The 71,245-nt window shown below is 46.9% G+C and overlaps 2 protein-coding genes across 4 annotated transcripts in view; one reads left to right on the top strand and one right to left on the bottom strand.

The window, feature by feature from the left end:
- FAH (fumarylacetoacetate hydrolase) overlaps positions 1–5,055 on the top strand; it is a 34,202-nt gene extending 29,147 nt beyond the window's left edge. The window contains exon 14 of one of the 2 annotated variants that reach the window (XM_032263854.1): positions 4,847–5,055. In XM_032263854.1, coding sequence (XP_032119745.1) covers positions 4,847–4,926 — 80 coding nt within the window. In that variant the 3' untranslated portion in view covers positions 4,927–5,055. Of the gene's footprint in view, positions 1–809; positions 1,082–4,846 lie in introns of those variants that run through there. The other variant, XM_032263855.1, reaches the window with a different exon arrangement.
- An 11,361-nt stretch (positions 5,056–16,416) lies between these two features.
- CTXND1 (cortexin domain containing 1) lies at positions 16,417–52,519 on the bottom strand. 2 transcript variants are annotated; one of them, XM_032263814.1, is made up of 3 exons: positions 51,722–52,519; positions 20,954–21,105; positions 16,417–19,441 (listed from the first exon to the last, which is right to left on the bottom strand). In XM_032263814.1, the coding sequence occupies exons 1-2, from the start codon at positions 52,117–52,119 to the stop codon at positions 21,018–21,020; spliced, it is 486 nt and encodes a 161-aa protein (XP_032119705.1). In that variant the 5' UTR covers positions 52,120–52,519; the 3' UTR covers positions 16,417–19,441; positions 20,954–21,017. The 2 variants fall into 2 exon arrangements, with proteins under 2 accessions (XP_032119705.1, XP_032119706.1); XM_032263815.1 differs by having other exon boundaries at positions 51,722–51,981.
- Between the last annotated feature and the right edge of the window lie 18,726 nt (positions 52,520–71,245).

Genomic DNA, 71,245 nt, shown 5'->3' with positions numbered 1-71,245 from the left:
TTCTTTTTTTTAGACAGAGTCTCACTGTGTTGCCCAGACTGGAGTGCAGCGTGGGGATCTTGGCTCACTGCAACCTCCGCCTCCTGGGTTCAAGTGATTCTCCTGCCTCAGCCTCCCAAGTAGCTGGGACTACAGTCACGTGCCACCACCCCCAGCTAATTTTTGTATTTTTGGTAGAGATGGGGTTTCATCTTGCTGGCCAGGGTGGTCTCGATCTCTTGACCTCGTGATCCACCCGCCTTGGCCTCCCAAAGTGCTGGGATTATTGGCGTGAGCCACCGCGCCCGGCCCCTTATTTCATTTTTGACTCACAGTAGCCCTTTAGTAATATGTCATTGCCCTGCTTTTGCAGAGTAGAAAACTTAGGCTGATAGAGGGCAAGTTACTTGACAACAGTCCCACAGCTGGGGAAGCCAGGTTGCAACTGAGGTCTCCTGAGTCCCCTGCTGGATTCGTTTCTAGGCTTTCTGCAATGCTTGCCAGACCTGCTGCAGACCTTTGTCATGGTTCTGTGGATTGAGTGAAAGCATTTTCTGAAGTTTTGATTCGGGGAAAGGAAGGAAAGAGATGGAATGGCAGAGGGGAAAATGATGGCGTTAGCTCTCTGTTGTCAGTGTGCTAAGGGCCCCTGACTAAGCCGTGCTAGACCAGGCAGCTGTCCAGGGCCTGGGAGGAAGGACACTGGTGTTAAGCAGTAGGAATGCACATGTGTTCTTGACATTTGAGCCAGAGAAGGCGGGAGAAAGGAGCCAAGACGCCCTGAGAGTCATTTCCATGTTTGTTTGTGTCCACAACGCCCTGCTCTGAAGGATTTTTGGAGGCCAGCGGAGGAATTCAGGGAAAGGCAGTTCCTTGAATCTGAGGAAGCACATGTTGGCAAGTGGAGAGGGAAATGGGAACAGATGGGCGAAATCCCCTGGAACCAAGAAAGAATTATAATTTGCTAAGAGGAGAGGCATACATTATGTATTTGTACAAAGAAAAAAAAAAGAGAATTTCATACAGAAGGGGACCACCGAAGAACTCAAGTGAGTGCATATTACTGAAATTTGGGCTGTGTGTTTACGGGGGAAGGGAGGGGGCAAGCAGAGGAGCGGGTAGGTGGAGGCGTGTGTCAGCTGTGTTACCTTGTGCAAAGGTTTCCTGTGTCCGCGGGCGGCTCTGCCTCTGCCTTCCGTGGCCTCTCTGGGTACGTGGTCCTGCTGAGCTGCTTTCTCGCTTGAAAGCCACACGTGGCTTCTTCGGCTCTTCCTGGCGTTCCTTCTCCTTCTCTGACCGCACCTGCTCAGATGCCTGTATGGCTGCCTCTCACTTTCCTGCTTTCTCATCACGGATGTTCATTCCCCATATCAATTTCTAACCACTGGAAATGCGATAGAACATTCAGAAGCACTGACCTCGCCACCACCGCAGTGCTGGCTGCAGACCAGATACCTGCAGTACATTTTCTCTCTTTTTTTTTTTGAGACAGAGTCTCATGCTGTCGTCAAGGCTGGAGTGCGGTGGTGCAATCTTGGCTCACTGCAACCTCCACCTCCTGAGTTCAAGTGATTCTCCTGCCCCAGCCTCCCAGGTAGCTGGGATTACAGGCAAGCGCCACTACACCCAGCTAATTTTTGTATGTTTTTGTAGAGATGGGGTTTCACCATGTTGGCCAGGCTGGTCTCGAACTCCTGATGTCAGGTGATCTGCCTACCTCAGCCTCCCAGAGTGCTGGGATTACAGGTGTGAGCCACTGTGCCTGGCCACCTGCAATACATTTTCTATTCCAAACAAGGCAGCTACTCTTATTGTCTCTATTTTTCAGATGTGGAAACTGAGGCCCAGAAAGATGCATACTTACCCAGGATCCCACAGGCGATAAAGGGTGGAGCCAGGGTTTGAACTGAGGCAGGTGGGCTCCAGGAGCGGTACTCTGAACTCTTGTGTCCTCTTGCCTCTTTAAATGGTACAATGAAATTCTGATTTCTGAGAGAGTCCAAAAAACCACAAAATGTTCAGCAGGGGAACAGGGGAAGTAAACAAACCAACGACCATCAACAAAGTCTCTGATCGTCGTGGTGTAACTCATCCATCTCCTGGTCTCGCTCACGAGCCCCATCTGGTGTTCAGTTTGCAACTTGCAAGAATGTGTTCTCGCAGGCGCTTGCACTGGCGGCTCTGCACTGCCGCCCACGTGCGTTTCTCACTCCCCTTCAGATCTCTGATGTGTTCATAGCTGTGGTTGGTTGTGGCCTCTTTCTTGGTATCTGACATTATTGGGAAACAATATCTGAGCCAAAGTCTTCCATTTCTTTCCCCGCATCTCTCAGTGGTGCGTCGTCCCCCGGGCTTCCTATGGCTCTGTTTATTCCCGTTTCTCTACCCAGCATTATTGCTTCCCTTGCCTGGTACGGAATTCCTGGGCAAGGCTGGCAGGGGGCTCCCAGGGCGTAGAAGTGGTGACCCTTCTCCTTCAGGGCCATGGTCTGGAGAAGGCTCTTTAAAAATGCCGCAGTTCTGAGTTAGTTGTTTTGATGGATGTTTAATACATTTCTGCTGGGAGCCAGTTTTACTTTAATAGGCTTTTTTTTTTTTTTTTTTTTTTTTTTCCCCAGTGGTGTGGATATTTCTGAGCATTGAGATGGAAAAGTGACTGACAGGAAAATAATGAACCTGAGCAACAGAATAGGTGGGGGTGTCACTCTCGACAAAGGGCGCCCCTGCATGTTGTCAGCGTGTGGGTCTCGGGGTGCGTCCAGCCGGGGAGGCTGGCTCGACTGTGCTGGTACCAGGGAGGGGGAGTGGCCCCAGGACCAAAACTTCTGGGGATGCCACCGTGGCGTTCAGGCTGCTGCCTTTCCAGAGAAGGAGAGTGGTCAGAGTGGCCTGAGCTGGGAGGCCCGTTCAGAGGAGACAGGCTGGGTGAGCTGCTGCTGAGCAGGGGCGGCCATGAGGACACCTCGGGGAAGCTGTACCCTTTTGGGCCGGGATGGCTTGTGAAAGATGTCGCTGACCCCATCTCGTAGATCCACCCTTGGTCTCTGGGTCCAGACGGCCATGAGGCTTCTCTGCACCGTGCTCGGAGTCCTTTCTCTTGGCTCTGGGATCTTGTAATGCTTCACTGCTCCTCTTCACGTGGGGTAGTGGGAGGCACAGCTCCAGGTTTGGGGCTTGCCTCTAGCAGGTGAGGGGGTGCGATGGCGTTCTTCTGTAACTCAAGGTCACGGGCATCCTCAGAAGTGGCATTTGCCTCCATCCTGGGCCTGGTGTCGTCTCAGTGGTACCCTGGCACTGCCTCTTCTGGCTTTCATGTGGCCCGGGGCCCTTGAGAAGCAATTCAATCCAGGTGTCAGAGGGCCTCTGTATTGATTTGATTCTGATAAGTGACAGTTGCTGAAAACTCCTCTGTGTCACCTCATTGCCTTTAGAATGACGTTCAAACCCCTTAGCATGGCTTCTCAGAGTCCTTGGTAACCTGACTTCTTAGGGAACCCCAAAGGACAGCCTCACTGTCCTTGGATGTGACAAATATATCTCATGGCTGAACCTCTGAGCCTTTGCACATGCTCTTCCCTCTGTCTGGAACGCCATTTTCCTGTGTCTTCCCTAACGAACTCGTAGCTACCCGTCAAGGCCCAGCTCCGATGTCCCCCTTCCTGCCCCCTTTCCCTCCCTGCTCCTTATGCAGCGCTTTGTAGGCATTTCTTTGTGTCTCTCATCTAGACCTGCCACTCCCTCTAAGTGGACCCCTCTCAAGGGAAGACACCGGCTTTTCTCTACTTTTCCATCAGCCTTGTTAAAATGGAATTAAATGAATGAAACTAATGTTTCTGAGATGTGCTGGGAATTTCACCCAAATATTTAGTCTAATCCTTACAATCTTGAGAGATCAGCATGGTTTTTCTTGTTTGTAGATGAGGGAGCCGAGTTCTGCAGTCAAACAGTCTGTCCCCTGCCACCCAACTCATGATTACAATGGCTGACACTTACAGGGTATTATGGGCTGGACACTGTTCTCAGAGTTTCCTGTGCATTTGCTTCCACCATCCTTGCAGCAGTACTGTGGGGTAGGCACTATCATTAGATCCATTGCACAGATGAAAAAACTGAGGTCTGGAGGGACCCATGGTCACAGAGCCAATACATGGAGGAGCCAGGCTTTGAACTCAGGCATCCTGGCTTCAGGCTAATGGGCAGAGCTAGGATTCGAACCCAGACCCGTGTGGGAAGAGTTGACCACTATATTAGTCTATTTTCACACTGCTGATAAAGACATACCCGAGGCTGGGTAATTTATAAAGAAAAAGAGGTTTAATGGACTCACATTCCACATGGCTGGGAGGCCTCACTATCATGGTGGCATGGGAAAGGCACATCTTACATGGTGGCAGGCAAGAGACAGTGAGAGCCAAGTGAAAAGCGGAAACCCCCTATAAAAACTTCAGCTCTCATGAGACTTACTCACTATCATGAGCCCAGCATGGGGGAGACTGTCCATGATTCAATTATCTCCTGCCATGTCCTCCCACAACACATGGGAATTATGGGAGCTGTAATTCAAAATGAGGCTTGGCAGGGGACACAGCCAAACCATGTCAGCCACAGGACAGCTGCTGAGCCCTGCAGTGCCTCTGAGGATCCCTGGCTGCCGGGTGGGCCCAGGTTCTAGTCCAAGTGCTCCTGCCTGAGACTCTGCCCAGCTTCTGTGGAGGATTATTCTTGTGTTTAAGATATGTGTGTGTGATTCTGATGGTACCTTTCTGCCTCGGGCCAGCTATGTGCTGACGGGCACTGCCACTGCCTAGGTGTTGGTACTGGTAAGCCCAGCAACTTCGTGACTGACCCTTGTCCTCCTCTGTTCCAGGGCACTGCCAGGGGGACGGTTACCGCATCGGCTTTGGCCAATGTACTGGAAAAGTGTTGCCTGCTCTCTTGCCAGCATGAGATTTTCTCTGCCCTTCTGGAAACAGGGCTCCAGCACCCCTCCCAGCCCTGTGACTGGGGTCCTCCCTAGGCCTGTAGGCCTGCACCTTCCTTCAGTGACAAATAAAACCATTGTGTTCGGAGGCCTGCTTACGATCGTGATTTGATCCAGTGGGTCAAGGTGTGTACAGCTTCCCTGCCAGACATTCATTCATATGTTTTCTCACTCTTATTAGTGAGGTCTGGGGTCTTTGTGGGGTTTCTTATTGGACATCTGAGGCCTCCGGTTATCCCACGGAATATGGAAAGAGAATGGGACCTGTAGCCGTCAGGGTTCTCCAGAGAAACAGGCCGAGGAGAAAGAGATTCATGCTTATCATTTCTAAAGAACATCAAGGAGGCTGGTATATCTCTTTTACATAAAAGCAATCTGGGCCGGGCGCGGTGGCTCACGTCTGTAATCCCAGCACTTTGGGAGGCCAAGGCAGGTGGATACGAGGTCAGGAGTTTGAGACCAGCCTGACCAACATGGTGAAACCTCGTCTGTACTAAAAATACAAAAATTAGCTGGGCGTGGTGGCGCACGCCTGTAATCCTAGCTACTCAGGAGGCTGAAGCAGGAGAATTGCCTGAACCTGGGAGGCAGAGGTTGTAGTGAGCCAAGATCGTGCCACTGCACTCCAGCCTGGGCAACAGAGTGAGACTTTGTCTCAAAAGAAAAAAAAAAAAAAGCAATCTGGGGTCAGGAAGGCTGAGGTTAGCATGGTGGCTCCACAGTGTCATTAAAGATACTTTTGCTCTGCCATCCTCAGCATGTGGTTTTCAGTCTCAGGGTTACCTCATGGGACAAAATGGCTGCTGGAGCTCCAACCAGTATACGTAAGTTCCAGAACAGAAGAAAGAGACAACAAAGAGGTGAGAACTGAGAGGATGGAAGGGCAGAAGAGCCCTCCTTCCTCCTGAGTTAGGTCACTTTAAGCAACTTTTCTGGTAGTCCCATACCACACATTTCTTACATTTCATTGGTGAGAATTTGGTCACAAGGCCGCACCTCCTTACAAGAAAGGCTGGAAATACAGTCTTTCATCTAAACATATTGCTTGCCCTGTGAAAATTAGTTTGATGGCTCTAAAAGAAGGGGAGAATGAGTATGGGGTGGGGACAATTAGTCTCTGCCACGTGCAGGCTGGAAAGCATCATGGTCTGAGGCAGAACTGCTCCCAGCGGACTTTACTTCCTAGAGTTCTGCTCCAGGGCCATTTCTCCAGGGCTTTGCTGATTTCAGTGGAAATGCTGTAAGGGGCAGATGTCAGCAGGATCTCCCAGATGCTGCTCTCCAGATAAGAGTGATACAAACACTTCTTTGAATTTGGAAGACCAAAACCTTGCTCAGGATTTTTGTGAATTCCTGGGGCTTATGTTCCCCGGGCTACATCCGTTTCTGTTGACTCAGCTGAAACCCCCGCTCTCTAGGCTGTGTCCTGAGATTGTTCCTAAAGCCTTCTCTCTTGGCATCAGCCCGCAGGAGTGACTCATCTTTTTCTCAAAGCCCTCCCCTGCACAGGGATAAAAGGCTGTCATGCTCTGCACAGTAGGGCTTTACTGGAGGTCTCTGGGTCATGGGCAAAGGTCACTTAAAATCATTATTAATCCACTTGTCCCTACTGGCACCAGAGAATGCCAATGTCATCTGTTGAGATCACAAGCCTAACCCCTTCTTGGGCATTTAATGCACTTAAAGGGTTTGGTGATGTTGGGAGAACCCACTGGACTGCCCCAGAGTCTGAACTACGCACAAGGCTGAAAGAGACAGAAGCGTTCCGGGCACCAGATTCACTTAAGAAACCAAACTAATGGGTGTTAGTGCCGGGTCCAGCCTGGGCTTTACATGGCAATTACTTTTGCTTAATCTTCAGCGACAAGCGCCCCTGTTTTACAGTCTCCAGCTCCGGAAATGCTCACTGCCAGCGCCACATGACAAGTGACTTTAATGGTCTTTAGTTTTGTAGATCTAATTTATTGAAACCTATCTGTGTGTAATAACATGAAATAGATAAACATGGCTTTCAAGGCCAAATTTCCTTTTTGACAGTGGTATTTTAAGCACTCGAGGCATGTTGACCAGATGAATGGAGCTTGCAGATGGAATGATGAGCATCCTAAGGCAGGCTGGCTGTAGTTAGCACTACGTCTTCCTTATTCATTCATATTCCATTTAGCCTTCCTGTTTTTGACGAGTGGCACATTCAGAATATAAATGGATGACTGTGGAACTGAGACGAGAGTTCATCTGAAACTTTACCTGACCAGGAGGAGCCAGCCCAGAGGTGTTTCTGGCAGGATGGGGCCCACTGCAGGTTTTATTGCAGGGTGGCAGGGGAGCTAGGCTCGGGGGCATGCCACCGCACTGGGCCAGGGCAGGCACTGGATTCCAGGATCTGGGAGCCCCATCCCTGTTGCGGAGGAAGAGAAGCCTTGTTGCTCTCACTGTGGGACTTCTCTCTCCCGAGGCCTCTCACACACAGTGTACAAGAAATAAATACCTTTGACACACGATATTGAGAGCTCTCCTGGGGGTGAATGTAGACTTGAACCAAGACAATGTTTTGGGGGACAAGGGGACTTCAGGGATTTTTTCTGTTTTTTTTTTGTTTGTTTGTTTTTCATTTTTAAGAAAGGGTCTCACTCTGTCACCAGGCTGGCATGGAGTGGCACTATCTCTGACCACTGCAGACTTGATGTCTCAGGCTCAGGTGATCTTCCCACCTCAGCCTCCCAAGTAGCTGGGACGACAGGTGCACACCACCGTGCCCAGGTGATTTTTTGTAGAGACGGGATCTCACAATGTTGCCCAGGCTGGTCCTGAACTCCTGTGCTCCTGTGATCCTCCCTCTTTGGCCTCCCAAAGTCCTGAGATTACAGGCATGAGCCTCCATGCCTGGCAACTTTGGAATGTGAAGTATCATAATATTATCTCAAAGATTCCTGACACCAAAATGGATCTCAAAAGTGGTTCTATTCTTACATTTTCTCCCTTTCTTTAGTTTGGAAGCATATTCCTTTTAACAACCCCAGAAAAATTAATGTGGCCGGGTTGTATCCTGAAGTGCTAATTTGTTTTCTGTGTATTCCCTCTCCTTCTGTCCTTCCAGCAGGATTTCCAGGGCTTTGGGCGTATTTTACTGTCCCTCCTCCCGCAGAGAGGCAGAAAGAGACTCGCGGGAGATGGAGCAAGACTGCATACTTGCTTGCAAGCCTGTTTTTGTTTTTTAAAATTTTGCTCTTGAAAACTAGATAAGGCCGAGGTCATTCTTTTCAGACTATTTGCCAACAGCACACCCAAAAGCAGGAGCAACAAGTTCTTTCTTGAAGAGGAAGCGGAGTAGCGTGGTCCATCTGTGCCCGCCAAGGTCATGATCCCAGATATAAATAGACCTTTGTTGTCTATGATGGTTTGATTAATAACTGCCTCCATTAGATTTTAAGCTCTTTGAGGATAGTCTGCTTTTGCTTACTGAAAGTTCACCGGTACCTAGCACATAAGAGCCACTTGATGTATACTCATTAAGTGAATGAATTCTGGGAGATCACTGGGAGCACAGATTGTGTCTTATTCATAGATCTCCTTCTAGTATTTGGAGGGCCTAAGGTATAAACCAAGCTAAAATACTTTCTATTTTCCTACCTAGATATATTTGCTTTCATAATTGCCAAACAAACATATTTGCAAAGTGATGGCTTTTATATGATTGAAAATTGATAAAATATACAACTAAACTTAATTATCATTGCACTTAAAGAAAGTTGATGGAATGGCAATATTTGGATGAGCATTTAAGATACAATTTCATGGCTTCTTAGCACTGCCAACCCTGGATTAATCACTAACCCTTGCCGATTCTCTTAACCCTATCTGTGCCTCTGAAAATTGTCCCCAAATTAAACCCTCTTCACTGATCCTTTTGAATTTGCCACTTAAATCCTGACTAATGAAGTCATTGGTATTAAGAATGACAATTGGACCCATGGAATGAGGGTCATTATTGTAGAAGGGGCCCCATGGAAGCTCTTGGAATTGCTTCTTTGTGCCAAAATAGTAAATCAAAACCAATACTGCATCTTCAGGGTCTTTGAATGGTGCCCCCATCAAAGACCTAAGAGATGCAGAGCAGGTGGTTCTAATCACATCACTATTTAAGTCGTCTGTCTGGCTTATGCCAAAGTCAGGTGGGTTGTAGAGAATGACTGGATTTTCATAAACACAGTCAGGAATTGATTCAGAGACTGAAAAGAGATGCTGGAATTGAGTTGTTCATATATTTGAGGAACACTTCCTTGCTGTGGGAGGTGGGACACTAATAACCTCTGGCATGTAGTAATGTCACAATTATCAAAATATCGCCAGTGGTCGTGTAGGATGGGGAGCAGGCTGAGGGAAAGCCATCAGGAAAATAAGAGTCATTGCTACTTTTCTGCTATGGGAGTATCAGTGATTCCGTAGATCACAGAGTGGCCTGGCTTCTCTTGATCGCCCTGGAGAGTTTACACAAAGAGAAAGGTAGAGTCCAAACTTGAATTCACAACCCAAGCTGCAGGTGGAGAATCAGATGGCACCTATGCGGCAGTAAAGAAACCTTCTACTTCACTCAGCCACAGGACCGACATGGCTGAAGATCTGGTCCGAGGTCTGGGGTGCAGAGCTGCAGTGCCAGGTAGATGTGTAATCCTTCCGATTCTCTTATGAGAAGGACCGTGGTGAGGACAGTGGTGAAGAGGGACCCTGACACTTGGGCTGGACACATCTGGGCAGACACAGATGAGGCTGACAACTTTGAACCCCCAAATTCCCGTGAACATTTTTTGTTGGTGAAAATAGCCTCTTTACCCCTCCCCGAAGGAAACAGCATCTTTTTGCATAAAATCTTTCAGTGACTTCACCTGGGGCAGGGGTAGGAATCCCTCCCCTCACACACACCCTTACTATCTTCAGGATCATAACTGGTGAGATCCTAGCATTGGCCAGAGGGAGAAGGGCAAGGTCTTCAGCATAAACATGGAAACAGTTGCAGAATCTTTCCAATTTGTGTTATCCGGAGTCTAGTGAGCATGTACAGGAAGAGATTCCAAGAGATTTAGACCAAGGAAGATGTGAGGTAAGAATTTATTGATGTTCCTACACTCATGGAGGATTCTGGACTTAAGTTGGCTTGAGTACCTGGAAGTGGGGTAAACTGTCTGCTGAGTTGATCTGCTTAGCTGGAATCTAAACTCAGCAAGTGTACTTCAGTCAATGAGGTTGAGGTAACTGGAATTTCCCTGGAATCCTTCAGGGGAAGGAGCTTGGAGACCCAGGGAGATGGGAATGTTGGAGTGGGTCCATTATGTTGCCCCAGAGCATACCTCTCTGGAGGCCCCAAGGACAATCCCTGTAGCAAAGCATCAAGAAGTGTGTCATGAAGGGGAGTCCTAGCATTCCTTTTTTTTTTTTTTGAGACGGAGTCTTGCTTTGTCGCAGGCTGGAGTGCAGTGGCACAATCTCGGCTCACTGCAACCTCTGCCCCCTGGGTTCAAGCGATTCTTCTGCCTCAGCCTCCCGAGTAGCTGGGACCACAGGCACGTGCCACCATGTCCGGCTAATTTTGTTGTATTTTTGGTAGAGACAGGGTTTCACTATGTTGGCCAGGATGGTCTCGATCTCTTGACCTCGTGATCCACCTGCCTCGGCCTCCCAAAGTGCTGGGATTACAGGCGTGAGCTACCGCGCCCGGCCCTAGCATTCTTTAAGAGCTATTCTCTGTAGGGTGGAGATAACAATGGGAGTTGAGGCTGTAGTATTTGGTTCTCAGATTTGCATAGTTAACACGGGGTTCTGTGGAAGGGGAGATGGCTGGGTGGTGCTTAATCATAAGAGACAAGGTGGGTACAAGTGCCATAAAAATCAGTGCAGACTGGCAGTCAGAATGTTCTGAACCACTGGGATCAGTGGTATGGGTGATTGACTCATGGTAACTAGAAATGAAACAGATGCATCACCTATACAGGTGGAAATAATTCTAGGTCTTATGGAACAAAATTTGACTTGAGTCGTGCTAGTGAGGGCCATGACCATTGACTTTATACCCACACCTAACCCCATTCATAGACTTGGGTCCCTCAAGGGATGGAGAGCCTTTGAGGAAGACCTGTCTGATCTGGGCTTAAGTTTATATTTTAAATCTTCCTCTAAGCATTTCCCAGCGGGACCCATGACCATTTGTCAGGGTGCTCACGCATTGAGAAAAAGGAAATACCAAGACTTTGCTGCAGTTTGAAAACAGTCAGATCTAAAGCTAATAATCTCTGAAGACCCAAAATGGCATCGTGATCCACTGGTCGGTGTGGGTTTCTAAGTCAGGTTGCCCGAGGACGCCTCCTAGTGGGTTCCATGGGATCACAGACCTATCCTGGGGTTCTTTCCCTGGTCCTGAAATGTACAGTCAGCAAAGGTGTACTTAGTAACTGGTGAAGTCACCACGTTTGTCTTCGGACCCATGGAGTGAGGGCTATTATTGTAGAAGGGGCCGCATGGAAGCCCTTGAAACTGCCGAAATAGTAAACCAAAAACAATACTGCATCTTCGGGGCAATGGAATTGTGTCACCATCAAAGACTTGCGCAATGCAGGACCACATCTAATTGGGAACCAAGTCTCCTTCCTACAACAGCATTAATAGTTAAGTCACCTGTCTGGCTTATGCACAAGTCAGGTGGGTCCTAGAGAATGACTGTGGATTTTCATAAACACAGTCAGGAGTTGATGCCATTTCAGAAGTTGTTCTAGATGTGACATCTTTATTAGGGAAGGTCCGCTCATCCCCTGGCACCTGGTGTGCACCTGGTATTGTGCCAGGTGACTAGGACAGTAATTCTCAAAGGGTAGTCCCTGGATTAGCAGCTTCACAGTCACCTTGGAATGTGTTTGATGTACAATTAATAGAACTCCACTGAAGACAACCTCAATTAAAAATTCTAGGAGGCTCATCAGCTGTGTTAGAACAAGCCATCCAGGTGATTCTGATGCATACCAAAGTTTGAGAACTATGGTATTACAAATACTTTCTATTGCCTCACAATCAATACAGATAATCAGAAGGAGTTCAGCTTCACCTGTGGCATACCCTAAATGCATTACCTCAGGGATCTGCCAATCCTCTTCCTCTCTGTCATATTACATGAGACCCTTGTCATCTTGACAGCCCATAGAACTTTATGATTGTCTGCTATATTGATAACATTATGCTAATTGGATCTGGTGAATGAGAACTAGCAAGTGCCATACTGTCACGTGCTTGACAGAGCGGGGAAGAAAACACGTGGAAGTTCGGTGATCTGCCACATTGGGGAAATTTCTTGGGTTCTAGCAGTCTGAGGCCTCTTGGAATATCCCCACTAAGATGAGACGCATGTTGCTTCACCTTATGTCTTGCACCATAAAGAAAGAAGCTCAGGAGTTGATGGATCTCTGGACTTTTGAGGCAAAGTATAGAACGTTTGTGTGTGTGTCTGATGCGTTTACTGGGTACATCATAAGATTGCTGGTTTTGAATGGGGCCCAGAAAAATAAAGGGGTCTAGAAAAGGTATATCCAGACTGTGATGAAGCTACTCTGTCATTCGGACCTTAAGATCAGCAGATCCAATGGTACTAGAAGTGCCTCTTGTAAATGGAGGTGCTGCATGGAATTCCTAATCATCTCCAATAGGAGAATCACAGTATCGATCCAACTGAACAGGATGGGAAGAAAGCGTCCAGAAAAGACATATTTGAAGGAGCCCTGGGTGTCAAGATATTCAAAGACCATCTAAATACTTACCAGAGCGCATCCACTGCAGAAAACGCTCTCGGTGATCAGCTAGATAAGATGACAAAGCCTGTGGGTGTCAGCCTCTTCCTCTGTCTACTCTGGTGTTTGCTCAATGACATCATGAACAAAGTGACCGTAGTGGAAGGGATAGAGGCTGTCAACACTATGGGCTCTCCCTTGCTAAGGTCCATTGGTTTCCATAACTTCTGTATATGTAGACTTCCAATGAATGAGACCAATGCTAAGCCCCTGATATAGCTCCATTCCCAGGGATGGGTGGTGGGAGAAAGAACAGCCACTTGGTAGCAGATTAATTACACCAAGTCCTTTTCTTCACGGAGGGCAGTAGGAATAGACATATCCAGTTATGGATTTGCCTCCATATCATCCCAGTCCCTCCCCGCCATTTGTGCTGTTTCATTCTGTTCATTTGGTTCTGCTAAAACAGAAGAGCACAGACTGGGTAACTTATAACAAGTAGAAATTTATTTGGCTCATGATTATGAAGACTGAAAAATCCAAGATCAAGGAACCAGCATTTGGTGAGGGCCTTCGTGCTGCATCATAAACATGGTGGAAGGCATCACATGGGCAAGAGAGAAAAGGGGACCAAACACCCCCTTTCATAACAAACCCACTCTCAAGAGAACAGCATTAATGCATTCATTTCGCCCTCATGGCCTAATCACCTCTCCTTGCGCCCCACCTCTCAACGCTGTTGCATTGGGAATCAAGTTTCCAACATATGAACTTTGGGGACACATTCAGATCATAGCACATTCATCTCAGCATATCCCACAAACATGGCATTTAACCAAGAAACCTTAGGTTTTGTGGGTTTGGAACTCTAGTGAGCAAGAAGAACTGCTTCCACCTGGGAATATAGTTATGGGTCTGTTAAATCGGAAGATGGTCTTGTGCCATCTGGGGCTCCTTATGTTGAAACAGTAGGCAGAGAAAGAGATCGCTTTACTGTCAGGATGATTTACCCCAATATCCAAGGGAAAGTGAGGTTTCTGCTACACGATAGGGGCAAGGAGAACTAGCTTTGGAACCCAGGGATTCACTAGGGCACTTGGTACTCCCTGTATCTTGTCCTCATTCTGTAAGCCCGAGGTGGGGGCATGAAATTAGATTTCTAACAAGCTCCCCAGAGATGCCAGTGCTGTCCATCCTTAAACTACAGTTGAAGTAGTGTTGCCTTAGAGCACCTGTTATTCTGTCTGAGAGTTTTACAGTGCTTCCAGGTGAGATCTTCAAGGTCTCTTCATGTTCTTTAGGAATCTGTGGATATTGTGGCAACTCAGTAAAGACAGGGCACCAAGAATTTGGATCCTCTGTGGATGAACATTCGGGTCATTCCACCAGGTAAAATTCTCTGACAGCTAAGGGACTGCCAGAGGTAGAGGGGCTGTGGAATGAATGGTGGGAGAACAAGACCACAGTTACCACTCTGGGCCACACGAGCAGCCACAGAAAGGGGCACCAGCAGTGTGCTTTACAGGAAGTGTTCCGCGTGCCCAGGAGTGGCTGGTGAGACTTTATGTTTCCCCTGTGTTGGGGACAAAATATTTTTCTCCCATCTAAGCAAAGCTGGTGAATGCCTGCTAAGTGGTGATGAATTGCGCTGGTTTTTTGTCTTTTGCTCCAGGGTCCTGCATGTATAGACTGTATCACCCAGGGTCGCCTGACCTTTAGCTTTTGTTCTTTTTGGCCAATGGAAGACCCAGACAGGAGATTGCAGGGCAGGAGGCAAGAGGTCAAGACGTTTATCCCCAGCTTTCTTCCTACTGAGCTGCAGTTTCTGCAGGAGTTTTGATCCTCTACCTGCGGCCAGGGCTTTCGTTGGCTGACTCCTTCTCCATTGCTATAGCTCTCCCTGGGTTCTAGATCCTTCTCCTTGTCTCTTTAGGCTGAGATGGTAATAGCTTGTGGCCTGCCTGTCCCTGGGTAGTTTGTTCTCATTTTAATTTTTAGAGACAGCGTCTCTCTCTGTCGCCCAGGCTGGAGTGCCGTAATGTGATCCTAGCTCATTGTAGCCTCAAACTTGTGGACTCAAGTGATCCTCCCACCTCAGACTCCTGAGTTGCTGGGACTATAGGTGTGCAACACCACACCCAGCTAAGTTTTTAAAAAGTTTTAATTTTTTGTAGATAAGCAGTGTCTTGCTTATGTTGCCCAGGCTGGTTTCAAGCTCCTGGGCTCATGCAATCTGCCGGTCTTGGCTTCCCAAAGTGCTAGGATTACAGACATGAGCTACCTTGCCTGGCCATCCCTGGGTGTTTTACTGTTCCCTGTTGTTTTCTGTGCCCTTGCCTAACCTCCGTAAATATTCTTTCATTAAACTATCTTCAGTTAGTGCTTTGTGTGTGCCATCTCTTTCTTGCCAAGACCCTGAAAGGTTCCAAGGAGAACCCTCCTAAAGGGAGAGAGTCTTTGCCAATGACCATCAAGCGCGTAAGTGGGGGCTGGTGTAGCTGAGGTGTGTGTCCCTCTGGACACAGACAACCTGTCTTTGTGCTATGATTGACCAGAATAGCTGGGTACGTGGATGTGGACCCAGGTAACTCCGTGTGGGCACCTCTCTACAGACTGGGCAACAGGGCATTGCAGGTGGGCATTGATCATGCATGGCAGAACCAGTCCTTAACAGCAAGACCTAGGGCTGGGAAACCACACTAGTGGACACACTAAGCTTTGCAATTCTCTTCACTTGGCATTTGAAAGCAGGACAAGTCCCTTTTGCATTGATTTAGCCTCTGAAGTTCTGAAAATCTAATGAGACAGGGAGACACTGGTCTTTCAACTCGATAAGTACATGTAGACATTCAAGCAACTAATTGGAAAAAATTAAATAGCTATGATGGGAATGATACGCCAGGATGGTATAGCTAGGGTCCCACTATACATATCCACCTCTCTGAGCATCCTTAGAGGCCATATTTCTTCTAAGGACCATCATTCCGAACTCCTGGTTCTGCGTATTTCTGCTACCTCGCTTGTCTCTGGGACTGCTGGCCCCTCCCAGATTGTATTTCCCCACATGACCTGCCACCAAGGTGCCTTCATTGTCCCAAATACCACTGCTGCAGAGTGGATCATATATCAGACTTTAGAGAGGGCTTGGGGTGATATGAAGGGAGCGTAGATGAGCACAGTACAAGCAACAACTTAAAACTGGCCACTAGGCACCATCGCCTGGAAAACCCACCACCCGTTCTCTGCTTTGGAGAGTTCCTCTCCAGATTGGGTTCTCTTTAAGTCCTGGGTTGTGGCCAACTTCATGGGCTTCCCATTCCAACAACTGAAGCATGAGATTCCAGTTGCTTTTTTCTCCTTAATATGGTCCAGTTCTTAAGACGGTGTCCCTCCCCCATGTGCTCCATGTGTCTCTTAGACAGAGGGAGTGTACTGTAAATATCTATTCTCCCCTGTCCTAAGCCAGCTCCCAGGGTTATCATATCTATCTTGATCTTTCCTTTTTGGTTGGAACACGTATAACAGGGAAAATGAAAGAAATCCAAGTATTTAATAATAGGAGTCTACATAATTGTATATGTGCACTAGATGTCGTGTTTATGACCATTAAGATGACAAGTGTGAATAATGTAACAGCAACATGAAAGTATACTCGTGGTGTAATGTTTGGAGAAACAGTATGATATAAAGTTATATAACAGATGCCCTTTATGAAAAAAAATCTTGCATGAGGACTGATTAGAAGGGAATATATGGACACAAAATGAAAATTGCTGTTTTTTGGAGGCTTGGGTTGGGAGTGCTTTTTATATTTCCCACCTTTCCTGAAATGTTACTATTTCTGTTGCCATCAAATGAATCAAGAGACAAGGTGAAAACTATTAGCAAATCTGAGTGTGGAAAAGAATTAGGAGCAAGGAATTCTCAGGCAGTGCTTATTAATCTTTAATGTGCATATAAACCACCGAGGGAATCTTGTTAATGTACATTCCGTACGTAGGCCTGGAGGGGGCCGTGAGTTTGGACTTTTAACAAGCTCCTCAAGTATTGCAGAGGCTGTTTGTCCTTCAACCACGGTTTGAGTAGCACTGCCCTGGAACAGCCTCTTTTTCACCGCTGAGGGTTCTAAAGTGTGACCAGGGGAGGTCTGCAAGACCTTTTCTTTTTCCTGAGGTCTGTTATTAGCTGACTGGGAGTTGGTTCTAGTTTGCGTTGTAAATGCATGCCGATGAGCTTTTCACAGAAGTGCCTGGCACCTCAAAGGCAGGCTTCAGAGTGAGGGCTGCTGCGGCTGAACCCCAGGCAATCAATGCACAAGAGTTTTGCTTTAGATCCTCCCCTTCTACGGGGCCTGCATCTCGGTTCACTACCTTTGCCAGCTGTCCCTTTGTGCATCTCACAATAGTGGGGGTGGGGAGTAGGAGAGGGATGACAACTGGATATCCCCTGAAATGTGGCCTGAACAGCTGTGGCCCTGTCCACATTCAGGGGTCACCTAGTAGTGACAGTGCTTTGGAAACCTGTTTTCCAGGTAGCCTGGGCTGAGCTGGGGACTAATGGCTGGGATGCAGATGATGGGAAAGATGGCTTGAGCTTCTTCACAGCTGCAGGTCTCTTGGATGGGGACGGAAGGCCACACCTTGGAGGGATAAAATAAATGCACTCAGAGGAACGGGAGCACAGGTGCTCCAGTTTAACTTCAAATCATGTTATGGGAAAACTGATGACAATGACAATTACGTAAATTAGTAGACATATCCCTTAAAGTCAGGTGCTGGGGAAGGCTGCTGTGAGTATTCCTCCGACCACGTGATTCTGGCTGGGAGATTTGGCCTGTAGGAAGCATCCCTCAGAAGCTAAGGAAAGCTGAGAGTTCCAGGCTTTGTAGGGGCTGGGGGCATCCGGAATCTCTGCTCCTCCCAGCTCAGAACCCTGGCTTCTCCTGGGGTGGTGAATTCAAGAACACTCACGTTTGCCTATGTTCTCTCATTTCATCCTCACAACAACCTTGTGAGGTAGATGTTATTCCCTCACTTTATAGATGAGGAAATTGGGGCTCAGAGACGCTGAGTGAGTTATTTGGGGTCCTATAACAAGGAAGTAGAGGAATTGGGACTTGGGACCAGCTTTGTAGGCTCCGCTCCAATAATCTTGCTGCAAGGTCACAGATGTAGGTGATGGACTGGGAGTGGGGGAGAGGGCAGAAAGAGGTGGGAGGAGGGAAGGCTTGAGAAGAGTCATCGTCATCAACTTCTTCCTTGTCCCCCGACCCCCACTATGGCACATTTATAGCACATTCACTCTCATTTCTGTCCTTTTGTTCACATGAGGTATAGGCAAAAAATAAAACTTTAAAGATGACAAGGCTTTTCCTATCTTACAGTGAGGAAACTGAGGCACTGAGAGGTGAAGTGACTTGCTCAAGGTCACATAGTAACCTGACTGGAAAATACAGGACTAGAACCCAGGTCTCCCCATTCAATATCCATCTCATGGACTGTGCACCCTCAAAAAGTTTACTGGGTGCGGTAATTTTGTGCGAAGAAAAATTAGCGAAAAAAATTCAATGTCCAACCAAAGGAGATGATTATTTAACCATGATTTACCCAACTGATGGACTACCCTTCAGTCACGAAAACTTGCAGCTAAGAAAAGCATTTGATGTAATGGGAAAGTATTCATGCTATCATATGAGGCGGCACAACGTCATGCATAGAGTATGAATTTGACTAAAAAATACAAGTAGAAAGGCTGGAAGAAACTATATCAAAATGGTGGTTTCTGGGAGGTGGAATTATAAGTGTTATTTCCCCTCTTTCTTCCTATTTATCTGCATTTTTCCAAGTTTCTAAAATGTGCATTTTATTTATAACAGGAAAAATATATCCCTCTATAGTTTAAAAAATACTGCTTGGAAGCAGCCCATATCCTGTGCCTTTTGTGAGTTTTCAGGTGAGACTCCCTCAACCTGCTTTTCCCCTCACTGCCACTCCATTGCTAGTCCATGGGGAGGGGCTGGGGTTCACGTGGGACCTCTTGGCTGGGAGCCTCCACGTGCTACTTTGCATTTTAAGGACAGAGAGTCTCCTCAAGATGAGACCACTGTTGTGTGATGGGCTGGGGGGTGGGGCGTCTGTTCTGGATCCAGTTCCCAAAGGTGCCCAGGAGCCTGGGCCGGTGACTACCCCATCATCTCACAGTGACTCCCCTCACTGGAACCCCAGCCTCCCGGGCCCTGGTCCAGGGCTCTTATCCCCTGGCTGCTCCATGGTTGCAACCCCCGTGGTACCCGGGCATTCCACGCTGGTGCTCCAGGGAGGGCCAGCAAGGCTAACTAAGCTGCACCTTCTCCTGCCCTGGGTGGTCAGATTCATTCCTTCCTCTGTGGGATGGCAGGCTGGCAGGGAACACAGAGGTGCACCCTGGGGCACTGCCACCCAGAGAGCGCCAGGTCCAGTCGCCACCTAGCCTCAGTCGTCCAGGTGTTGCTCCTCCCAGGTGGATGTGGGGATGGCACTGTAAGGGTCCATGATGACCTTGGCACAGCGGATGATCATCACCACAAGGAAGAGGCAGAGGAAGACGAAGCAGGCCAAGGTCAGCCCTTTGTCCACGTCGACATAGACGGGCTCGGGCGTGGGCTCCTCCATCTCGAGGCAGCGACTTCGGGCTGCTCCTCCTCTACCTCGGGCTTGACTGGTACCATTTTCCACCCCTGCAGAGAGAGCCACGGCAGTGGGGAAGGGAGGGCATGGTCACGTGCCTGGGGTGGTTGCAGGGCGCCAACCTCTGCTCCCTCTCATCTGCTACCCTGCACCCAGAGCTTGCTGCCCAGACCACCCTGCAGGAGGGTAGGGGGGTGTGCACATATGGACTCACATGGTCACAGCCTGAAGCCTTGTAGGTAACCAGAGTCTCTAGCAGGGTGAGCCAGTGCCTCCCCAGGCTGGGGCGGGAGAGGTGACAGCTGAGTCCCAGCAGGCATAGGACTAGGGTGGGGCTGAGGGCTGGGTGGGGATGGAGGCCCCGCAGCTGCCTCCGCTCCATGAAACCCTTCAGGAAGGCAGTTAGGATAGTGCTTTCCATTTAGCCAGCCCACTGTCTGAGGGTGATCAGAAAGCATCTCAGAAACTGGGTCATTATTATAGATATGCATATATTTTACAGACAGGGTCTCACTCCGTTGCTCAGGCTGGAGTGGAGTAGCACAATCACAACTCCCTGCAGCCTCAAACTCCGGGCTCAAGCAATCCTCCTACCTCGGCCTCCCAAAGAGTTGGGATTACAGGCGTGAACCACTGTGCCTGGTCTATTATGTTTTTTAAAGCATAAGAACCTAGATTTTAAATAAACCTGTTATGGAAAACCACAGAGAAACAGACTGAGGAGGGGTTGCTGTCACAGAGGCTGGAGGGTCTATATCCCCTCCCTGCTGTAGGGCGTCACAGGGACTCTCCAGAGACTTCTGCTGAGGCCCAGCACTGGGCCTGGAAACTGTAAGTGTGATGGGAAGACCAGCTCTCACGGAAGAATCCCAGCTCTAACGATGACCCTCAGTCATCGTTAGGACTCTAGCACTAGTGCCTACACTGACACGTCGCTCATTCATCTTGGGATGACTTGCCAACTTCTCTGGGTCCTAATTTCCTCCCTGCTGAGGACAGGTGAGGATGTGAGGACCAAATCCACAGTCCTTGGCTCCAGTGGATGGTCGGCACATACTTTGAGTGAACTGGGAGTTGGAGGAGCTGGCTGGGAGCGGGCAGGCGGCTCCCCAAGTTCAGCTGCCAGGGACAGCGTTAGGAGGAGGGCGGCTGCTGCTCCCTCTCCCCACACACAGCACTCGCCCCCATCCTTATCCCCGAACTAGTGGAGTGCTTGAGCTCTACACTGTGCTTCGTGTTCTGTTTGTTGTTTAAAGCTCATGAGAGCCCTGGAAGCAAGTTACCCAGGCATCAATAAGCCCATTTTATAAATGTGGAAACTGAGGCACGGAGCAGGGAAATGAGTACCCAAGGTCCCAAGTCCCACACCCTAGGTCTCTAGATATCTCTACCTCCTCTAGGGGGGCTCCATCTTCCTCACCCAGCCTGGAGCTTCAGGAAGATACCACCTGTCTGTGCAAGCTTAGAGCCCGCTGGCTGGCGAATTTCTGGAACCACAGTCAACCACGCCTTCCCCTCTCTTAGACCTTGTCTCAGCCCTCACCAGCCTCGGGGACACTAACCTGCTGACTGGAGTGGTCACCACTTTATAAGGACCCTGGCTGTTCCAGGAGGCACGGGGAGCAGTCAGGCATCGTGGGGGTCGCCCAAGGACAGCAGTGGCCTTTCACTGAGAGCAGGCTTTGTGCTGGCTGGCGGGGGCGCTGGAGTGTGACTGGAACAGAAAAGGACAAAGAAGACTAGTTATTTCCTGAGATGCTCAGCTCCAGACTGGATCCGGACCAGACTAGGCAGCTCCTCCCTGGGCATGGAGATGGGAGCTGCCACACTCTGTCATTTGATGCTGACTTCTTCTCTTTTTAAAATACAACAGCTTTCATGCCTGTAATCCCAGCACTTTGAGAGGCTGAGGTGGGAGGATTGTTTGAGCTCAGGAGTTTGAGACCAGCGTGGCAAAATCCCGTCTCTACAAAAATTTAGACAGGCATGGTGGTGCATGCCTGTAATCCCAGCTGTTCAGGAGGCTGAGGCAGGAGAATCGCTTGAATCCGGGAGGTGGAGGTTGCAGTAAGCCAAGATCATGCCACTGCACTCCAGCCTGGGCAACAGAGTGAGACTTTGTCTCCAAAAAAAAAAAAAAAAAAAAAGAAATTTAAAAAAAGTACACACACACACACACCACACACATACAAGCTTTAAAAAAATGTGGTTGCATAGACGTAACATAAAATCTACCATTTTGACCTTTTTTTTTTTGAGATGAAGTCTTTCTCTGTTGCTAGGCTGGAGTGCAGTGGTGTAATCTCGGCTCAATGCAACCTCCACCTCCCGGGTTCAAGAGATTCTCCTGAGCCTCCTGAGTAACTGGGACTACAGGTGCATGCCGCCACCCCTGACTAATTTTTTGTATTTTTGGTAGAGATGGGGTTTCACCGTGTTAGCCAGGATGGTCTCAATCTCCTGACCTCGTGATCCACCTGCCTCAGCCTCCCAAAGTGCTGGGATTACAGGTGTGAGCCACCGCACCCAGCCCACAGTCTTGAAAACAGAGCTATCCTTTATTTTTGCCAATTTGAAGAAAAATGTTATCTAGAAGCATTTTTTTCTTAACATCTTATAACAAACATTTTCAAACACACAGAGAAGTTGAAAGAATTATACAGTAAACACATATATACCCCCCACCTAGATTCTATAGTTGTTAACATTTTGCTGCATTTAACAAATTTCATATTTATGCACCTATCCATCCTTTTTATTTTTTGAATTAATTTCAAAGTAAGATGCAAACATTAGTACACTTCACTGCAAAGCACTTCAGCATGTGTATCATGAACTAGAATTCAATATTTGTTTATAGATTTCTTAAAAGGCAAAATTTACATGCAGTGAAATGTACAAATATTAAATGCATCATTTTTGAGATTTTAAAAATGCATACACCCTTGTAGCTCTCAGAGTAATTTTCATTTATCTTAATGAAGTTAAGCATCTTTGCATGTGTTTAAGATTCATTTGTTCTTCCTTTTTTGTGAACTCTCTGTTAATATTTTTTATCTATTTTTCTATTGAGTTTTTGGTATCTCTCTTTTTTGGCCTTGGAAGCAGAATGTTGTGATTAATATACTCATTTTATTTACATTTATTTGTTTTTTTTATTTCTTTTTTTTTTTGAGACAGAGTCTCGATCTGTCGCCCAGGCTGGAATGCAGTGGTGCAATTTGGCTCACTGCAACCTCTGCTTCCAGGGTTTAAATGACTCTTCTGCCTCAGCTTCCTAAGTAGCTGGGACCACAGGCATGTGCGACCATGCCCAGCTAATTTTTTGTATTTTTAGTAGAGAAAAGGTTTCACCCTGTTAGCCAGGATGGTCTTGATCTCGTGACCTTGTGATTTGCTGGCCTCAGCCTCCCAAAGTGCTGGGATTACAGGCATTTTATTACTGTCTTTCCTATATCCCTGATTCCTACTCTTATTTCTTATTTCCTTTTCTACTAATTTTTGTCACTAGTATTAGCTTTCTAGCTATTTAACTTTGTTCTTTTAAATGTACATTAGTTTCTGTAATTTGAATTGTCAACTGTAGATGCATTTTTATTGCCAGCTGTAAGACATTAGGAAATTAGGGAGCTTATTCTAATTTCCACCTCCTTTTCCCATTCTCTTCCCATTGTCAGTTCCATTATTTCTGCATGGTTAGGGTATGTAACATTTATGTGTTATTTTTTGCTTTATGTCTACCTTAGTTTTCATTCTTAGTTTTATGATGACATCTATTTAAGGCTCCCCACCAGTCCTTTGCCTGAAGTTTTCCTATCACCTCTTGTTTGGCTGTAGACTGTTGTCTAGCATGTCCTTCAGGAGGACGTCATGTGAATAATATTCCCCAAGGTCTTGTCTTCTTTGAAGGGAGTGTGCATTTTTCTCTGCCTGCTTTAAATATTTTCTCTTTGTCTTTGGTTTTCAGCAGTTTTGCTGTGAATGTGCCTAGATGTGGTTTTCTCTGTATTTTCTGAGTGTTTGTATTTCTTCTTGAATGTTACTTGATGTCAGCTTCTGAAAATTCTTTTTCTCTCTCTTCCCTTTCTGGTGCTCCAGGTACACTTAGACCTTTTCACTGTATCACAGTTTTATTTGTTATGCTTTCTTCCTTTTTTTTTTTTCTTTTTATGCTGTAGTCTGAATGTTTTCTATGGAACTAACTTCAAGTTCATTAACCTTGTCTTTTACTGTGTCCCAATAGCTGTTAAATCTACCTATTCACATTTCACTTCAGGCATTCTTTTCAGTTTTAGAGTTTCCATTTGATGCTTTAAAAAAATTTTCAGCTCTCCAGTGCTATTTTCTACCTTGCCACTGATATAATTTTTTTAAGTCCATATTTGATAACTCCAATATCTAGGTCATCTGTAGGTCTGTTTCTATTGTTTATTTTTTCTTTTGGTTCAGTTTCTTGATATAGCTGAACAACATTTCAGTGAGTTACAGAGCTCCAATATAAAACACTGTAGCAGCCCAGGGTGTTGTTATTTTTCTGCAGAGAGGATTCACCACTTTCTCTGGTAAACAGCTATTGTGCAAGCAGATCACCTCCATTCAATAAGGGGCGGAACCCACTTGAGGTGAAGTTCACTCATTGTAAACAAGGCTGTGTCTACCTTTGGTCTGACAATACTCCTAAGGTGTTGCACTCCAGGGTTCCAAGTTGAGATCCTGGGATGTTTACTTGGGCTGTTCCTTTCTTGGCATAGCTTAGATTCTAGTTTTTCTCCTTACGTGCCTTGAGACAGCTGATAATTACCTGGGGGAAATTATTCAGGATTATCCAGCAACCGGTTTTTGATTCTGTGTTGTGGAATGCAAGTGTGTGAAACTTAAGAACATTGGCCATTTGCTAATAGTCACTCATAACTATGATGCCAGGCCTGAGGATGAGGAAATAGGTGTCTGGTCAAAGTTCTGCTGTTCCTTTGCCCTGGAATTTTGAAAGATGTTCACTGGAGTATTGTAACAGTGAAAAACGGGGAACAAAATGAACTTCTGTCAATAATGGAATGGTTAAAACAGCGATGGTATATCTGTGTCATGAAATACTTTTTTTTTTTTTTTGACATGGAGTTTCACTCTGTCTCCAGGCTGGAGTATAGTGGCACAATCTCATCTCACTGCAGCCTCCATATCCCGGGTTCAAGTGATTCTCCTGCCTCAGCCTCTCAGCCTCTCCTTCCTGGAGTGTGCCACCATGCCCAGCTAATTTTTGTATTTTTAGTAGAGACAGGGTTTCACCATATTGGCCAGGATGGTCTTGATCTCTTGACCTCCTGATCTGCCTGCCTCGGCCTCCCAAAGTGCTGGGATTATAGGCATGAGCCACAGTGCTTGGCCAAAATATTCGTAGTTCATTGGAAACACACATGCGCACACACACATATGCACATACACACAATAGAGGGCTAGAACTTCTGTTAAGTAAAAAAGTAAGTTGACAAGCAATATCACAAATAGGACATCATTTATGTAAAATAAAGAAATTATTAATTTTATATGTACAATATGCACATGCTGGGGGTGGGAGGTCAGTGTTCTCTACTCACTGCTAGGTCAAGACCTGCTCCTGCTTTCATTGCTTTTTTGTTTGAGAAATTTAAGACCTAGAAAAGTACAAACAATGCAATAAGTACTTAACATTTCCATGGTGCAGAATTTGCAATTATTACATTATCGTTTTTGCATTGTCTTTTCTTTTTAAAAAAATAAATTCTGGTATTGTGACTCCTAACCTATAGAAGCAATCCTCACACCCTCTCCAGCAGTATCACCCTCATGAGTGTGGTGTGCACTTTCCCCTTTGGGCATCCACAGAACCTCTAGGGTTCCTTGGACCATACTTTGAAAACATGGATCTAACCCACGTCCCTCTATTTCACAGATGAAGAGACTGGAGTGGAGGGGGAGGAAGGGTTTTGCTCAGAGTCTCAGAGAAATAGCACAGCAGAATTTGGAGGAGCCCATGTTTCTGACCCATGCCTGTGCCCTGGGCCCTGCAGCATGGATTCCACACAGTCATTTAGTGGCTTCTAGGGAAAGATGAATGTGTGAGGGAGTCCTGCTCCCATGTTTCATAGTAGGACTCAGCCTAGCCTCCCAAACCCTGAATCTGAAATCTCAGGCTCTGCCTTTGTAGCAGGAGAGGCCATGAGAAACAGATCTCTCAAACACGGAACTGGGAAGGAAGGGGTGATTTATTCGGCCGGGAGCAAGGTGGCGGAGTTGCCTAACAGCCAAGCTCATCTAATGAAGGAAACCTCTGCCTTTACATAGGCTTACAACTCCAGATATTACACGTGAAAGGGTCTTGGGTTTACAGTTTTAGAAATTACATGTGAAAGGGTCTTGTTCTCATACCTCTAGAATTTACATGTGAAAGGGTCTTGGGTTTAGGAATAGGCATGGGGTATAGTGGGTTTGATCGTGTCTAAGTAAAAGCAATGCCTTCTGGAAAGATTCCTCCACACCACGCCTGCAATCTATAGGAGAGTGATTGAGGTGGCACCTGGTCTGCCAGCCTTTACTTCTCCTATTGAAATGCAGTGTGGAAGTCAAGAGGCGGATGGTCCTAGATGCGTAAGGGTGATCAAGAGTCTCCTCCCACCTTATGTTAATATCAGATAACTGCATACAGATTGGGGGGATTAGATCTCACAGAATCACCTTGTGATCCTCCCCTATCTTGTCTGGAAACGGGACTGGATCCTATAACCTGGCGACGTATCCCAGGGGAGTATTCTCACTGTCTCTCAGATCCTTCTGGTTGGGGTGAATGCCAAGAATGTGGGCTCAAAAACCAGATTTGCTTTTTTGCCTTGCAGATGGAATGTGCTCATTAACCTTAATTACCAGGCGGGCATAAGTCCTATCCAGCTCTGCTTCGAAGCAAGGACACAACATCCAGGAGAGAAGGCAACACTGAACTCAGCTGCAGTTCCCTGGGAGCGGAGCTGCTGGCCTTTCTGGTGGCCAGCTCAGTGGGCCCCAGCGTAACTGCATCGTCCTTCAACACTCAGCCTGTGCGAGCCAAGTGCTCCATCTGCCATGCTCTTGCGGCAGCGGGAGGTGGATTTGCTTCAGAGTCAGGGACTCTGACCTGGGAGAATGAGTGCCCCTCAAGGAAAGTGGCCTCTGGGCTGACCCAGTGTATCTGTCAAAGCGTGAAGGTTTAAGGTTGGGTTGTAGCAGATCCAAATGGAAAAGAATCCTGCCAACCGCTGTAAGAAAGCCACAGGACACCATGAAGAATCCAAACGGAGACCTGGAAACAAGCATCCGAATCAGGATTTTAGGAAAAAAACTAGCGGCAAGGCAATCACAATGCAAAGGGTGCACAAATATGGGATGTGTGTACAGATTGGTGTATTACCCCAGGGCTGGGAGTGAGGTGCTCAGGAAAGGCGCATATATCTGAATAATCTCACCCCATCCTCTATCTTTTACAACTATCCCTTGGGTAAACCTAATCTAGACTCACTTGTAGCTTTGGTGATTTACTAAAATGCCAATCAGGGCAATTTTTCATTTGAAAAATATGATACCTTATTTGTACTTTTAAAGCATACATGTAACTATTAATCAAAATCAGACTTAAACTCAATTTTAAAAAGTTACAGAAGATTAGAAATGTGCTCAATGCAGATAAGAAAAAAATGTCCCCAGCATTTGGGCTCTGTTTGAGGACTTTTGCCCCCAATCATCTGGTAGTAGAAACACAGGCCTGGCCAGGCAGGCCTTTTCTTCCACCGATCTCTGCATCTCCCCAGATCCATCTGTTCTCCTTAATCATCTGTCCTTCTTAATGTTTTTTTCTTTATTCTCTGGGGGCACGATGGGCCAGGCTTGGTCCAGCCAGTCCACTGAAGTTTAGTATTAAACATCGATACTAAATTAAATATTAGTACTAGTAAGTATTAGTACTCATTAAGTATTTTCCCCAAAATGTGAGTGAGACTCTTTCCACCTTAGTCTGCTTTATTCAAACCACAGTGAGCCAGAAGCTGTTCCTCCTTTTGTGGCTTTCTCTTCCCTCTGGCATCGGAGAACTTGGCATGGATAGGAGGAGAGGGACTTGCCTGTTCCGTGCCACGTCTTGACTCGGCTTCTGTTGTCACCTTGCTCCTTCGGATGTGTATTTAATGAAATGATGAGAGAGTAGATGCTGTGTGGTGTGTGGAGCTTTGTTATCTGTTTGGAGGACCTGTGAAAGGCACTAGTTCAAGGCCATCCTTTGCCTGAACAGTTCAGAATCAGCAGCTCACTTTCTATGCTGATGTATTTCCTTTCTATGCGGATGTACGTGTGTGTCTTAGTCTGCTCAGGCTACCATAGCAAAATGACATAGACTGGGTGGATTAAACAGGAGAAATTTATTTCCTCGCAGGTCTGCAGGCTGGAATTCCCAGGTCAGGGTCCAGCGGGGCTGGCTGCTCCTGAGAGCTCTCCTCAGGAGAGCACAAGAGCTTTCCTAGGTGTGTGGCTTCTTGTAAAGCCACCAATTTGATTGGCTTGGGCCCCACCCTATGACTCATGGAACCTTAATCACCTCCTAACAGCCTTGTCTTCAAATACACTCACACTGGGGGTTTGCGGGTCATGAGTTTGGAGGAGGAGGGAACTAACTTCGGTCCATAGCAATGAGATCCTTGAGGGCAGAGTCTGAGTCTGCTGAGGGGCACTGCCTCCCTGGAGCCGGGCCAGGCCCGCACCTGTTAGGCCGGCTCACGGCAAGTGTCAGAAGGTGAAATGCAGAGCCTGGCTGGTGCCCACCAGCCCCCGACAGTAGGAAGATGAAGGGGCTGAGACAGCACACCACTTCTCGCTGTAGGGATAAACAGCACACTGCAGTGACATTATGAATTCACTCGGGGTAAGAAGAATCCGAGCTGACCACGTGCAATCATCAGCTGGTTCTATAAATAGAAGTGCAGCCATTATGAAAGGTGACCTGTCAGAATCACTTCCCCAAACTGACAAATGGGTTAAGTGGATGGCATTTGCTCAGGACAGAGGAGATGTTTGCTGTCATAACACCCCACCAACCACATTGTTCTGTGGGACTGCGCTTGGTGGCCTCACTCCTGTGCTGGAACAATGAACAGACCTGTCGGGGGAGGTGATGAGCATATGTTAACAGATACTTAAAACCATGACAATCAGCAGGGCGGAAAAGATGCTTGGAGAGGATGGGATTAATGGAATACTGTGTTTAAGACTTGTTATCTTCTGATATTTAAATACCCCATCCTCTAAGAAACCTCCCCAAGAAAGGAGGCAGTATAAGCTAGCACCATTTTGGATAAAAGTAAGCAAAGAAGGTATTTCTGCCAAGAGAATGCATTGTCATTATACTGTAATCCTATGAACCACCATACCAATTCTGCTGTGTCATTTTATGATAATGCTGATGCATTATCTGAGTGGGTCTCACTCAGATCTCCTTGGATTCCCTTTGCCATTTGGTATGCACAGCACTCAGACTCTGAATGTTTTTTATTCTTTTTCTTAGAGCAGGTCACACTTACAACTCCAGAGAAGACTATCCTTAGGCTACTGGAGCTGCTTTACCCATGCACGTAGAGAGCTGGAAGTGCCTGGGAGTTATGTCACCCTAGGGTGGCCCGTAGCTAATGGCTAACTCGTGCAGGAGTTAGCTCATTGGTCTAGTGAAAGTCTAGCTCACTGGTCTTGAGGGAGGAAGAATTCTGTTGTGTAATTTACACTACAGAGGATATAGCCAAAGGTGGGATTAACAGCATCAAGAAACAGCATCAAGAAAATCCAGATTAGTATAGGTAAACGTGGAAATTAATAATTCGCAAAACACAAAACCAACTAGAGCAAGTTCTCTAGAATATTTGAACTTGGACAAACTTCTGGCAAGTTTAATCTGGTTAAAAAGAGAACAAGTACACACCATTAGGAATGAGAAATAGGTTATAACCACAGATATTATACAAAGGAAATAAAAAATATAATGAGGCAGTACTATGAAAACTCTGCTATTACATTGGAAGACTTGAATGATATGGATGTTTTCCAGAAAAATTTAAACCGTCAAAATTGGCTCAAAATGAAATGGGCAACCCAGATTAAACAATCCCGATGGGGTGTTTGTCAAAAGTGTTAACTTAGCTCATGCTGGGCTCCAGTCCAGCAACCAGACCATGAAGTCACCCAGTGTTCTCCAGTACATCATGACCTACACATGAAACTCCTGCAGACTGGGGGTACCACTTCTTGTTCTGAGAGCTGGGGGAATCCTGGTGGCCACCATTAGAGTTCCTCCTTGCCCCTTTGGGGTGCAAACACATTTCCTGTATTTCCATTGAACAGCTCAAGCTTCAATATTGACTCTTTTGATAACGTTTATGATGAAAGAAGTCCCCAAGGTGCTTATTTATGAGCAAAGAGCCAGTTTATTCATGCCTTCCGGAAGGAGTGTCTCCTCTCCTTGAGGACAAGGATGTCACTTCACCAAGAGAAGGTGATTAAGAAGTCTATTCCAGTCCCTGCCACAGTGGCTCTGCATGGGTAGTCCTTCAAGGTGTGGGAAGGGGTCTTCCTGATCTTCTTCAGCTCTTTTAAGTTATAAAATAATGTGTCAGTGAGCATTCCTATACAGATACACTTGGGTGAGGATTTTTCTAGGTTATGTTAATTGGCATGAAATTTCCAAGTTGTAGAATAGGCATATCTCTAACTTTAGTAGACACTGCCAATTTTCCCTCCCAAGTGGTTATTCCTAATCTCACAGTCACCAGCAGTCCTTGGAAGCTCCTGCCACTTCACAGCCTTGGCATAAGCTGGTATTATCAGATGTGAACTTCTCCCATCATGGTGCGCGTGAATGGTATGTCAGTATGGATCTAATTTGCATTTCTTTGCTGTCTAATGATGTGGTGCATCTTTTTACAATTTTATTGGGCATTTAGTTTTCCCCTTTATAAATCACTATGTTAATTTTCTTTTTCTTGTTTGTCTTTATCTTTATTCTAAATATCATTTCTCCACTGGTTTTGTGCTTTGCTGTTCTACGCCCAACCCCCCACAATCTGTGGCTTGTTTTTCAAACTTGTTCTTAGAATCCTATTTGTTCTTGTTCAGATGTTTCAATTTTTTTTTTTTTTTTTTTTTTTTTTGTTTTTTGAGATGGAGTTTCACTCTTGTTGCTCAGGCTGGAGTGCAATGGCGTGATCTTGGCTCACTGCAACCTCTGCCTCCCAGGTTCAGGTGATTCTCCTGCCTCAGCCTCCCGAGTTGCTGGGGATTATAGGCACGAGCCACCACACCTGGCTAATTTTGTATTTTTAGTAGAGAGGGTGTTTGGCCACGTTTGTCAGGTTGGTCTCGAATTCCTGACCTCAGGTGATCCACTCGCCTGGGCTTCCCAAAGTGTTGGGAGTACAGGTGTGAGCCACCAATGTTTCAAATGTTAATGTAAGCCACATTAATCTTTTCTTTTATAATTTATGCTTCTTGTGACTTCTTAAATCCTTTTCTGCCCTGATGTCAAATGTACTCTTATCTATCTATCTATCTTAGAATTCTACAACGTTGTTTTTCACATTTAGGTTTATAATCCATCTGAGATAGATTTTCCTGTGTGGAGTTTATATTTATGTCTTCCCCATGGATAAACAATTGTCTCATCCCCATTTATTGACTAATTTGTCTTTCCCAGAACAAATGCTCTGCCTCATTTAGGAGACAGTCCACTGATGCGGCCCTGTGGCAAGCAGAAAAACTTTCATATGAAAAGAACACTCTCAAATTGAATTCTCCTGTTTCTCCAACTCCCCCAGAGCTGAGTGATCCAGGGTTCCTCTGGCCTGACACTCTGACCCTGGGGGCCTTCTGCTGCTCTGCTAGGGACAACCATCCACTCCTCTCCTGACAAGGATCAACCTTTGACTTGAGAGTCAAGCTTTCAGCCATCGATTGTCAATCTGACACCATCTGCTTTCTATCTTCCCAAAATTCCTATACCTGTCTGCTGCATTGAGAACACCCTGACTTGTTTTCCATGACTGCTACAGACTTATGCATCTATTTTTTATTTCTTTGGTAACTTCAGTGGGATGTAAAGAGAGAAGAGAAGGAAAAGAGTAGTTAATTCACCATTCTGGAATCCTGCCCCAGGAGCAGGATTCTTTCCCCATCTCTTTGTTCTTTGCCTATCAGCTAGTCTCTTCATATCTTATTCATAGGGATCATGGTTTATCGAGTTTTATTGAGTGCACATAGCAGATGCTGTTTAAAATTTACTTCTGTTTTGTGAAATACATCATTTTCTACAAGTTTCCTCTGGCTCTTGAATTCTAGTATTTTTTAAAATGCTACAAAGGAAAGCAAATCAAGCAAACAACTGGTACACAAGTAGTGTGTTCACAGTACCTTTGACATGATAGAAAACTGCACCTCTGTTTCCTGTAACAGATTGAATATCCTTTCTAGGCACCTGCCTCATTGAGTAATGAAGGTAACTTACTAATACCACAACCTTCCACACTTAAAAGTCTCTTTTCAGCTTAAATAGTCATCCAGTTTTCTCACCAGGGGTGATTTCAGTGATAAACATGATTTATTTAGGTAAACATGCAAGCTTTCAGAATTCTGCCTATTCTTCTTTCTCCTCAAGTAGACATCTGAATATAAAAGGGCTTATTACAGGGTCAAACATTGGAGATATTGTGGGTTCTATTCTAGACGACCACAATTAAGTGAATATCACAATAAAGCAAGTCACAGGAATTTTTTGGTTTCATAGTGCATGTAAAAGTGATGTGTACACTATATTGTAGTATATTAAGCATGTAATAGCATTACATCTGAAAAACGTATATAACTTAATTTAAAAATACTGGCTGAGCGAAGTGGCTCACACCTGTAATCCCACGTGTATACCTATGTAACAAACCTACATGTTCTGCACAAGTACCCCAGAACTTAAAGTGCAATTTAAAAAAAGTTAAATATAAAGAAATAAAAGTTGGTGAGTTACTTTCTAGATACTTTTATAGACATTCCCCAAATTAATTAATTGTTAGGATGACTTTCTGTAATTCTTAAGTTGGTAGGATTGTGTAAGATAGAAAATCAATTCTGTTTCCAAATCCACAGCAGTGTAATCATCCATTTCATCTTGCTGTGCTGGCCAGTGTGATGACGTGTGTCTCAATGCCTCTTGGAAGGTGGGGGTGGTGTCTCCATTGATAAGAAGGAGTGCTTTTAGTTCCTATTACTTAAGTATTCACAGCCTCCCACAAACATAAGCACACGCTCACACACTTCTGAGCTGGGCTTATAAACGTCAGCCCAACACCCTACCGTGACACCCTGTTTGATTCTGGGTATTGGTCATATTCTTTCTCATTTGCTTCACCAGTTTATCAATCTTATTAATCTTTTAAAAGAATCAGTTGTTAACTTTGTTGTATGCCTTCTTTTTCATGGATTTCCACCCTTATCTTTATTATTCCTTCCTTTGATTTTCTTGGGGTTTTGTTTGCCATTCTTTTTAATCTATTTTTTTTAACATTATTAAGCTGGAAGCTTACATCATTAATTTTAGAACTTTCTTCTTTTCCAACATATACATCTGGAGCTATAAATGTTCCCCCAAGTAGTGTTTTGGCTGTAACCCACAAGCTCAAAGTATTTTCTAGTTGATGCTGTGATTTATTCTTTGACTTATGGGTATTTAAAAGTGTTTTGTTTAATTCGGCTGGGTGCCGTGGCTGATGCCTGTAATCTCAGCACTCTGGGAGGCTGAGGTGGGTGGATCACCCGAAGTCAGGAGTTTGAGACCAGCCTGGACAACATAGTGAAACCCTGTCTCTACTAAAAATACAAAAATTAGCTGGGCATGGTGGCGCACACCTGTAGTCCCAGCTACTCGGGAGGCTGAGGCAGGAGAATCACTTGAACTGTGGAGGCGGAGGTGTCAGTGAGCTGAGATCGTGCCGCTGCACTCCAGCCTGGACCACAGAGCAAGATTCCATCTCAAAAAAGAAAAAAAAATGTGTGTTGTCTAATTTCCAAACATTTAGAAATATGTGTGTGTGTGTGTGTGTGGTGTGTTCTTGTTATTGCTGTTTAGTTTAATTCTGCCCCGTAGTCTGATCACCAGTTCTCTGTGCCCACCTCTCTCCAGGTTCACATGCACAGTCTTTAAGATGGCTGAGTCCCACGTGGTCGAGCCCTCAATACCCCCTCAACTTATCCCATGCACCTTGCTCCATCCAAACCCAAGCTAGGAGAAGAGAAACTGAACGACAGTGCCTTGCTACCTCCTCTCTCTCTCTCTTTGACCATCATCTCTGCCATTTGTATCCTTCGTTAAAACAAACAAACAAACAAAACTTCTCCTGTGTCAACTTCTTCTTCCTGAACTCAGCCAATAGCTCATGAATGCCACGAACACGGCTCTAAAGCATGGGAGAAGTTTATGAGCCAACTCCTCTAAATTGGTCCGTGATATGCTAAATAAAGTAGGAAATAAGGGAGTTTGGAACGTTTCTTCTCGAGAAAATAGCTGGCTTGCAAGGCTATTATTCTGTTGCATAATCGTATTTTGGATCCTCAGAAACTGTCTTTTTTCCGCGTGCCTCCTGTAACACTCTAATCTCCTTGCAGGCAGAGCGTTGCCCAGGATGAACTAGGCTGGCAGTCACATACCCAGGAATGAGAAAGAGAAAAGCATATTAACTTTTATTAAAAAATTTTCCATCTCACAACAAGAGAAAGGTCTGTCCACACTGAGAATAGAAGCTGCTGTCTGTGCATAATTTATATTTTGGAAGAGGTGTTTCCATGCACGGTGTTGTTTGAGCATTAACAATTGGGCTGTTACGGTTATCCGGCTAAGCGGGTTCACAATGGTCCCAGTCTCAAGCACCTGGATGGCATGGAGCTTCTGGAGCCACAGTGGGACCTGGCCATGGGGGTCAGTAATGGTTCTGGTTGTGGCTGGAGACAAAGACTGGGGATGGGCATAAGGGAAGTGAGGCTAGAGGAGCGTGTGGCGGGGTATCTGACTGTGACACGCCCGGAATGCTGGCAACATGCAACTGATCAATGGAGAGATGAGCAGAGTTGTGGGCCAGGCAGTGAGGATGCGCCACGTGGGAAATTACCCCGGACCAAAAGAGATAACCCCTGGCTTCCGCGAACCTCCCTGCCACCGATCCTTTTCAACCACAGAGGAATCGCTTAGAGAGTCTCATGTATTGAGAGCTATCCAACTATCTCAGATCAGACCGGTGGCCAAAGGAACGCTCAAGAAATCGAGCGTATGTTTCTAATCTGATTGCAATTTCATCCGTGGCCCCTGAGTAATTATTTCCCTTTTGCTTTACTTAAAACTAACAAAGAGGCTTTAATGAATTTTTTTGTTCGTTTTTAATGGAAAGAATCAACGTTTCTTCTTCAAATAATGAAGCTGAGTGGAACACCATGCCTGAGCAGGAGACTCGTCCTGACACTGGCACTCTTGCTCAAAGTGCCCTTTCATTCAAGCCCTTTAAAGCCCCAACAGCAGCCTCAGGCCCAGGCCGCCCTGAACCTGTGCTGCTCTGTCTGTGCCCTGCAGCCCCCCAGTAAAACTCTCCATCTCCCCAAAGCATCAGCAAGTTCACAAGATAGTCAGGTGGCCTCAGGTGTGTATGCCTTTGCAATGATTTCCCATTGCAAAATGGGAACGCCCTTTCCAAGTGAAAAACAGAAGCCAGACACTTGCAGAATGTTCCCTTGTCAGCAGGAGACGCAGCGGTTGGAAATTCAGGTCCTGGCTCCCTAACTACCAGCAGTGTGGTATTAGATGAACGATGCAACTTCTTTCAGTCTCTGTTTCCTTATTTTTAAAATGGAGAAAAAACATCCCAGTGAATTTCATTGCATCTCTGGAAAGGATAAATGAGAATGTACTTCTAAAGTGCTTAGCATAGTAACACATTCATTCACTCAAAGTATTAGCTGTTGTCCCTACTTTTGTTCTCACAGTTTCCTCTCTAGGTGCCCAAGGCTCCCATCTGCCTGCAGGAGTGCAGGATGCTCCTGCTCTTCAGGCTGCAAACTGCCTGGCTCGGGGTGGCTTCCGCAGAACGCAGCCCCTGGTTTCCTCCAGCAACGAGACATCACACAATGACCAAATCTCCCAAGGATTCTTCCTTCCTGCCCAAAGTGAGCTCAGAGGGCTGGAGGCTGCGCCATGCCAGGCTGATTCTGCTCTACAAAGAGACTGGGGGAGCTAGACAAGCCCACTTCCCCCACACGACTCAGACAAAGGCAACCTGCAAGCGACTGACTTGGCTGTCTAAAGGAGTAATTAATCTCCGTGAAATTAATGGGCCCTCAAAGGCAGGCAGCTGCAGTGGTTGTGCGTATCTGAACCGCAGGATTCATCTGCATCCGTGGACATTTATCAGGACAGATGACACCCTGTGGGTGCCCATGGCCCTCAGGAACCCATACCCACGGGTTTCGTAAGCATTCAGGAATGGGGTCACTACCATGGTGTCCCCTGCCTACCTCCTCCATCCCCATTACAGAGGTAAATAAGCTGTCCCTCAGAAGAGAAGCAAGTCTGCGGAGAAGCTAGGTGACCTTGAGCAAGTGAGTGAGCCTGGGTCCTCTCCAGCAAAACCAGCACATTGCTTTGGAGGATTAGGTCCTTTGTGCACAGAGCTTCATGCAGAAATAAGAAAACAAAGAAAACCCAGCCATCTTACTTCAACGCATCGACAGACTCCTTGGGGGAAGGCTTTGAGAATAGAGATTGATTATGGAAACCTGACATTTTAGAGGCTGTTCGTCTGAGACCGGGGACATCTAGATGAAATTTAGAAAACAAATTATTAAATATGTTTCATTTTCATCCAAGCGATGGGCTAAATCAGTACAGTGATTACGGTCAGGGATGGGTGGGAATCAGGGCAGAGGTTGGGTCAGGGATAGGGTGAGACCGAGCTGTGTATTACACGCAACATCCAGAAATAACATATACGATTCCACAATTTGAACATGCTTTTCTTTCCCTTTTTTCTTTTTTTCTTTTTTTTTGAGATGGCATCTCGCTCTGTTGCCCAGGCTGGAGTGCAGTGGTATGATCTCAGCTCACTGCAACCTCCGCCTCCCGTGTTCAAGTGATTCTCCTGCCTCAGCCTCCCAAGTAGCTGGGAATACAGATGCGTGCCACTGTGCCTGGCAAATTTTGGTATTTCTGGCAGAGATGGGGTTTCACCATGTTGACCAGGCTGGTCTCGAGCTCCTCAGGTGATCTGCCAGCCTTGGCGTCTCAAAGTGCTGGGATTACAAGCGTGAGCCACTGCTTCTGGCCTGAACATGCTCTTTTGATGGGGCTGTGTTCCATCGCCTGTGTGAAAACGTCCCCTTTCTCTAAACAGCTGCACAGTGGACAATCACTCAGGCCAGCTGTGGACAGAAACCTGCGTGTTTTGTTTCCTTCCCGTGTTTGGGGCGTGGCCTTCTTCAGGGAAGCAGTGACAGCAAGATGCAGCAGCAGGCTGAGGCTCAGTCCCCAGTCTGAGTTATGACTGCCCCCTGGTGGCTGTGTGACCTTGGGCAGGCTGCACGGCTTCCCGGTGTCTAGCAAGCAGGGCTCTTCCTCCGCCTCTCAGCTGCTCTTCCCTGGAGGGTTGTGGGGGAGGCAAGGAAAGGGGTCTTTGCACTGGCTCAGCCACTGAGCACAGGCAGCTCTCTCAGCCTGGCAGAGCAGAGACAGAACTGGCCTCCTGTTGGGGTATCCTATGGAGTCAACCATCAGGGGGCTGGCAGGACCTAATAGCCTGAGCCCCAGAAGCTTAGGGAGCAAGTTTCTGTCTCCAGACACCCAAAGTACACTGTAAGGCCAGCTACGGAAGGGACGTAGGGCAGGCGCCTCCCAATCCAAGGGCCGAAGTGCACGTGTGCCCCTGGCGGAGTGCTGCGGAGGATGGCTGGCATCTTGGCTTAGCATCTCTGAAAGAGATCGCCCTAAATAGTGCTCATTTGCATAACCTAGTTGTGGGCTTGGCTGACAGGGACAGCAAGCGTGCAGGAAGTGGCATAACCAGACTGTGGAAGGCTGCAGGGGAAATCAAGTCCCAGTTACTGTTTTCAGCCTTAACTCTCTCCTGAAGACCAATCTTGCCAGTAGGACATCTTCACCAGGATGGCCTGGGTTTTTGCTTTCGGCTCCATAAACTCGTCATCATGTAGTTCTGTAGTTACCACTTGGAACCACCTCCCCTCCACCCACCTGCCTCCATCACCCTGCCAATCCCTTCTCCTCAACAGGCATGAATGTGGCTCTGCCCCTCACGGCTTGGGTAGCCTGACACAAATCATTCATCCCTTTGAACCTCACCTTGCTCATCTGCAAAATGGGGATACTAAGTAACTACCTCATGGGATGATGATGAGAACTTAGAGGAATTAATATACATAAAGCACTTAGAAGAGTGTCGGGTTTCTAGAAAGCACTACGTAAATATCCCTCAGCCAGCTTTCCACCCGGACTCACCTTGTGCTGGGAACCATACTAGATCCTGAAAGTTCGAACTGTTAGCACAACACTTCCCAGAACGCACTTGAAACTTGAAGGCAAGTTAGAAGTCTTGGAAATCTGCAGAAACTCTCCTGGTCCGCAAGGGGACTCCTGTGAGCCTGGGTAAGAAGTTAAACCATGTGGAAGCCTTACCGTTGAGATCTCAGGGTTTAGACACTCTGGGCAGGAAGGGGAGGCAGAGACGCAGCCCCATCTGGCTCCTCCTTAGCCAGAACAGCTCTGAGTTGTCTGTTTTCTAGATTAGGGCATCACAGGGGGCTGTATTTGAAACAAGTTCCACCTCCCCTGGAGTGTGTGAATCTAATCAGCTGCCAGCAAATATAAAGCAGGAAAAAAACGTGACGAGGCGAGAGAGGCCTGGTCACCCCACCTACATCTTCCTCCCATGCGGGATGCTTCCTGATCTTGAACATCTGACTCCAAGTTCTTCAGCTTTGAGACTCGGACTGGCTCCCCTTGCTCCTCAGCTTGCAGACAGCCTATTGTGAGACCCTGTGATCGTGTAACTCAATATACTCAATAAGCTCCCCTTTACATATATGTACAAATGTATCCTATTAGTTCTGTCCCTCTAAGAGAACCCTAATACAATCACCAACTCGCTGCAGGTCCTCATTGTCCTCAGAGGCCAGTCCTTCCAGCCAAGCATTCAAGGATCGCTGTCTTGGGACAGACCCAAGCCTGTCTCCTTGTGATGTCTATGGTATTTCTATCTTGTTTGACAGTTAAAAAAAACTCAATCCTTTTTATTGTTGATAATTTGCTGTTATTTTCTTATCCCAAATATTCACTTTTATGCTTACGTTTGTTTTCATAATTTTGGATTACTTTATTAAAGAGGGCTCCCCAAATTGCACAAACTTTATTGCCCATAAAACCTGAATTTGCCCCGGTCCCCCATCTCCAAGTAGGACCAAGGTCTCCCCATCTCTACCATTCTGTTTGCCTGTTCTGCCAGGCGTCCCAGCTGGGAACATGGCGTCGGCCCCCTAACCAATCCACAAGCCTGCACTATTTGTTAAATTGAAATTGCATGCTTGACTTACTGCTGTGTGCCTGCCAACACCCCCTACCACCCACCAAATAAAAAGCTCTTAGCAATGGAATCAGTTCCTAATCACTGTGTAGAGTGAAAAGTCTCTCCCGGAGACTCTTCTGGAAGTCCCGAGAACTTTCCAGACATCTGTTAAAAGGAACAGGATTTTGGAAGCTAATTTGTTTAACTGATTCATTGATAAGAGCTCTTGAAAATGCATCTGTTTATTGGAGACACTTTGTACAAGATATAAAAATCAGTGGCAAATGTCACATTCAAGGGAAGATAAATCCGGTGAATACAGATTTCAGTAGCTGCTAATGAGGGATGTTATTTCCTCATAACCAGGCAGCCGTCTGAATCTCAGTCAAAGCAACCGGATATCCTGGTACCTAGAGAATCCCCAGGACAAAGCTGGCTTCTTTTGCCTTTTCATCCTGCTCCGTGCCAGGCTACGAAGGGAACCCACTAGGGAGACAAGTTTTACAGAGACAAGTTTACTGCAGAAAAAGTGCGGACATGCTGCTCACGGAATCCTTAAATTGGCACGTGATACACATTTTGTGGATGCTTCTTGCATCCTTACCTTCCCTTGTGAGGGGAGTCTGTTATCCCTGTGTTATAAACAAAGAGATAGGGGTAATTACCAGCCAACGAGAGCCAAGAGATGGAGGTGGGAGCTGTGCATGTATTTTGGCAGCAAAGCCCCGTGTGTGACTCCCCAGACCACATACCAGGGTCAGGATTCAGGAGCTCAGGGAAGGAGGGGCTCTGCAGCATCATTGTCTGAGAACAATTCGCTTCCTTTCCTGCCTCCTATTCCTTCGTTTCTTAGAAATTATTCACACACCTGGCTTCTCAAACGAAATAGGAACGTTTCCCATTTTCATGCCTTTGTTCAACAGACCTTTCTATGTAGCAAGCCCAAGGTCCCTAGGAAATTGTTCAAGACCATGTTCAAGTACCACCTGCTCTGATCTGCATTGAGGACCCCCTTTCGGGTTTCTGACGCCTCTTTGCTTGACAGGCTAAGACACATAAAGGCTTCAGCTGCCAGGAGGGCAGGCATCCCCATTCACCTTTGCTTCTCTGCTCTGCAGGTGCTCAGTGGCTGTGCACAGGGAGGACATCAAGCCCAGCTCTGTGTCCCACCCTCTCCCACAGAACTTGGAGGATGGAATAGGCCCTCATGACTGTAGAGACCCCAGGTGCCCACAGAGGTCACTGGCCCTTGGGGGAGACGGCTGCTCATTGGCCCACCCTCCCTTCCACCCACAGCACCCCATTTCCTGGAGTCCTGCCTGGTGCAGATTGAAGAAGGTGAAGTAGATATACCAAAGCCAAATTCTTCCCAACCCACCCACAGAAAAACCCACAAACGCAAAATGGTAAGTCCTTTCCCCTGCCTAGCTTCCAAACACTTCCATGTCTGTATCCCAGTTTTTCATTCCAATAGCGCTCTTGTGGAGTAGTCAGAGCTGTGAGCATTCCTGTTTTATAGATGAGGAAACCGAGGCTCAGAGAGGCCACCTGCTCTGGACAGGACATTCCTGTATTGTAGATGGGAAACTGAGTCTCTTCATTCTAGGCTACGTAGGCTGAGAAGACTTGGGGACACCCTAAGAGAGACAGAGAGGCTGTACTTTGACCTGCGTCGTGGTCATTCTGAAAGGCCTCTGCTGAAAGGCAGGAAGGAGAGGGGAAGTCCTAAAATGAGTTCCTGCACCCCAGGTGTCCACTCCGTGCTTTCAAAACTTGAAGGCAAGTTAGAAGTCTTGGAAATCTGCAGAAACTCTCCTGGTCCGCAAGGGGGCTCCTGTGAGCCTGGGTAAGAAGTTAAACCATGTGGAAGCCTTACCGTTGAGATCTCAGGGTTTAGACACTCTGGGCAGGAAGGGGAGGCAGAGATGCGGCCCCATCTGGCTCCCCCTCAGCCAGAACAGCTCTGAGTTGTCTGTTTTCTAGATTAGGGCATCACAGGGGGCTGTATTTGAAACAAGTTCCACCTCCCCTGGAGTGTGTGAATCTGCATCAGCAACACCCCACTCGCCAACGCCGAGGGAAAGGTGTGTAAATCTCAGGTCATAACATGGTTGACCCTCTGGTAGATCGGGGCAAAGCTATGTATGCTATGTTTGGGCTGCGGACTGGCTTTACATTTAATTTGATTGTACCTTAAAAGAGCTGGCCCTTGAAGGAGTTCACATAAAATTCAGGACTTCTGCTTTTGAAAGCTTGTCTGGCAACCCTGGGGCTGCCTTTCTGACCCACACCGGAGCCCCCTTGACAGTGCTCATGGGGTTGGTTTTTCACGGGCCTCACCCCTCCCTATGGCTCAGATCCAGCCAGCGCTGGTCACTTATGTCATCTGCCCAGCCTCTGTAGGCATCTGATTTGACCATCTCATGCACGTGTGGCTTTAAGGAAGCAGGATGTGAGTGAGAACTTGCAATCTTTGTTGCACATGGAGCTCAGGAGCCTCGGACTTGTAAAAGACTTGATCTGTGATCACGAGTGGCAGCTCTGTCTGCCAACCCTCTGATTCCTTTGAACCACCTCCTCCTCACTCAGGAAGGAAACCGTGCCAAGGGCATCTGGCTGTTTCCCTTGACCTGCCACCCAGAACAGATGCCAGTCAGTGCTGCCAGCCAGGCCCAGCTTTGGGAGTCTCAGGGTCTGCTACGTGGCCTAGCGGTTGAGGGCTGTGTTAAGGCATCCCAGGCTGGTGAGCACAAAGTTACGTTCCCAAGGTGTACCTACCAAGCCTGGGGTATGGTGTAAGCTGTACAGTAGGTAGGGGCTACTCCATGGGGTACTAAGACACTTTCCTGCACAAGGAACTCCTTTTGCCAATTGTCACCTTAGCATATTCTCTGAGTCAGGCCCTAAGAGCGCTAAAAGGGAAGGCATGATGGCTACTCATGGGGTGAGTGGTGAGAGGTAGGGGCAGGCAGAACCCTGCAATGGCAGAGTCTTCACAGGGTGGTGCCCCAGTGCTGCAGCAGATGCCTTGGACAAGAGGTCAGAGTTATTTTCTAGGGCTGGGCAGGTGGTATTTCACTAAGAGAATCCAGACTATTTACTGTCATCATCTTCCCTCCTTTCTTCCTGCAAAATTCAGCTACAAAGGCGTCTTTCTCCTCGCACCCCAAGGGTAAATGATGCCTTTCAACTGAGAGCCAGAGAGATGAGGCAGACAGAGTGAGCAGATGCGGCGGTCTCACACTGGCCTTAGTCCACCAGTCACCAGCGAGGTGAGTCACTTCAGTCATTGAGTCATGTGCCCTTTTTATGATAATGGAGCAATGACACCCCTTCTTTTGGGGCTGCTGGCTTAGCTGGTATAGTCAACAGGGACGAGCATTTTGCGTAAGTGGAAAGAGCTGTGTCAACAGCTCCTGGGAGGAGAGCGGTGGGTGTTGGAGGAGTCTGATGCTCTGGGCCATCTGGAAGGCAACGAGCAGTCAGGCTCTGCTGAAGTCCACCGCGGCGTCCAAGGCTCAGCCACCCTGCCTCCTCCATCTCCTGCCTCTCTGCATCTGTGGAGGGAAGATTGACTTTTCCCATCCTGCTCACCAAGGAGGTGGGAAATGGGAAGATCAATCCAGCCATTGTTATTAATTACCTTTCTCTCTTTAGAGTCCTTGCAAGTGTCTGCTTGTTTTCTGCTGAACAGAAGTAATCCTACTCACGCTCTGCTAACGCCTTCTTTCCTCTGAGCCTAGTGAGTGAGATTTAAATGAACAGATGAGCTCTGAAAATTTATGTGCAATGCCCACGTTCAGGACAGTGAGGGATATGCTGTCAAAGGATGTATCAAAGTCAGCTGAAGCTATAATGATTGTTTCATTATTCTTGAAAAATTGAACCATGAGGAGGCAGAGTCCAACACGGGGTTGGCCAAGGGAGGCTGGGCTGGGAACCACCTGCTCTCAGGTGAGTCACTGGCTGGACCCCGTTCTTCCAGGAGGATGTGCAGCGTATGACGAGGTCTCTAGTTTGGAAAAAGTAAAAGAGCACCCTAACTGAAGGGCAGGCAGACTCTCCTTTGAGTCTGTGCAGAAGGCCTCACACCAGAGTGGTGCAGGGTGAACAAGTCAGCAGGGACTTAGGTGGCTTTGGGCAGCTCCGGCTGTAAGGAGGAGTGAATCAGCCCCAGACACTACCCTCTGTGGTTGGGGCAAAAGTGACACAAATGACTTGGAATTGTGTTTCTAATAAGTTTCCTGGGGATGCTGATGCTGCTGGTCTGTGACCCTGTGGGCTAGACCTTTCCCTCAGAGAAGGGCAAGTTCAGCCCCCTAACACCGTCAGGCACCTTAAACCAAGCACCTTCAGGTACACAGTCTCATCATCTCGTCCGCATTCCAACAGCCTCCACTGAGCTGGAACCGAATGTAAGGGTTGAGGGCCGGGCCTGGAGCTAGTCCTTGGGTTTTGAATCCCAGCCCAAATCCCGTTTATCAGCAACATGACTTGGGTGAATTTATTCACCTCCGTGTGCCTCAGACTTCTCACGGGTAAAATGGGGGTGAGGATTAGGGTACCAGCCTCACAGAGTCAGTGTGAGGATCAGAGGCATGACTTCACGGAAAGCCCGGAGAACAGAACCTACACAGAGGGATGGTAAGAGTAACACCAGCGGCCACCACGATCACGCAATCCCTCCGCAAGCAGTAGCTCATAGCTGAACAGTTTGGGGCCGCGGATACCTCTCAGTGTGCAGGCATCAAGACCTCTAGGCTCTGCCCCAACCAGCCTCACCGGGCACATTGCCAGTAGCAAGCTTGTAAGATGTAAACCCTGTTCCCGAAGAGACAATTCTGATTCTTTATTTGTAAATCACGACGGTCATTTATTTCACTTACGATTCTAGAGGGTGGCTGGGTTCAACTGGGCAGTTCTCGCATGGAGCTCTGTTGTGCAGTGCCTTTCAGATCCTGGTTGGGACAGCTGGCTCCTGACATGGCAGCCCCAGGCTCCAAGACACGTGTCCCAGGAGAGCCTGGCAGAAGCCATGTGGCCTTTCCTGTCCCAGCCCTGAATTCATACAATATCACTTCCACCTCATTTTATACATCGAGGCGGCCACAGAAGCCCACCCAGGTTCAAGGACAGGGGGCATGGACTCCATCTGTTGGTGGACTGGTTGTCAAGGAACTTGTGGACATGTTTTAAAACCACTCTGAGGCTCTCACCCTTCCCACCCCTCTCTGCCACCACCCTCTCCCCGTGAAATGCCAGCTGCCTACCTCTGCTGCCCACATCTGTCCATTGTCCAAAGCCTCATCAAACTCCACTTTCTCCAAGATCTTCCCTGGCCACCCCCCAAGCTATTGATGGACAATCCTCCACCCCGCAAGCCTCATGAACATAATTTATTAGGGGTCATTCTTACAGATTCCAATTTTGTCATGAAAATCAAATAAACAACGACAACACCAGAAAAGCACCAGGGGGACAGGCTGGAGGCGATATCAGCATGGCCATTATGTGTCTGAGATCACACACAGGTAGCTGTCATTTTCTTCTTTTAAAATTTTCAGTATTCCAAAAACTTCTACATAGCACATCTATAACTTGTATAATCAGAAAAACATTTTTTCCCAAAAAGTAAGCTTAAAAAAATAAATGGTAAACATTTCTTGCTCTGAATTCAAAGGATTCAGCTGTTAAGCTATTAAAATCTTTGTCCTCCAAAGGAGCAAATTGTCTGAAATTCCAAAGTTCAATTCATATAAAGGTGGAAAAAATACTCCAGGAGATCAGATAGGAACAGAGAGAAGCTTCTCAGCGCGTAGATTGAAATTGGAGTAATTATGGACTTTTGTTGTGGAAGAATCATGGTTAAAAGATACCCTGGCATCAGATCTGGGCTTAGCTGTTTGTCCTTTTGTGATTTTCCATGGCTGGTACCATGAAGATCGGAGCCACATGCGCCTGGACAGGGAAGCTTTGGCTACAGGCAGTGTACAGCAGACCGCGTCGTGACGTTGGTGAAAGCAGGAAATTATGACCTGCCCTTGTGTGAAACCCACTGTGGGAGTTAATGTGTGTCTCTCTACATTTAGAAGGAGAAAGAGGGCATCCATTTCTCTGCCCAGGCAGAATGAGCTGTGGACTTTGGGGGATTTGGAGTTTGAGTCAAGCAACTACGCAAACTGTGCTAATTTGTCCAAGCTGGGTCAGTGATTCTCAGACGTTAGAGTCTAACGTTTATCACGCCTAATAATCTCTCACGGAGTTTGTTTCAAAAGGTCCATTACCAGCTCTGTGCCAGGAAATTCTGGCTCAGGGACCTGAGGTTGGGCTCCTGAATCTGCATTTGGCAATGACCTTACGGTTGATTCTTTAGGCGTTTCTCTGCTGCCCACTTACACGGAAAGGTTCGTCCTCACAGTTAGATTCAGATGCCACATCCATTGTTTCAGGCCTGCTGTGTGACAGGCATGGTGCTGGTTAATTTCATAGATTCTCCTCTACCAGCCTGTCTCAAGACTTAGGAGGCCAGTCTTCCTCTTTCCATTTCATGCATGAGAAAACCGAGGCTCAAAGCAGAGGGGAGGTGTGTCTGTGGTCTTGCAGCTGGAAGTGGCAGAGTTAAGATTTGAAGCCAGGTCAGGTGAATTTGATATCTGGAGGTTCCCGTGCTCCCCTAGAAGAATATCTCCAAGGTTCCACAATTTGTGAGTCCAACTGCTAAGGCATTGATGGCCAGATCTCTCTCTTCCCCATCTTTCCACCGTCTCAGCAACATTCCACATTCAGGAGGTGCCTTAAACTGTCCCCCATCCCCCTCACCTATGCTTCTGAGGTGCCTCTAAGAGGGGAGCCTTTTGACTTGTGTGAACAGACAAAGGGTTAAAGTAAAAGGCTTTGTTGCTGATCTCCTCCTTGGAATCAGAGGTGAAGAATCTCTCTTCTGAATTGCAGGGGTTGGGTGGTCCTGGGGAGGGTGGGGAGTGGGAGTGGTAACGGAGGAATTCAATTGTAGGCTGAGATCTGACCCTCGGAACACTCAAATCCCCCCTCCCCACACCATCGTAGAAACCCATTATCTTTCTGAGGAGTATCGTCAGAAACCAGAGACACTGCTGAACAAGAAGACAAATTTTAGGAGAGTTAGATTTCACTGGGCATGCATATTGATTAGCAATAATTTCTTTGTTCACATGGAAATGTGGCCACTAGGGAGAGGCAGGATTTTTGCAGTTCAATTTCTTAAAGGTAGCAACTTCCCTCTAGTCTTCCGCAGACACTGAGAATGAATATATTAACATTTTAACTGGGGCCCAGGGAAAGGGAACATGCTTTGACTATCACCTAACAATGCTGCTGTGTTGTTGACGCTGATGGAACCCAGGTCACTTCTTGGGAGCTGAATCTAGAATGGCAATTTGTGAAGTCAACTGATCTAGTGAAAAAGTGCACCCCTCCAAAACATTAGCTATTGTAGAGGGTACCAGGCTTATCTTCCCACAGGAGGGTCATCTTGGGAGCTAAATAGCCTACTCTTGATGGAGAGGATGCCCTCCCATGCCCTCCAGGGACCTAAGGCTTGCGGCTGTTCTCAAGCTCACTGCTGTGCCAGCCTAGACTGTGCTCTCTCTCATACAATGAACCAACTCTAAAGTCTCATTGTCTCTGGTGTCCTAGGCAGCCCAACCTGGGCACAGCCATGTTCTCTCAGGCCTAGTAGCGATGCATCAAGATAGCCTGCATCTGATGTGGAGAATCCTGGGGCATGTTTGCCTGCACAGGGGTCATTTCTATAGATGTTCTTATGGCTTACAGGAGAGGCGGGGGAAAGGGTAAGGAGAGAAAGAAGAGACACTTTCAGGAGTTTTGCCACCACATTACTCTTCCGGCTTAAAACTCCTCAATATCCTCCCATTATCTACAGTAACCTAACTAGACCATTTCCTAAGCCAACCCCAGGCAGTTGTAGAAGAGGATTCTGAAGCCTGGTTCTGGCTCCATGGGAAGGAGTATCATGATTGATCAGCAATGTCTGCTCTGGGCAAGAGAGGGAGGTGGGGCACATGTATGCCATTTCTTTGCAGTTTTCTAGAACACAGGGAGCTCCGTCTGAGCCAAGAAGTCAGGGTAGCTGGAGGGAACTGGATATGATGATAAAGGCCACTTGTCAGCTATTAATGTCAGCCTCTAAATAACAAACAGGTGTCAGTACACTTGCCACCTCTGGTCAACTCGTGGTAGCCACTTGGGCATGGAGATTCATGTCTATGGAAAGGACATTGTATTTCAGTCACCCATGTCTGCTGCCAGCCCGGGTTACAGGAGTGGCAGCACAATTCCCTGTCTTTCTTTTTTTGAATTTTTTTTTTTTTTTGGTAGAGACAGGGTCTTACTATGTTGCCCAGGCTGGAGTGCAGTGGCACAATCAGAGTTCACTGCAGCCTTGAACTCCTGGGCTCAAGGGATCCTCCTGTCTCAGCTTCCCAAGCAGCTGAGACTACAGGCAAGCACCACCATGCCTGGCTAATTTTTTAAACAATTTTTTGTGGAGATAAGGTCTCACTATGTTGCCCAGTCTGGTCTCAAACTCCTGGCTTCAAGCGATTCTCCTGCCTTGGCCTCCCAAAGTGCTGAGCCACTGTGCCCATCCTTGATTCCTTGTCTTTCTGACCCTGCTCCAATCTCAGGGGAACTCGGCTCTTTTTCATCATGCCAAGCTAAGGACAGGGATAGAATGCCATTTTGGAGTCTGTGGGATTCTAATGGGACAAGGTCACCAGGAGTCGGATCTTTTAGAGAAAGGATACAAAACTCCTGTAAAGACAGAGCATAAACTCTGTAGTGAATATGAAATCTATGCCTTGAGGCTGTTTACTGAGACCCCAGGGTCACACCTTCTGTCAGTGGGAAATCTGAGAGTTCGAATTTAAATGAGAAAGGTTCCTTTCTTTTTATTCCCCTGTCTGGGCCTGAGGGCCAGGGTGGTGATGTGGCCATGAGCAGAGGGCCAGGAAGGCATCTGCTCTGCTTTCAGACTAGACCTGAGTGAGGGCTAGAAGCAGAACTGGGCACTGGGCTGGCAAGTGGGCAGGGCACCAGCAAAGGGGCCTGAAGCCCAGCAGAATAAACACCAGAGGATGCTCATGGGTGTGGAAGCTTCTGTGCTGCAGGGGAATTCCAGTGATGGGCTGGGGATTCTTGGGTCAGGTATCCCAGTTTAATCCTTCCCATCCATGATACTGGTTTCCTTTTACCGGCTGAATGTGTTTTTCCAGGGGTTTCCACCTGGGGGGACCTGAAGCATCACAGTCACTGGGACACAGCAGGGACCCTTCTTGGAATTCCCAGCCCTAGAGACACATGTTGGACGACACACAGCGGAAATCTACAGAGCACTGAGGCCCATAATGAAGCAAAAGGAACAGACTCTGGAAGGGAATGGTTTACAAGGACGGTTTGTAAAACACCTATTAGGTGCCAAGCGCTCACACGCATCAGCTGTGAGTCCCACAGCAACCCAGCAAGGAAGGTGATGCTGCCCTAAGTGACAAACGGGGAAGCTGAGTCTCAGAGGCACTGAGGAGCGTCCAGGAGGTAACTGACACAGCCGTCACGGCTTACAGAGGGGCCAGTACACGGATCATCTCACTCCGTGGAACTGCTCACCACAAATAATTGTAACTACGTTTTTTTAATGCTACATTTTTTTTTCTGGCCACATATAAAGGTCAGAAATTTGCTATAATTTTTCACATTTATTTGGGTTAGAGACATACTATGTTCTATGCATTACTTGTGTGCTGTTCAAAAATCATAAATAGTATTACTGGGAAAACTGATTGAGAAAAAATCCTTTGGAACAAGAATATATAAATGCAATGATTGCACAGAATAAATAAACAGCTTACCCACAATTTCTCTTTTGGATAAATGTAAAGTCATTAGTTTCAGAACAGTTTTCCCAAGGAGGTAAGATTTTGCTTTTCCTCCCTAATGCCTCCTCAGAGCTGGTACATAACTTATGCCTAGCCATCCCTGAAAAGGACTTTATATCAAAGATATTTTTCCCTGAGCAACCCCATACAATAGGGACAACATAGTTGAGAAGAACATGGGCTTCAAAACGAGGCGACCCCTGCTCAGAATCCTAATTTTCCTATCTCAGTTAACCTTGGGTCATTCAAGTTGCTTCTCTGATCATTAATTTCCTCATCAGGAAAATGGGGTTAATAATCCTGAGAATTAAATGATGGAATGTATAAAATGCTTAGGATAGACTAAGTGCCTAATAAATGGAACTGATTTTTAGGTATTGATGGTTCCGGGGTTTTACAAATAAGAGAACTGAAGATCAAAAAGGTGGCTTGCTTAAGGTCATCTGACTAGTGGCAGAGCTGGGACTAAACGCTGATCTGTCCCCCACAAATGCCAGCGTTCCTTCTCCTCTGATGTCCACAAGGCAACTGATATTCACAGTTGAGTTGTCAAGAAACACACAAATTCCCATTCATTGATTCCCAGCAGCCGATTGTAGGAAGCATGTAATGTGCTTTAGAAATATTTCTATCCAAAACAGTTCTAAATGTTGTCACCTTTAATAGCCAATGTAAGTTATCTAAAAAATGCACTGACATGGACCAGTTCCAGAGCCTTCAATGCCCAAATTCAGAGTCGCTATGATCTTCTTCTGCATCAGAACTTATTAGCAACATTAACCTCAGTCTTGGAACCATGTCAGTTTTATAAACACTGTTCTTTCTATTGTGGAAAGACAGGATAGTTTAAGGACATTTTCCTTGATATCATTTCATTTTCTATTTAAGTCATGAAAATAGGATTGAATTTGTGTAATATTACACACAAACTACCTTAGGGTTGTAGATTTTTAGTCTGTGCTATAATAGTGTGTCCTGATAGTGTAAATATTTGTTGGAGAAAGATTAACTAGCAAGGCAGTATATTCAGAATGGCTGCCTCTTTCATTAACCCTGTAAGGAAAGAAACTGGAAAGATATGCAATTCTGTAAATCACAATTTATAAGCAAGTGGCAGCAATTAAACGTCTAGTTGAGCTAGTTTCTTTTTTTAGGTCCATTAAAGTTTATATTATTTTTTAAATAACTCCTTTTCTGCCATAGCTTTATTTTAAATCTGCATCTTAAACATGTAAGGGCCAGAAATTTGCTCTAAGTTTTCACATTTATTTGGGTTAGAGACACATTATACTCTATGCATTCATTACTTGTGTGCTGTTCAAAAATCACAAATAGTATTACTGGGAAAATTGATTGGGAAATGAATCCTTTGGAACAAGAATATATGAATGCAATGATTACACAGAATAAATAAACAGCTTACCCACAATTTCTCTTCTGGATAAATATAAAGTCATTAGTTTCAGAACAGTTTTCCCAAGGAGGTAAGATTTTGCTTTTTCTCCCTAATGCCTCCTCAAAGTTGGTACATATCTTATGCTGAGCCATCCCTGAAAAGGTAGCTTTAATCAAAACCCGATCTATAAATCACCTTTAAAGCCTTGGATGTTTGGCTTTATGAAGTCTTAAACACACTTTGCAGGTCCACAAAAACCATAAATCAGATTAGTACAGTTCCTCTCCAGAGGTGGCTTAATGAGGGAGAGAAGTACAGAAGACTCCAACCCCAGAGCCGGGGGCTACACCCCCTAGTTCACAGGACATATATTTTATGGAAAAGGGTAAGGTTGTATCACAGTGTCAAGTCAGAAACTCAAATCCTCTGATCAGAATCAGGGTAGGACTGAGAAGAACCTGCTGGCCACGCACGAGTGGGTTAGAATGGAACTTCTCCCCACGAAGGCAGCACGGGCTTCGATGGGGTATTTTTCCTGGCTTCCGAACCACATCTGACAAGCCACTGCGGCCCTATTGCACCGCCAGTGTCTGGACTTTCTAACAGTTTCCTTTCCAGAACTTTCCCTGCGGGCATGGAGACTCTTACCAAATTCGGCTCCATAATACTTGCCCCAAAATTAGAACCCAGGATCATTCTCCACGCCTCCACTGATACGGAAAAATACATGAAAGCGTGGATTAGGGCCTTTGCCACAGATAAGAACAAAATCCAACGGAGACTTGACGTTTCTTTAGAAGGGCTGCCACCAACTGAACTTTTCCCAGAAGTTACATCGGTGCTGACCTTCATCAGTTACATTGAGAAAAAATCTGTTCTATGTGACCGTCGGCCACAGGAGACGGCATTTTGGGCACTGAACTTGACGAGAAGGACTTTCTAACTTTGATTCAGTTTCAACTTACACTCCCCCAGCCCCTCCATGGCAAAGAGCCCGGGCCCCCCAATGGGGAGGTGAGGCTCAGAGCAGCGGGGGTGCCCGGGCGCAGCGCACACTCTCCGGTGTCCGAGCCCCGAGCCCCGAGCCCCGCAGTGGACTTCCGTGCGGCGCGCACCGAGGCTGCCGTCACCTGCCGCGCGGTCCGGCCCTCCCCGCCGACCCAGGCGCGCCCCGGGCGCATCGCCGCCGAGGAGGGCACCGGCCAGGGTGTCCACGCGGGTCCCCTCGCGGCCGCGGCGGGGCTCGGCCCGACTTCAGCGAGCAGATCCTCCACCCGCGGCCGCTGACCCGCGCGACGCCCCGGCGGCACCGACGATGCTCCGCAGGCGCCGCGGCGGCGGGTCCCGGGAAGCTCCCGCGGTCCTTACCTGGCGAGGCCCGTCCGGGGCGCTCCCGGGGTCCTGGCTGGGCCGGCGCCGAGCCCAGGGCGACCGCGGATCGCTGGCTGCGGCGTTCCCGTCTCCGGGGCGCGGGCGCGCGGGGCGCGAGGGGCGCTGCCGAGGCTCCGCGGGAGCGGCCGGGCTGCGGCTGAGTCAGCGCCCCGGCGGCGCGGGCGAGCCCGGGACGGCAGCCGAGGGGGGCTCTGAGCGGAGCCGCGGCCGCCCTGGCATTTTAAAGGCGAGGCAGCTGGACGCTGTTCAAGCGGAAACGCAGAGAGAAACTTCAGCCCCCGGGGCAGAGCGTTGGCAGCGCGGGGCGGGGGCCCGAGAGCTCCTTGCGGGCGCGCAGACCAATTGGGCTCTTCTAATACGCTCTGTAAATGCATTTTTTTTTTTCAGAGATTCCCTTTACAGTTAAAAAAAAAAAAAATCCCCTAAACAACAACGACAACCAAACCGTCTCAAAGCCTCCTCCTGCAGTAAGCTATAGCAAGCCAAGCGCTTCCGTTAAAGTTAGGGCAAGGGAAGGGCGGGTTTGGGACGTCTGGTCCATGCAGTTAGACAAGGGAAGGAAATAAGGCGTAAAAATACTGAAGTTGTGCCTTTGTTAAAAATAAATATATTATACGTGTGTGTGTATATGTGTATATATAATATATACGTGAAGCGGGAGAAAAATGATTAGTATTTGCAGCGGATGTGACTGTGTAGTTGGAAAGTGCTAACTGAAGACTGGGTGACATAATAGCCTTTGCAAATAATTGGCAGGCTACAAAATAAACATGCCAAATGTACAGTGTTCTTGTGCACTTACTAACCAGTTTGAAAGGCAAATAAAAATCCCATTCTCACTAATAGCCAAACCACAGTAGCTAGGAAAATAAACTTATCATGAAATGTGGGAAAAAAAAAAAAAAAAAACTTTCTCTACTGGGGGACTGGAGAAGACTTGAATCTATTATGACACACGACTTATTCTTGGACAAGAAGAAGTAAATATTGTAATCCTATCATGTCCTCTTTATCTGTCAATTCTGTGTCATCTCTATCAAGTTCCAAGTAGAATTTTCTTTTTAACGTGACATGATTCTTGGCGTCATGTGGAAGAATAAAGAGTACAGGCAACAAAATATTGGCAAGAAAGAGCACAAGGGAAGCTAACCCTGCTGGATAGTAAAAAGAAGAAATGCTTGCACGCATAAATGAATAAATACATAAATAAAATACACTGAGTGCTTACTATTTAAGGACGTGCTCTACATGGATTAATGCATTTTCTGCATCACAACAACCCTGAGATGCAGGTACTGATGCTGCTGCCATTTTCAGATAGCAAATGGAAGCCCAATAGTGTATCACGTCCAAGGTCACACAGGTAGGTGTGGGGGATCAGGGGCTTGATGCAGGCCTTTTGCCTGCAGAAACTATGCATCTATGTGCTTAAACTCCATCACACGACACTCCTGTGTCACAAAGCAAAAATCAGCACATTACTGGTCTGGCCATGACCTTCAATGGAATGGAATGAAGAGCCCAGAATTAGAATTACATGAGAAACTGTGGTGTTTAAGGGGCACTTCATGTTAATCAGATAAACGGTTTGTTTTTTTTTTTTTTGGGACAGAGTTTCATTCTTGTTGCCCAGGTTGGAGTGCAATGGTGTGATCTCCACTCACTGCAACCTCTGCCTCCCAGGTTCAAGTGATTCTCCTGCCTCAGCCTCCTGAGTAGCTGGGATTACAGGCATGCGCCACCATACCTGGCTAGTTTTTGTATTTTAGTAGAGCTGGGATTTCACCCTGTTGGCCAGGCTGGTCTCGACCTCTTGACCTCAGGTGATCCACCCACATCAGCCACCCAGAGTGCTGGGATTACAAGCATGAGTCACCAAGCCTGGCCCAGATAGATAGATTTTTAAATAAATGATATTGGAATAACTAGATAGTCATTAGTGAAAGTGTGGACAGCTCATTTTCTACTTAGTTCCCCAGACCAAAACAAATTCCAGATCCATCATAAATTGTACATAAAAAACTGAAGCCAAAAAATAATGAGATGAATATATATAAAATGTCATAAACTTGGAATTCCAAAAGTCTTTTAAAATATATCATAAAACCATAAAGGAAAAGACTGATATATATGATTACAAAAGATCCAAATAAACATCTTTATGGAAAAAGATACCATAAACAGACTTCAAAAATAAACAACCAACTGGAAAAATATTTGCTATACATATGAGATGGAGTTGCTAAGTTTAACAAATAGAAATATAAACTCAGTTGAATTTGAATTCAGATAGACTATGAATAATTGTTTAGTATGATTATGTCCCATTTATCGTTCATCTGAAAGTCAAATTTAACTTGATGTCCTGCGTTTTATCTGGCAGGCCTAATATAGCAGCAATATTTTAATGCAGATATCTTACAATGAAGTCTCATAATCATTTTTTAAAAGGCGATCGCCCCAATAGAACAAAGAATAAGAGAGATGAGTAGGCAGTTCACACAGAAAAAAGTATATATAAATGTCGCAAATAAGAGAAAATAGCCATTCTCTCTAGCACCGAAATAAATGTAAATTTAAAAATTCAAAAAACTGCACTTTTTACCTACTAGCTGGCACATTTTAAAATATCGTACAAATTCAGTGCTGCTGAAGGGTTTGGACAAATTAGCATTCTCTCTCATTGTTTATGAGAATGTGATTTAGTACAATATTTCTAGAAAGCAGTTTGAGGACAAATGTCAAATTGAATACTTTATGTACAAGCAAATCCATTTTCAATCCATTAGCTAAAGACATCAGCTAACGAGTGGATAAAATATATATAGCAGATGGTTTGTTGCTTTGCAGAAATAATTTATAATAGTAAAAAATTGGAAACAACCCAAATATCTGTCAATAGGGGATTAGTTATTGAAATATAATTAAATCATAATACTATGCAATGAGACTTACTGTGATGTTTGATGCAGACATTATTCTTTTTTTCTTTGTTTTTGAGACGGTCTCCCTCTGTCACCCAGGCTGGAGTGCAATGGTGTGATCTCAGCTCACTGCAGCCTGCGTTTCTTGGACTTAAACGATCCTTCCACCTTGACTTTCCAAGTAGCTCAGACTACAGGTGCACACCACCACGTCTGGTTAATTTTTGCTTTGTTTTGTTGTTTGCTTGTTTTTGGTAGAGACAGGGTTTTGCCATGTTGTCCGGGCTGGTCTCAAACTCTTAAGCTCAAGTGATCCTCCCGCCTCAGCCTCCCAAAGTGCTGGGATTACTGGCATGAGCCACAGAGCTGGGCTGATGCAGGAATTATTCTAAGCACTTCCTGTGTATTAACTTGTTTAAACATCAGAAAAAAAAACTAAACTAAATAAAACAGAAACACTGTAAGAAGGTACTATTAGCATCACCATTTCACAGAAGACAAAGCACACAGAGAGCTAAGCAAATTTCTCAAGGTCTTACAGCTGGAATATTGAGGACTAGGATTTAAATCAAGGTGGTGTTGTTCCAGAGGCCACACGCTTAGCTGTCGTGCAGTGTCGTGTACTGAATGGAATCCCATAATAGCATGTCAGAATAAATGCATCCATAGGGTGGAATACCACATAGGTGTTAAAAAAGACAATATAACTCTGTACTTACTGACACAGAAGATATTTATGACATACTGTTAAGTAAAAAAAGAAAATGTCAAAACCACATACATGTATGATTCCATTTCCATAATGTGGAATCTATTTATATGTGGTTACGTGTATGTATAGACAGAAATGTCTGGATGAATAATCACTGGCATATTAAACAGCCTTTCTTTCTGAGTGATGGGATTTCAGGTGAGTTTTTGTTTTCTTCATTCTACTTTTCTAAATGACTTAGGTTTTGATATTATGAATATGTGTTTTTTAAATATTTAGGAAAAGAGGAAAACAAAATCCTGGTTGGGGATGGAATTCCTATTTTAGGATTCCATGCTCCAGTGGCTTTATATTCTAGGCTTTCTGCAAGCTCGTTACCTCTCCCTTCAAATTCTGACAGCTGAGATAAATACCTAGTTAGGACTCAGCCTGGAGGATCATGGGGGTTCTTAGCAGCAGGTGAACCCCAAGCATCCCCATGTACCTCCTGCTGCCTTTGGCTGAATGAGGAAGATCGTGCACTGGACTATGTAAGTGAATCTTGCTGTTCTCAACAGGGGTGCTGAGAACACGGGCAGGTCCCATCCATTCTCTGTGACTAGTGTCTTATCTGTAAAGTTAGATGTGTAAGTTAGGGATCTAATTGCAAAATACAGAAATTATTTGATACAACTTATACTGGTTTAACAAATAAGGCATATTCTCTGGAAGGTTTAGAGAATCCAGAGAGAGTAAGACAACAAAGGTACAGTCAGAACCAAGATGCAATTTACTCTAAAGAACTGCTGTCATCATCTCATCTAATGCTTCTCCCTCTGTTCCCTGTTTCTGCTTCTATCTGGCTTCAGTGTCACCTGTTTAATTCTACACTGGTTTTCTCTCCTTCTCAATCCTTGAAAATATGGCAGTCCCCTGAGTTTTATGTAACATCTTCAATCACCCAAAGAAATTAATTTTTCTGGTCCTAGTTTAAAAATTTTCACACCAGGGTTTCATTAACCCAGCTTAGGGGGGGAATACCTATTCACTGGGGCATCAGTCAGAACAGGCTGGGTTACGCTGTAGTAACAAACAGCTCCTAAAGCTCAGTGCCTTACAACAACTGAGTTTACCTCTTGCATGTGCTTTATGTCCATTGTGAGCTGGCGGTGGCTTGTCTCCATGTTAGGAAATTTACCTGGAAAGAAGTAATTTACAATTGGAGCATTTTGGTCTCATGGCAGAGGAAAAGAGAAGACACAGGAAACCGTGGGCTAGCTCTTAAAACAGCTGCCAAAGCGCGTCACATGGCCAAGTCTAATACCAGTGGGACAGTCTACAGCTCTTCCAGAGTGACCATACAGCCAACGATATAGCCTCACGCACCAGTAAACTGTGGTCAAGGCGAGGGAATCCTAACGGAATATGACATTGATCACCACCACTGGATGGAACAGGCAGGGATGCCATGTTCTGATATAACTCTGTGCAGAAAAAGGGGGTAGGAACACTGGGGAGACAATGGCATCAATCTTGACCAGAGTGATCATTCAGTTAGGACTCTGTGAAACTGCAAGGAGGCTGAACAATTCCTGGGGTCAGTTGGGACACCCTGGAAAGAAAGCTGGACCTGGAGTCAGACACCCCCGGGTTCAAGTTCTGGCTCTGCAATTCACTACGTATGTAATCACAGCCAAGTCGTGGTACAGAATGAGTGCCCCTCATCCAAAATGCTTGAGACCAGAAGTGTTTTGGATTTCAGATGGTTTCCTGCTTTGGAATATTTGCATATACATAACAAGATAACTTGGAGACATGACTCAAGTGTAAACATGAAATTCATGTACGTTTCATATATGCCTTATATACAAAGGCTGAAGGTAATGTTATATAAATCTTAAAACAATTTTTTGGATTAAACAAAGATTCGACCGTGTTTTGACTGAGACCCATCACATGAGATTAAGTGTGGAATTTTGATGCTCAAAACGTTTCAGATTTTGGATCATTTTGGATTTCAGATGTTTACTGTTTTGTTTATTTTGGGACAGAGTCTCGCTCTGTCACCCAGGCTGGAGTGCAATGGTGCGATCTCCCCTCATGGCACCCTCAGCCTCCCGGGTTTAAGCGATTCTCCTGCCTCAGCCTCCCAAGTAGCTGGAACTACAGGCATGCGCCACTAGGCCTGGCTAATATTTATATTTTTGTAGAGACAGGGTGTTGCCATGTTGGCTAGGCTGGTCTCAAACTCCTGATCTCAAGTGGTCCGCCTGCCTTGGCCTCCCAAAGTGCTGGGATTACAGGCATGAGCAACTGTGCCCGGCCAGATTTCAGATTTTTAGACTGGGATGCTCAACCCATTATTTAATGCCTTCTCAGCCATGAAACAGGGATAGCAATGTTTGCAGGATTGTTGTAGAGATCAAATGCAACTTTGAGGGTAAACCATCTGGAATAGTGTCATGGGTGAGCTTGGCCCTTATTATTAACCTTTAAAAAGAGATGAAGTTTCCTATCTGTTCCTATTTAGTGTCCACGGGAGCGAATCAACCTAATCCCTCCAATTTATGTCTGAGTTATTAACTATGGCACTTCCTCTTTCACTCCCAAAGTTCAAAACACAAGTCACCTTCAACAACATTAGTTAAGTCTCACTCTCTTGCACCTGGTTTCTGTGAGTATTTGAGCCCCCGAGCCACCTTATGTGGAAGCCCACCTTCTTTGTGGTAAGGACAAAAAGCCCTAGAATGGCACCAACTGTACTTTTCAGACCGATCTACTTGCTTCGCCCTGAATAGAGGTGTCGCCTCTGTCATGAACTGGTACCCAGAGATACCATCAAAATCCCAGAGTCCGTATCTGTGCGACCCTGATACATTCATAGGTATCAGCACCTTTTTTTTTTTGAGGCGGAGTCTCACTCTTTCACCCAGGCTGGAGTGCAAAGGCCTGATCCTGGCTAACTGCAACCTCTGCCTCCCAGGTTCAAGTGATTCTTTTGTTTCAGCCTTCTGAGGAGCTGGGACTACAGGCACATGCCACCACGCTTGGCTAATTTTTGTATTTTTAGTAGAGACAGACAGGGTTTCATCATGTTGGCCAGGCTGGTCTTGAACTCCAGACCTTGTGATCCACCTGCCTTGGCCTCCCAAAGTGCTGGGATTACAGGTGTGAGTCACTGCACCCGGCCGGTATCAGCACCTTGCACGCAGCAGACAACCTGCATCTGTGACCACCATGTCACAAAGTAGGCATGTCCTTCTAACTTCTTCATGCCTAATTCCTGCCAAAGACCCAGGGGTTTCTTTATTTCAATGGTGAAATTCACAAGAAGCCAGTTGTTAAAAAAAAAAATTTCCCAGAAGCCCTTGGCTCTAACCCAGGCTGGGATGGATGGTGACTGATGGCAGTCGGTTTTCTGTATGAGGAGATATGTAGCAAGAGGGTGGAGGGCACTGGTGCCCTGTGGCCAGCTGGCACCAGCTTGGAGAACACAGTTGTTATCAGGAATTTCTCCGGGTGGTTTTTAAGCCATTGGTATCTTGAAATCAGCCATAGTGGGAGTATTTACACCACAGAAATTGGTAAGTGCTACAGGTCGGCGTCCCCCAGCCCTACCCCAAACCAGCTGTTAAACATGCCCCAGCACAGCTGCTGAGGGACTTCAGCTCTGGTACTGGGTGGGGAATGTTGTACCAGCAGGCCCCTGAGATTTCTTCCAGGCCGGGGCTCCTGACTGCCCTGGAGATAGGGGGCTTGTTGCCTGCAGCTGGCAGGCTTATGGTTTTGGCCAACCAGGGTCCTCTCTTGAGTCCCACCGGGGGGCACATCCAGAGAGACCAGTTTTGCCATGTATAAGGAGGTTCAGGCAGCACATTTCTGCCTTGAATCTATGTTTTGATGCTCTTTCTCTTACTGCCATTTACAATTACTAGTTAATTAAATTGGCTCTATCTATAAAATACATTCGGAATGCCACCGTTCTTCCAAACAGCAGCCAGAGTTATCCTTTAAAATCAAACCCAGAAAGTACCACTGCTTTGCACAGAAAACAAACAAACAAACAATTTTCCCTTTCAGGTCGAAATCAATAGTCTTTTAATATGACTTATAACCCCCGAAAAGATCACCCCATTCTTCTCTGACCTCTTCTAGCTCCCTTGTTCATGTTTCTTCAGCCAGGACAGCCAGCGAGTGATTCTCTTGGCACTCCGGCTTCATTCTGATACTGGCTTTGCATGTACTGCTGCTTCTGTTCACACCATTCTTTCTCCAGGGATCTGCAAGGACAGCCCTCCTCCTGCTCTCTGGGCTCCCCGTCAAATAACTTCCATGATCATTCTGTACAAAACAATAACTCTCTCCCTTTCATTCTGTCTCACTGCCCTTGCTTTACCTGTTTATAGCATTTACAGCCTCTCCCCTCCCCTGCCACGTGACGTACTTACGTGTAGAATCGTTCGTGGTCTGTTTCTACCCACCAGATTGCATCATCATGAGGGCAGGGACTTTCTTTTCCTGGGTTCTGTGTTACAGGTGGTTGGCCCGAGTTGGGGCATGGATGCTCAGATGGGGTGCCTGGCACAGCTGCCTCCTGAGGATGGGCCCCTGCCTTGGCATGCTAGGTGCTGGGTGCTGGCTCCTAGGAGAGGGTCCCCCATGAAAGCCCAACTTTTGGCTCCTGCCCTGTATGGCCAGTTCCTAACCTAATCCCAGCCTGAGAGCCTCACAGACCAGGGAAAAGAGACCTGAAGACTCTCAGAAAAGATCTCAGGGGCTATTCAGGAGAGAGCTTGGAAAGGGCACACTAGACAGAGTTCTGTAGGTGACTTTGAGCTAGCCCCTCGGTCCCCCTCTCTCTCTCCCTCTGGCCTCCTTTTCTCCACTGGGCCAGAGTATGGGGAGCGCTGAGCTTTCTGTCTGCTTTGACATTCCCTATTCCATCCCTAGATGGGCTGAGGAGGCAGCTTTTGAGGGAAAGCTTTGGAAAATTCCCAGCTGTCGGCCGTTGTTTACATCTAAGGTGCTGTTTATGCTTCTCCTCTGGGCTCCCTGCCTCTACCGATGACACAGCACGGCCACTGTGGGGTCAGCTCCTCCCACACCCCTTGGCCTGCACTTCAGGGCCAGAGCCTGCAGGCTGATTCATGCCCTCAGGAGGCCAGAAAGGCAGCAGGGAAGCAGGCATTGGTGACAGCCGGTCCCTCCTCTTCGCATTTTGGGGAGGGCTGATGAATGACCCTCATCCTAAATGAAGATACTCAAGGGAAGGAGATGATTCCTGCTAGCTAGACCAGCCTCAGGGTATGCAAAGCCCTTCCTCATCCATCGCCTGCATTTCCAACCACTGCTTTATAGGCAGGGCAGAGCAGGCAGTGCCTTGTGCCTGTTTGGCAGATGGGGAAACTGAGGACGAAACCAGCTGAGTAGCTGGTCCAAAGTCTCAAGACTTCAGCACTAAATCCCAGAACTAGCACCCAAGACTCCAGGGTCTTCGGTGCCGTTCCTGCCACACCCCACTGCTTCACGTGGCACATTGTCAGACCGAACACCTGACACTGGAGTTGTTACTCTGTGGCTGAGTAGCATCAGACCCTCTGCTCTAATGCCTGATACGGTTTGGATGAGTGTCCCCCCCAAATGTCAAGTGGAAATGTGATCTCCAGTGTCGGAAGTGGCTTCCTTCAGGAACCACTTGGCACCCTCATGAATACCTTGGCATCCTCCCTACAGCAATGAGTTCACTGGAAATCTGGTTGTTTAGGAGACTCTGGCACCTCCCTTCTCTGTTTTGATTTCCCTCTCACCATCTGACATACTAGGTTCCTCCTTTGCCTTCTGCCATGATTGCAAGCTACCTGAGGCCTCACCAGAAGCAAATACTGACACTGTACTTCCTGTACAGTCTGCAGAACACTGAGCCAAAATAAACCTCTTTTCTTTATAAATTACCTGGCTTCAAGTATTTCTTTATAGAAATGCAAAAACGAGCTGACACAGTGCCTCCCTGGGTTCTGCCATGCCAAAGGCTTAGGACATTTGCTAGAAAGGAAAACTCAAGTTGCCTCTGCTCTGGGTCCCTGAGGCAGGTTTCAGCTTAGCCCACGAATACTATCCCTCATACCTACAGTCACCTGCAATCACCTGCAAAGGGATGGGCTGCTCTTCTATGCCCTGTTTCCAGATGTTATGGGTGTACCCCAAGGAAAAACACAAAGTATGAGCGAAAAGACATGGCTGAAAACATGCCCTTTTAGCTTATGAACATGTGCACTGCCCTCTGTCACCTTCGAAAGGGGAAGGACTCTTAGCTGGCCTGCAGCCTGCCTTTGTGTGATCACATCATGCTGAGTGGAGCATGGAGAGGAGAGCTGGAGAGCCAAGACAGGGGCGAGTTGTTCTGCTCAAGGAAGGAGGTAGTCAGCGGAAACTCTCTGGGAGATAAATGGGAGGCAGAGGAGAAGCTTGTCCTGGGGCCGGTGGTACTGAAGCAGGTTTGGGAGCTGAGGCCGGAGCATGGCAAGGAGGGGGACTCTGGAGGGAGGCAGTGGGGGACAGGGAGGCAGGGAGGGGGTAAAACGGCTGAGGGAGGAAGCTAAGGGGGACAGAGGGAATTTTAAGTAGCTGTGTGTGTGTGTGTGTGTGTGTGTGTGTGTGTGTGTGACATTTTTTAAGAAAGAAAGACAATTAAAACCCACTTTTAGGAAGTCCTGCTGAGCGGTATGCAATGTCAGCCTCTCTTGTTTACCCTCACAACCTTCAATGGAGAGCCACATTACCTTGGGTGCTTTGGGAGCCTGTTCTGGGGAGGGTCTTCCCGCCGGTGAGTGGGGGTCGTGGAGGTGCCAGGAAGGACAAGGGGTCTGGGAGGCCTGAGGCCCTGAGTTGGGCTTCTGAAAGCAATGACCACAACCCTGGCTACCGTCATTAGTTCAAATTCTGCCTCCTCTATTGATTCACCATCTCCAAGTCCCATCGTCCTCGGTTGTGAATGGGAACACAATGGTGTCTGATTTCAGGGATGCTGTGAGGGAAAGCTTCAGTGCTGAGGCTGGTGTTCAGTGAGCACCCAGTGCTAACAGCGAGGGAGCTGTTAAATGTTGAAGGCAGACCCACAAGCTGAAAGAGTTGATCATCACTGGAGAATGCTAATGGAGATCATACAGCAATGTGGAAAAATGTTTGGTTCATATTATCAGGTAACACGTTAAAAATACTTTTTGTAAAATTATTTACACAGGTGGATAGAGCATGGAAAAGAAATAACGGAAAACGAAAGCGGCTGATGTTTAAGAGCAGTGGGATTGTGGCGGGCTTCCTATTTTTATTCCTTGTATTGCTATAATATTTTTGTACAGTAAAGATGCAAGAAGAAATGAGTGGTCTCAGAAGGGGAGGAGGGCTTGCCCATAGCAGGGACGGTGGCAGACTCTTCAAGTGCTCGGCCACAGCCAGCTCTTCCCTTTTTTTTGGGACCATCACGTTTCACTATTTCTGATTAATAGGTTGTGATAGGAAAGGAGTGTGTCCCTTCCACGCTGCAGCACTTAACTGCCAGTGCAAAGCCTCCTCATCCCCTTCTCGCCCTGCCAGGTGACCATGGCCCTGCCATGGATCCCAGATGGTGCAGCTGTGCTGTGGTAGAACCTCCATCAACCTCCATCAGGGTCCTTGAAGGACATGTGGAGCAGAGCCCCCTGCTGACCCATACTGGTCATCTAAGACTTGAGCAAGAGGTGAATTTTGCAGCATTCAGCCACCGACATGTGTTGGTTAAATTCTGCACTGTATAACCCGGCCTATCCTACGTTCAAACCTCTGCTTGCTGCAGCAGTGTGTGCTGAGTTTTCCTTAGATGGATGTGGACGGCAGACGCCTGAGTCTCCTGTGTCTTAACAGCTCAGTTCTGCTTGACTGGAAAGCCTGGCCCTTCCTTCTCCCTGGATCAGCCTCTCAATGATGCTTACAGAAGTTTTGAAATCTAGTTTCTAGCTTCAGCTCAATACCTGAAGAAACCCCCACACCCCATGCACAGGATTTAGCTGAAATGGTGCAAAAGAGCAAGGAAATGACTCAGGCTACAGTCAAGCAAGAGAGCCCACTGCATCATCCAAGCCTTGCCCAGGGGCTCAGACATCACAGTGGGGTTCTGAGGAAGTCAGAGTCTTCCTGGGATCTGAGAATTCAGAGTTATGGTGTGAATATTTGCTGTTGGCTCTGATGCGGGTCCAGTTACTTCCTGCTGCCCACAGTGTACTTCCCCCTAGCCTTGTCATCTGAACTCTTCAACTCCCACTGGCTAGTCTGAGCCAGAGGCACATGCTCCTTCCTAGAAGTGAGATGACCTTGGTTAAAGAGAGATGTTAAGAATCAGCCTCAAACAGGCTTTCTCCTATTAGGAGAGAATGAGGAGGCTGCTGTCCAAAGTTTTGTGTGCTGAAACCAAATATGCCTAGATCTTGGAGACCAAATATTTTTGAATCTCTCATCTTATATATCAGATGTATATTTTTTTAGATGGGGTCTCACTCTGCTGACCAGGCTGGAGTGCAGTGGCACAGTCTCAGCTCACTGCAACCTCCGCCTTCCAGGTTCAAGCAATTCTCATGCCTCAGCCTCCCGAGCAGTTGGGATTGTGGGTGCACACCACCATGCCTGGATAATTTTGTATTTTTGTAGAGACAGGATTTTACCATGTTGGCCAGGCTGGTCTCAAACTTCTGATCTGGCCACCTCGGACTCCCAAAGTGCTGGGATTACAGTCGTGAGCCACTGTGCCTGGCAGAGATTCTTTTTAAAGTATAATTTACTTCACGTTATTTAAGTGATTATCTTACTTCACGTCCAGAGGGATAAGACAGGAAATAAATAGCATGTTTCTAAGAACCTAGAACCATTATTGTAGTATGTCCAAAGAACATCCCATGGTTTAGAATGAATTAAAACAAATTAAATTTATAAAAATTGCTTACAATTATTTATTTTTTGGCGATGAATTTTTTAAAAGAGCTATATTTTTGAAGAACTCAGTGAATCTGATAACTAGTGCAGCATCATCAATTGTATTAAACGAAGTGTTATGGCATTTATTCAGCAAGTCACGGCACTTTCATATCAGATAAAGAAACCAAGACACAGAGGAATAAGTGACATCACCAGGTTATAGCCGTAACAGATGCAGAATCTCATCCAAGATCCAGGCTCTCCAGCAGTGGGGTGGCATTGAAGGGAGTAGCCCTGACTGGACTGGAAGCTCCCCGAGGGCAGGGGCCCTGTTCTGTTTATTGCTGGAGCAGTGGCCACTACAGTGCTTGACATATGGAGGTAAATGCTGACTGAGTGAATGAAGTAGGATGTGGTCCCTTGCGGGCTTTAGTGACTCAGTTAAGTCAGTGATTCGGTGCCCCCAGTGGGGGCGGGATGAGGGTGAAGGGAAGTCAGTGTTGTCTGCTGAGTCCGCTCCAGGCTGCAGTGTCACCGATGCTAGTGACCATCGGCCCATCCTCCTGCTGACTCCACACACCAGGCAGCATTAGGCCCCTCACTGCACTGATCTTGATCAGCAGGAGGAAGCCTGCTGTTTGTAAGGTAGGTTTGCTTTCAGTTTGATAGGCTCAAGAGAAGGAGGTTTGCTTTCTCCTTCTGTATAACATGAGCTGTGTTACATGGGATGGAGGCAATCATTCTTCCTTCCGAAATGCCGTAGGAGTAGGAGGTGCTGAGTCAAATTAAATGAAGGCAAGGCTCTCTTTCTGGGCCACTTCCCTCAAAGTATTCATCCTTTCCTGTCTGATTGCTCCTCAGTAAGTCCTGGATTCAAGCTTGGCCCTCCTGAATGGGATCTAGACAGAAGATGTAAGCAGGTACTTAAAATGTGTTTTTATCGAGGTAAAATATACACAACATAAAATCACCACTTTAAATATTTTACAGTGTACAATGCAGTGGCATTTAGTAAACTCACAATGATGTGTAAACATCACCTTTATCTAATTCAGAATATCTTCATCACCCCCCTCCAAAAAAAAACCCCATAACCATTAAACGATCACATTCTAGTCCTTCCTCCCCAAGCCCTGGCCTCTGGAAAGCACAACTCTGCATTTTGCCTCTATGGATTTGCATGTTCTGGACATTTCATATAAACAGAATCATACAATATGTGGCGTTTTGTGTCTGAATTCTTTCACTTAGTACAAGTTTTCAAGGTTGATGCATATGATAGCAGGTATCATTTTTTTTTACAGATGAATAGTATTTCGTTGTATGGATATGCCACATTTTGTTTATCCACGCATCCCTTGGTAGACATTTGAATTCTTTCCCCTTTTGACTATTATGAACAAAACTGCTGTAAACATTGGTGCACTAGTTTTTGTGTGGACACCTGTTCTCCATTCTCTTGGATCTATACCTATGCGTAGAATTTCTGGGTCATACTGTAACTGTATGTTTAAATTTTGAGGAACAGAAGCAGGTTCTTAGGGAGCGTAAAGGAGCTTCTGGCTGGTGGAGCTTGAGGGGCTATGTAGAGCCTTCAGAGAAAGGAAGTTTATCTCCATCCAACCCTCTCATTCATTCCTGCTGTCAATATCTTTGTTAAGGCCCCTTCCTCTTCTGGGCTCTCCCAGGGCCGCTCGCACAGTGATCACAGTGATCTTTCTATAGTCTGATCTAAAAGTCTCCGAGAACACAGAGTGTGGGTCCTGAGACCTCAGCATCAGCTTCAGCATCACCTGGGAATTTTCACTGTTGTCTGCAATCCCCGTTCGTGAGCTGCATCCCAGACCTGCTGAATCAGAATCTCCAGGAAGGTTGGGCTTGGGCCATCTTTGTTCTAACACAATCTCGGAGGATTTGCATGCACCATGAAGTTTGAGAAGCTCAGCTCTGAGGAGTCTGTGCTCTCTGGGCTCTGCACCACCTGAGGCAGTGAAAGCCCAGATCACTGGGCTCTGATTTTCCCCTTCAGCCCAGAATAGGTGACCACATTAGTGTGCATGTTTGTGTGTATGTGTGTGTGTGTGTGCAGGGCATGGGGGGACTGTGTGGAGAGGTGGCACTGAGATGTACCTGCTCCCAGGAGAGGTGATGCAGGTTGCTGATGCCACAGAAGCCCCAGTGCTGCAGAGCCCTAGTCTGCTGTGAACTTTCCTTCCTGCTGGAGTCTGCAGTTACTCCTCCTTCTCTGGTGGCTCAGTCTCACCACAACACTGGCGCTTAGGGTTTCTCTTAGAGCGGGAGGCCCCTGCTTCCCTCCTGCATTGCCTCCAGAGACAAACATGCTGGCTATTTGCTTTAAGGAGCTTCCTTTGATCTTCTGGGTAACCTGAGGGCAGAGACAAATGGCAGGGGGCAGGAGGAGTGGTAGCTTCCAGAGCTCATGGAGTCCTTGCAGTTCAAGTCCTGGGACTGTGGTTCCTGACTGTCCTCCTTGTGTGTGGGTCAGGACCAATGTTTCTGCCTGCCTGGAGCCCTGCGGTACGTGGTGCGCTGAAAAGCCCCGAAGGACCCTACTCTGAGAAGGACCCTTTTCCTATTCGCTCCTCATCCATCCTCCTGATTGTCACGGTGCAGCTCCAAGCACTGCTTGGCATCTCCCCAAATCCTCTAACTCCAGGCTCTAGACCTCAGCTTTTTCTACCTGATGGGATGGACTTCCAATCCAAACAAGCTGTGTCCCATGAAGGAAACACCAGATAGAAGAGAGGAAGCACTGGGAGACAAGACTTATAAAAAGCTTTGAAGCTGAGACAGAAAGGGAGAGAGGCTGAAATGGAATCTCAAGCCACTCCATCTCTGTCTGTGATCTATCCCTGTCTTCTCCCCTAAGGTTAATGAATGTCATTGAAAAGGGTTAACCAGGCAGTGGCAGGGTGAGTGTCCCAGGTATTCTTCATGGTGAGTCCCACCGGCACTGCTGATGTCCTCGGGATGACCTGCCCCAGGAGCTTGGCTTTCCAGACTGCAGGATAACACCTTGCCATCTCCAGCCAGGGAAGAGGGCAGGGCCCCCATTTGTGTGCATCTGTTATTTCCTGTCACCATGCCCAGTAACGCCGTATTCCCTACAAGTCTACAAAGGGATGATAACAATTTTCCTCACTCTCATATTCGCCTTTTATCTTCCCTAGCCACACACAGATATACCTGTCCCCAGCCCCCATTCAACGAGCATCTATTGAGTTTCCATTGCACATTTGGCAAATAAAGAAGGCACTGTCCCTGCTCTCATGGAACTTCCAACCCATGGGGTTAGAGTGATATTCAAGAAACGTTTACATGTTATCTGGTTACAATCGCATTAATGGGTGATGGAGAAGAACAGGGTGCTGCGGAGGATGTGTTAGGAGGCCTGACCAGATCTCGACATTCAGGGAAGCCTCCTGGAGGAAGCAGCCTTCATGCTGAGACTTGCAGCGTGAGCAGGAGCCAGGACAGCAAGGGAGAACAGGCAGATGCACACAGGAGTGTGTGCAAAGGCCCCGAAGTAATGAGGAGTTGGGGTAAAGGAAGAGCTGAAGGAGGGCTGGGGGGGGGGAGTACGGCAGGAAATATAGCCAGAGTGGTGAGCAGGGGTCAAATGCCAATCACCATGGAGTCCTCAAATCCTGAATGTGGAGGAGGGAGGAGGTCCTGAAAGCCAAGGGCTCCTGCTTCTCTTCTGGTCTGAGGGTCTGGCAGGTGACTGTACCCAGACGTCTCCCATGCTGACATGTAGGCCTCCTCCTGGCTCTCCATCACAAGGGAAGCTTGTCCCAGCACTGGCATGGCAGGAATTTCACAGGCCAGTGTGCCAGATGCAAACATGGATGCTGGGATCCCCTTGCGGGAGGGTCTGCTGTCCACCTCGGGAACGTGGCTGCTGCTGTTGGCCCCTCGGGGACTGCCTCAGCCTCAGAGACCCACCTCACCAAGGGTACAAAGACCCAGGCATGTCAGCCTGACACTGGGCGACTCTGCTGATACTTCTCACTCTGCAGTGAGCAGCTCGGTTGGCGGGGACTGTGCTGGGCACAGGATGACTTCCGTCTGCCTGTGCCTGTAGCCCCTTCCTTTCTCAGCTGTGACCCCAGCTCCATTTCCCATCTGCTTCTGGAGAACTCACTGGTGGCATCAGAGTGTAGGCACGTGGTGTGCGTGCACAGATGCCTGCGCACAGAATGTCTGCCACACACCGGGCGTGAGCTGTTACTGGAGCTGATGTGGACGGGGAAAGGGGACAAAATGACCACTCTTGCTCTTCTAACTCAGCACAGCATTCCCTCTGCTCAGGCGGCCAAGACCTCCGACCTCAGTGTCCAGCAGGAGGGGGGCACAGGAGCGAGATCTGCCAGGCTGCAATTCACGCACCAGGCTCTGTTATAAGATGAATCGTGATTGCTTAAAGGGACGTCAATGTCACCGACATCACCCAGCCAGGGGAGGCTCATAAGGAAGATTAAATCATAGAGTGTGAAGGGATAGATGTTCTTTGCACATCTGAGAGAACCTGACACATTTTCAATCATGTAAACTCATATTTTGGGCCATTTTAAAAATGAGATTTTAAATGATTTTATCTAGTGTAAAGTACACTCGTGCTGCGGGCATCTCTGGAATATTTTTCCTCCTGTTTCTCTAGGGGATATGCAAATAGATAAAAACGCTGGGCTTATCGTCCCTTTCCCGCACTAGAGGCCTAGGGCCTCTCAGAAAAGTCATCGACAGTGTTTCTGTTGACTCATTCCATTACTTGCTTTCAGAGACAGAGGGAGAGACAGAGATTGAGAGAGAGGAAGAAGGAGTAAGGTTACTCTCTAATGATATAAAGACTTGGGTGCTGAGAAGCAGGCAAGCATGTGCTTCTTGCAGCCCAGGAGAAGGGACATGGAAGGAGATTACCAAGGCCAGCCCCGGCAGGCCCAATGCCCATTTTATGGTGAAACTGCATATTTGTCTTTTTTTTTTTTTTTTTTTCAAATCTCCTAAGGCTAGGTCCCCTGGGAGGAAGGGCCATGGACCCATCATGATAAAGTGTGATGGTGCCACAGGTGGCCTCCCTGCCGTCCTTCTTGGGCACACATTCACACCTGTCTGGTGGAGTCTTTGCAGGAGGCTGACCTGCCCTGTCCCTCGCATCTCACTCTCAGGAAGCGCATCCCCTTCCGCACCACAAATCAACATCTGCAGGGAGCTGCCGTGACCCACAGGGACTTGCTGTAGATGCGGTGGGAGAAAGGCAAAGTGAGGCTGCTCACCGGGGAGTGGGGGAGAAAGAATTTGGCCGAAGGCTTAGTTTGACCTCAATAAAACCAGCTCTGTGGTGTGCGGGGAATTCTTCAGGAAGGAGCCAAATTACAATTCTTGATGAAAAAGCCTACCAGGAGTCAATAGTGAACTTAGTCACGTTGCTGGGGCTTGAAAGGCAATCCTTTCCTTTTCCAAGCCCAGGGACGGTGCAGCCCAAAGTGACATATGAAGGAGGAAGCAAGCTGGGGGTGGGGAGTCATTCTTGGTCTTCTGATGGCTGATCTGGTAAGACGTTTAGCTGGAGGATTTGTAGCCAAATTGTACGAGGTAAATAACAGATCCTGAAATGTAGGGGAGGATGGATGTCAGGACCAGGGTCCCCAAGGACCCCACAGAGGTCTTTGGACACTGTCTTCAAATGAGCCTTATACAGAGATGTGTTGTGTTTGTGTGTCCGTTGTGTTTCAAGTGTCGTTTTCGTAAATGTAAACGTTTAAGACGTATTATAATTTTCCTAAACTCATTCTGAAACTTTTTTACTTTCTTCTACGTATAGGTTAAGAAATAAAAAGGCAGTTGATTCAAACCCTTCTCGACAATGAGACATCCTGGCAAATTATATTATTCTATTAATCAGCCATCAAGTATTCAAATATTCATATAACCACCCACTGGGTGCAAATATGAACAGGAAACATAGATTATGCAAATTAGACATTTGAGTCCTTTTAAAATAATTTCCTACCCATATGGGTCCTGTTGTTTTAAGTTTCAGCCAAATGATATAACTTGTCATTGGTCCACTGTGCTGTTTCCTTTCTTTGTGAGTTGCAGCAGCCCAGGAGCTGGTTAAAGACCAAAAAAGCCTCTTCTTAAAATGTATCAACTCTCAGGTTTACATTTAGTTAAGTGGTTGTTTGACTGCAAAGCAGGTGAGCTGAGTTCACACATTAATGGTCCCTACTGCCTAGAAGTGGTGTCAATGGTGGTTCAGCGAATGAATGGACAGGTGGCATCTCTCCCCCAGACATGCTCTTCCAGTTGGGTTTGTTAACTTGGTACATGACGCTACTTACCTGGGGATCACTCTGAAGTCTTTCTTTTTCTCAGCCTTGGCCTCACAACACATTACTGGTCCTACTTCCCCTTCCTCCCTTGTGAGACAAAGTAGCAAAGGAGAGAAGCCGCACCTGCTCATTTCTGCTTGCCGGCATCACTCCACAAAGCCCTCGACTCTGTGACATGCAGTTCTCCGGAAAGATGCTTTGAGGACAAAGCAGAGCAGAGCACGTGGTCCCCCAGGTCTCTTGCCTGAATCTCTATTCTCCCTACAAGGTAAATGACTCTAGTCACTGCCTTTCCCTACACATAAGACGACGTCCGATGGGGTTAGTGATGATGCTCCAGCCGTCTCTAACCAGATGCGCACTCACGCCCAAACATGGATGTGATTCTGCTTCAGCGTCACTTCTCAGCAAGTCTGATGTGATTCTGCAGGTACTGACCCCCCACCTGCATTTAACACTGAAACACTGTGCTGGGATCTGATCGGACCTCTCTGAAGGGTGTCCCCGGGCGGTGGCCTCCCTCTGCAGTCCTCAGGAAGGCTTCTGAAGAAAACAAACATGAATTCTTTAAAAGTTGGATTATGTC

This window comes from Sapajus apella, unplaced genomic scaffold (assembly GCF_009761245.1).
Source record: "Sapajus apella isolate SASKATOON/1434 unplaced genomic scaffold, GSC_monkey_1.0 scaffold139, whole genome shotgun sequence".
Classification (NCBI taxonomy): domain Eukaryota; kingdom Metazoa; phylum Chordata; class Mammalia; order Primates; family Cebidae; genus Sapajus; species Sapajus apella.
Note: the sequence above shows the minus strand (reverse complement) of the source record. Positions and strands in the feature narration are given on the sequence as shown.

Excerpts from the sequence above, each read along its gene's own strand:
- CTXND1 (XM_032263814.1), bottom strand. The coding sequence starts at position 52,119 with ATGCATTTACAGAGCGTATTAGAAGAGCCCAATTGGTCTGCGCGCCCG. Across the intron at positions 21,106-51,721 it reads CCCCGGACGGGCCTCGCCAG|TCACACTCCAGCGCCCCCGC; the intron begins GTAAGGACCGCG and ends TTTCTGTTCCAG.